This window comes from Haemaphysalis longicornis, unplaced genomic scaffold (assembly GCF_048455015.1).
Source record: "Haemaphysalis longicornis isolate Haplotype H1 unplaced genomic scaffold, Haemaphysalis longicornis Haplotype H1 scaffold_11, whole genome shotgun sequence".
Lineage (NCBI taxonomy): Eukaryota > Metazoa > Arthropoda > Arachnida > Ixodida > Ixodidae > Haemaphysalis > Haemaphysalis longicornis.
The window spans coordinates 111,986,882-112,058,970 of NW_027526214.1; the positions used below are offsets into that span (position 1 = coordinate 111,986,882).

The 72,089-nt window shown below is 45.8% G+C and overlaps 1 pseudogene; it reads left to right on the plus strand.

Annotated features, from left to right (window-relative positions):
* Positions 1 to 3,194: 3,194 nt before the first annotated feature.
* Positions 3,195 to 30,193, plus strand: LOC144160750 (uncharacterized; annotated as a pseudogene).
* Positions 30,194 to 72,089: the final 41,896 nt, after the last annotated feature.

Genomic DNA, 72,089 nt, shown 5'->3' on the forward strand with positions numbered 1-72,089 from the left:
CAGTTTCGTTACTTTTGCCAGTATATCTGTGAAGAGACGTATACGTTTTACTAGGTTGGTGCGTTGTGTGAAACTTGCCTTCAAAAGAAAGCGGCAGTGTCACAAACCGTTCCCAGTGGTAAGTAGATAAACATTTGCTTATGTTTGTTTAGTTTCCACCCCGTCCGCTCCGCTGGCTGCAGCCTTCTCCCGAAGTTTTGTACCAATCAGCTCACGTTAAACTTGTGTGAAGCATCCTTTAGCCAAAATGGCCATTGTTGACGCGATCTTCAATGCATTAACATCGCCCGTAGACGAGGGCTTAACAGGAAGAAAAGATAGCACAAAGCGCTGAAATGCATTAATCGTGCCACACGTACAAAAAAAATGACATTAAGGATTAAACCCTTCAGATACCAATTGAAATTTTTTGGGTGGGCTGTGGCTACACGCGAAAACACAAGAGCAATAAATGTGTTCGCTGTTACGGAGATCATGACCAAAAAAATAACTGATATTTTAGAATTCTTGAACTTAGAAAAAAACGTCTTGCAATGGTTAAAGACGTTTTTTTAAAGCAAACGTTATGAGACATAGTGTTTTCCTAAAACTGTTATGAGCCGTTTCAAAGAGTGGCTTCAGAAGCTACCATCGCCTGCCAGCGATTGCCAAATCCAGAAAATAACACCACGACTAACACGATGTTCCGCCATTTCACACTGTTTTAGTGAACCTCGTTTTCTTTAAAACTTCGGCTCCAAGTGTTCACAAAAAATTCAGCTACGTTTCCGCGTCAACACTCTGATGCTGAGAGATTCATTGGTCTCAATTGGAGCTCATCGCGTTCGAGAGTCGGCGGATTTACGCCATTCGTGAAGGCGAATAAATTATGCGTAACCTATTGTGCGGAAAATGACATTGCAGCGAATGGCATTACGTTTTTGCACTTAGCAGAAAAATATTGGCAATAAAACTCAAGACATTGAGCACGTAATTTCATTTTACGTGTGTGTGTGGGACGGGTAGAGCTGAGTTTTATTCAGAAAAAAGAGACAAACCGGGAAACATCCGACAGGAACGGCAACGTCACGTAAACCCTTATCATCCCTTAAACTGCCAGGATAGGTTGCGTTGATTCACGCGTCCGCCGTATAGGGTGGAGACAAGTATGCGTTGACGCCGTCATTTTTGGTCACTCGCTGGCCGCATCAGCATGTCATTGTATCAAAACCGCCATTACCTATTGCTCCAAAGAAGTTTACTGGCGAAGTTTTTATCATCTTATCAATTTTCCGTTGCTGGGTCTTGTAAAAAAACAAAAAATAACAGAGCGTTGACCACTTTGACCAATTACCGGTGGCAGGAGGCCGTTGAAAGGGTGTCTCCAACTTGTACAGCGGCGCTGGCATTGAGGCACCCTTTGCCAGCTACATCCATTGTTCTCACCGGTTACGCGACACAGAGTTGTTTACAATATACACTACAGAGGAATCTGGCGCTAGCGTCTATGCGGCTCAAACCAAGGCCGTCTGTATCGTCATGGACCGCCATTATATCATGCGCTCGCCTTAGTTTCATCATTGACATGGGTTGATACGTTTTAGTGACCGCAAATTAGTCACCGCATTAGTTTTAGTGACCGCAAAGTGCCACAAAAACACGAATAATAGTGTGGAATGATGTAAGTGCAAGCTGAAAACGGGCTGTTTTAAAACTAAGGAAAAGGGAAGTACAGCTTATTTTTGCCGCAACGATTGTGGCTGCTGTTCCGCAAGCCAGGGTTGTAGTCACGAACAATGCTAATATTTGGGGAAAAACGTATTAGAAGCTCTGATTTTAATAAAAATACCATTATTTCATATATAAGTAGTTTGAAGGGTTTGAGACGTTTTTGGAGCGTGTTTTTAAAAACGTTGCGTTCGGGGTGAACCGGTGCACCTTCCACCAGCTCGTTTAACAAGAAAAAGAAAGCGTGGCGTTAAACGTTTGGGACGGTGACAACATAGGAAGCATACGAGCGCTTGTATGTGTGGTATCTGGTGTTCGACGAAGTAGCTTTAATTTCGTCTTTTTGTCGGCTACAAATTTTCCGCCGCATATTACCCGCTCAGTCATACGCCTTTCGAATGCGGCATCAACATTGTCAGGCGCAGTCACGCACTGCCCGCTGTTTCACTGCACACGGCTACCACATAATCGAGTTGATTTCGTTTTCCTTGTTGCTCGTAAAACCACTTAGGCATCCAAATTTTACGCAGAGTCTAATCCAAAAAAAGGGTTTTCCCATAAACCCCCCCGACTACATGGCTTACGAGGCGCAGTTTCCTCTCTAGTATTCTTACCAAGAAACACTATGGCGACGCGATGCTGATTTGCCGTATTGGTCTAGGTGGGGCACGTTTCGCCCGTATTCTTTACCTAAGCCTCATTTCCCACTCGAGCACAAAGGCACTACGCCTGTGAATTAGTCTTAGAATTAGGCACTAGTCTCGCGTGATTCTGTTCGCAGCATAGAAGGCGCCTTCTGTACAGTCAGGAAAAGAAAAGAAAACATTAGAATGGGCGACTGTTTACAGGAACGGCGATGCGCGGCAGTGATATAATGAACACGAGTGCCAAACGTTTTCCCTTCTACATCCTCTGTGTATATTTTCGCAATTTGAGCGAAGAAACAGTAGAATGACAAAATAATTGACGTGGTACACTACCTGGCGTTTAGCATGTAGGCATCAGCAACTTAAAAGTTTGCAATCAGAACATTTGTATCTCCCGCACACCGTTCTGCCTAATATAGCAAGATTTGTTTTCGCACAGGTTGGTGTCGGTTTTATATCTAGCACTGAAGTGCAAATGAACCAGCAAACTCGTAACAGGACTTACTATCAATATTTACTTTTAGAAGAAAAATCCCGAATGGCGTGTAGTAGACTAAAGTTGCCCCACCTACGTGACAAACAAAGCCGGCTGCATGCCGTGAAAATTTAGCCCGTCTTTTTTGGAGATTTCTTTTGTGGTGTTTCACTTCGCGTGCATATTGTTGGTGACCTGACTGTTGGTCACCTGTTTGTTGGTGACCTCTCAGTCATGATTTTGCTCACGTCCCAACCAAGCAACGAAGTCCTAATATTGTATATCTGCTGCATTACTGTAACAGATTTGTTGCGGTGCTCCCGGAGCGTTGCTCCGTGAGTGGGCACGGGAGCAGCTCATCAAACATGATGCCTGATCTACGTGTTTTAGATGCAGAGCATCTGTTCGTCGACCCTGCGTCATCCGGCGTGCGCACCTCTCCTGCTCGTCCCCTCTCCACGCCAGCTGTGACAAGGCCGCTCTCCTCCTCGCCGCTCGGATCGTCTCGTGCCGGCTCAGGAAGACACCGGCAACATTGTCGCTTCAGGAGCCGTAACCAGCTGTGATAACGCCGCTCTCCACCAAGCCGCTCGGCTTGTCTTGTGCCGGCTCAGGAAGACACCGGCAATACTGTCGCTCCAGGACCATTAAAGGGGAAGCGTGCTCGTCTCGTGCCGGCCCAGGAAGACACCGGTGACACTGGCGCTCCAGGAGCCATCTCATGGTTCCAGGAGCCATCTCATGTCCCTGCCTTGTTGGTACTCCGTCCACACTCACACTGCGCATGCGCGTCTCTCCTCCATTCTCCTCTCCTCCAGCTGTTTAAAAGCAGGTGCTCGCGCTGCGCGGCGTTAAGTCTGCTCCGAGACCCCGCTTACGCCGGTTCCTTTCTGGTGTGAAACCTACACGGAACCCCCCTGCTTTGCAACACCACATAGTTTCCTTTGTGGTGATGGTGTAATTTGTTTCCAATGCAGGCTGCGCTTGCGCTGCTGATGGCCTGGCTACCGGTGGTCTCTCCTGACTCGGCATGCTCGCATCTGCTCTGGCAAGTGCATTCTTCAGGCATGAAAACCACACGCAGTGGCGTATTATTCAACGCAACTTCATCGGCGAGGCTCGACTATCATCTTCCAACCCCATCGACGACGACATCGCTCCCCGCAAACGACAAAAGCCGCTTGCGGACAAACTTGCTCTTCGGTGGGCACGGGAGCAGCACATCAAACATCATGTCTGATCTGCGTGTTTTTCAGTGCAAGCTGCGCTTGCGCCCCTAATGGTCTGGCTACCGGCGGTTTCTCCGGACTCGTCGTTCTCACACTTGCTCTGGCAGCGGCATTTTTCAGGCGTGAAAACCACAAGCAGTGGCGTATTCTTCAGCGCAACTTCATCGGCGAGGCTCGACTATCGTCTTCCAACCCCATCGACGATGACATCGCTCCCTGATAACTACAAAAGCAGCTTGCGGACTAACTCGCTCTTCAGTGGGCACGGGAGCAGAGTATCAAACATGATGCCTCATCTATGTGTTTTTCATATTCAGGTGTGTGAAAATATTCCCTTCATGCTAAAAATCAAATAATACCTGCTTTTGCTGTTCCCGTGCCCACGGGTGTTGTTGGATAACGGTTCCGAGTGCTTTTTGAATGCGTTCCTATTATTGTATTGCGGAGATATTCAAGCTAATCCCGGGCCAACAACGCGTTCTGAAGCGCTATCACAATTTGAAACGCTACTGGAGGACCCCGCTAAACAAATGAGTGTGCTATTTCAGCTGTTGAAGACGTTCATGCGCCTTCTGTGCATAGTTCGAAGAGTAACGCTGATGTAGCTGCTGACGTAAAAGCCATGAAAACGGTTAAACGTTGTCGCGATAAAACAACCGGAAAACTAAAAAGACTAGAGGAACTTGAGCACAAATCCCAATCAGCCGAAAACCTAAAAAGCGAGCTATCATGCCTGCCTAATTTCTAATTTGAAAGTATTGCTCAAAATAACTGTTTAAAGGCTCACCTGGACGAACTTCAAGATAGGCGTCGACGTGACAATTTATTTTTCATGTGCGTTGAGATGTCAGAGAATCCTGCGAAGAAACTGAAGCAAAGGTGGTCACTAAAATTACGTCCGTCATTGGTTTTTCTCCAAACTTAAATAAACGCGCTCATCGATTGGGCTGATTTTCGCCATACCAATGCCATCCCACTACTGTGAAATTTATTGACACCAAAACTAAAGAGAAAATATTGTCTGCACGCTCCCAATTTAAAGAAGAAGACATTGGCATTAGCGAAGACTTCTCTCCTGATACCCGCACCACCAAAAAAGCTCATTGAGTTCGCAAAAAATCTTCCAGAATCGCCACTATTTCACCTAAGTTACATTAAGGTATAGGTTAACAAAAAATGCTACATGTTTGATACTGACGCTGGCCAGGTTATTAACGGCCTGGTCGAAGTTTCGAAAATGATAACAACAAGGCACGTGTCCCTTCCTAGTAACGTGCGAGGGTTAGTGGCCCTAAATTTAACTCAAGAATTTCTGTTGTGTTCACTAAGATCAGAATCCTTCTTGACAAATACGATACTTTATCTTCCGCTATAGATACTTGCTGTGCACAAATATTTGTGTTGACCGAAACATGGCTCCGCGCACATGTGCAGGACTCAGAAATTTTTCATGAAGCGCGTCATTTTGAAATTTATCGTTGTGATCTAACAGCCCATCGGGGAGGCAGTGTTCTCTTAGTGATATAAAAAAACATACCTCGTTTTGCATACACATTAACACCACCCTTGAAACTATCTCGGCTTTTCTTACTATTGGCCATCAAAAAATCGTCCTAGGCACATGCTATCGTTCCCCTTCGTCATCGCCAACATTTGTTAACAAACTGCGCGACGTTCTCAACAAGCTCGTCACACGTTTCCCCAATTATCCCTTATTTTTGCTCGGCGACTTCAACTTTCCGAATATAAACTGGACTACATAACCAGCTTCTACTTCCCCTTTTTGACACTTGCTTCAAAGTTTTTAACTTTTGCTCTATCTTTTCCTTACGCAATTAGTAGATCAACAAACTCGAACATCCTCCCACGCAGCAAACACGCTTGACTAATCCTAATTACACGGCCCGATATTTCTTCCATTAAAACATACTCACCTCGAATTAGCGATCATTCTCTTCAGTTTTTCTTTGAACGCCTCATTCGGAAAAGTTTCCAACAAAGAAGTAATTCGTGACAACAAAAAGGTGAACTTTCAGCCTAATAATCAAAAGTTATGCACCTTTCTTGATACTATGGTAATCTTGATAATCTGGCCAAAAAAACATCACCCGTCAATCCCCGCTCTATTACTGTAACCTAAACTTGCTCTAAATTACTGGAACATATCAAATTCACAAATTTAGTCAGTTTTCTGGAATTAAATTCGTTTGTTACATCAGCGTAAGGCGCTTTTCGCAAATCACTGTCATGCGAAACACAGTTAATATCTTTTACTCAGAAGTTACATCGCATTTTAGACCAATCATCAAAAGCTGACTGTTTATTTACACTTTTCCGTATCCTTTGACAAGGTGTGCCACAAACTGCTACTGCACAAACGAAGCAAACTGCCACTTGATGACACCATCATGAAGTGGATTGAATTTTTCCCTAAAAATCGCTCGCAATTTGTTGCAGCCAATGATCATAACTTTTCACTCATCCAGGTTTCCTCTGGGATCCCCTGGGGATCTGTTCTACGACCTTTTTTGTTTCTTATATACATTAACGATCTGACTTCTCTTATATCTATTAGATCTTTTGTTGGAAAATGCGTATGCAACGCTAAAAAAAACCTTGTTCGAGCAGTTACGCCCTCCGAACAACAACGACAAGAACAATTGGTTCCAGGCCCAAAACTCAGCTACAGTACACCTAGCCAGCTTTTGCGGCACACTCAAGAGTTTCTGGACGAGACATCAACCACAATTGACAGACAATTGCTCCGGGAACTGTTTTTAAAGTAACGCTTTTTACCTCTACCCCCAAGGGTTCTTTCGCGACCGTTGGTGTCAAAAGAAATATCGCGCAAACCACTAAAAGAAGTTACTGGCACCGCCAGGAATCGAACCTGGAAATTACAGAGTAACGAAGCGAGAGCCCGTTCTCTTACCGATTAAGCTACGAGGCCACGCGGAGACGCAAAAAACAAGTGGTGCACTCACCAAGCACATCTTCGCCTTTACCCCCTGCATTCTAGCTGAATGCCACGTGATAGCGTCAGGCGACCTCTCCCGCTGCAGTGATCGCGGCCCACGGCACGTGTAGCGAACGTGTGCGCTCCTTGCGCATGCGCTAGGAGTTTCAGAAATTAAAAAAAAGCTCCCACCAACGCATGGCATCTCACTTCTAGAACGCAAAATTGCTAAAGCCTGCCAGCTCAAGTGTTCACCTCAAAAATCGGAGGTTCTTGCCGCCTACCCTCACGCCAAACGACACACCAAGAAAGACATTCAAATACTCCTCGAAGGTCAGGCCATCATTCCATTCCCCCACTTTAAGATCCTCCTTCGACATCTCCGGGCCAACACCAAGAGTGATGTATCCTTCTAGTGCCTCACACACATCATCATTGAAATCATACACATCAGCAGGGGAGTTGCCACCAAGACGTAAAGCCTCAAGGAATTTGTTTCCTTTCGAATATTTCAAGTTTTTGTCCTATCAAGAATCATTTACGTATCCCCCTTTCTTCTTCTCGGGAAGGGAGACACAAAGAAGTATATATAATATAAAAAGGCGGTTAAACAGTCAGTTGGTCTTCCTGCAAACACACTGGAAGACCTGATAGAAGGCAATACTCCTAGCCAGAAACTCTGACTGAGCAGAACTGCAGTGGGTCGCCACATCCCTCACAAGATTAGCTGGGCAGCACAGAACGTCACTGGGTGTGATGTACTCCTCGATGCTTGGTGACAAGATCTAAACAGGCTCCCTTTTTAGAAATATCAACGCTTCACACGAAGACGGTCGCCGAAAAGCACGCGCTCAAGCGGTCATGCATTTACCTACACAGACGCTCCCAACATCGCGGACATAAATACGCCATTATCGTGGCTACCTCCAGAACCAATTTCGTTGCGTGTGCCTAACTCAATACACAAGACATGACGGCAGAAGAAGAGGTAGCTACAATCTTGGCTCTCACTCATCCAGGGGTTTGGAAGGTAGTCATCTATTCCCAACAAGCCCACCGGAATTACCGGTCGGGGGGGGGGGTGGGGTAGCCCCGAGCTGCACTGCTTGTGTAGAAAACCACTCCCAAACACGTTCCATTCAGCTCATCTGGACGCCCGCTCGCGCTACCATGCGGTGCAAGAAATACGCCACCAAGAAGCCAGCGCTTTTAAATGGCTAGGGAGCTCCACCAAGACAGTCAACCACTTTTCACGTTCAGGAACATAACCCTGCAATATTCTCTTTGGAGACAGACCCTACCTTCGAATTACCTGACCTTTCAAGCAAACAACAAATCACCTTACTGTTCATACAACGTGGCTCCTTCCCACACCTCACGCGTCTTCACATAATGCTCCCGAATCGCTCCAACTCTGAATGTAAATTTTGCTCTGAAATAGGAACACTTTGTTGTATGATCGGGGTGTGTGACCTGAGAACTGATCATCCTCCTTTCTTCCTCTCCGCTACCCAACAAGAGCACTGAAGATGCTGCTGTACAGCTCCTCTCTGCCTACCCAGCTTCAGCTGGTGGACAGAGCACGGGCGGCGCGGACTGCATCTTGGCTCCGTGAAGGAACCACTCCCCTGCGACCCCGCACGGGGCACCTTGAGTATTCATGGTGACGGTGAGCAGCGACACCGCGGACCCCGAGCTCCCAACATAAGCCGTGTCCAACCGTGGCGAGGTGTTTAAAGGTGAAGTGTAGGAGCCGTAAACGGTGACCGTCGGAGCCTTGGTCAAGCTCCGGCCGATGGGCTCCCTGCCTGTCTACCAGGCAGGGAGCTCCGGGACCTCTTTGACTACTAGGGTAAGGTCAAAGGAGAAAGTACCCCCGTCTCCCTGCTTTTATACTATGCTTTATGGTATTGTCTAAACCCCCCCCCCCAACCGTGATCGGCCCCCTTAAAGGGGCCGCACCGAAGTATCGTTTCCCCCATTGCCATCTTTGACATTTCCTGAACCAGATCATTACTCCCGATTTCTTGTCATGGAGTCCCTGAATCCAACCCACCCTCTTGCATCTCAGTCAGTCTTCTTGATCGCCAAGTATATTGAAGCCATAATAGGAAAATCATATCAGGCCAAAAAACAAAGAACTGGTGAACTCCTCATCGAGGTAAATGACAAGCAGCAGTCGACAAAGCTTCTAGCTCAGACTAGACTGGCTGATCTTGACATCAGGGTCACACCCCACCGGAGCCTCAACAGCTCGCAGGGTGTGATATCAGAGCCAGATCTCCTGAACGAAACCGATGCGGATCTCCTTGCCGGCTTGAAGGATCAGGGCGTCACTGCCGTGAGACGCATCACCATCCGTAGAGACGACAAGGAGATTCCCACCAAGCACATCATGTTGACCTTTGACCGCGCCGTTCTCCAACAACATATATATGCAGGTTTTATCCGTTGCTCCATCCGTCCGTACATCCCGAACCCGCGCCGCTGTTTTAAGTGCCAGCGGTTCGGGCATGGTACCAGCTCTTGCCGTGGCCGAACGACGTGTGCGAAATGCGCGGCGCACGATCATCCAAGCGATAATTGTCCATTCGATACCCTGTCTTGTGTGAACTGCGGTGGGCCGCATGCAGCGTACTCCCGCAAGTGTGAGAAGTTCCAACTTGAGAAAACGATAATCAACATCAAGGTAACTGAGAACATCACCTTCCCAGAGGCGAGAAAGAGGTTCGCCTCTTTCCCTCTGGGGAGGTACGCCGACGCGGCTCGCCGGGGGGCGGAGCGGCGTCTGGTGTCTACAGGGACCCAGTTCAGCGAGTCTGACCTGGTCCCGCCCCAGCCCCCCCTGGGTTGCCTCACGCAGCCCAACCCGGCACCACGCCGCTTGCTGAGGCAGCAGCGGTTGTGGCGCAAACCACCTCTGTCGGAACCGGTGCCGCTCCCGCCTCTGTCTCCCCGTCCTCCAGTGCGTTGGAGGGTACCGAGGTGATGGACACCACGGGCCCCGCATCGGCTCCCACCGCCACCGCACCGCCCATGCCACTTTTGGCGTCCCCAACGCCCGCGGCGGAGGCGGCTCAAACGAAGGGCTCCCGAAGGGGGGCTAAGTCCGGGGGGCCCGGTCCGTCGGGCACCCCTCGGACATCCGACGACGAAATGGATGTCCGGCCGTTCCTGCCTGCAACGCAGCGCAAGGAGCGGCCTCCGACGGCCAAGCCAGTAGAAAGGCCTAAAAAGCCTAATCGAAGAGTAACAGCCCCGAAAGACGACACATGAACACACACGAACACACACACTCCAGTGATTCTTAAATTTAAATAATGGGAACAGAAAACATTATTCAATGGAACTGCAGAGGCCTCCTTAAAAATCTTGACGATGTGTATGAGATTCTGCATGCCAGTCAGCCAAGTATCATGTGTCTGCAGGAAACCCACCTCAATTCTAAACAAACAAATTTCTTAAATAGGTACATGGTATTCAGAAAGGACAGGGTTGGCTGCACCCACTCTTCAGGAGGTGTGGCCATTATCGCCCGGAAATCATTAGCATGCCACCCTCTCTCTTTAAACACTGTCCTCGAGGCTGTAGCGATCCGTACCATAATATTTATTAGGTTGATAACGGTATGCTCCATCTACATTCCTCCTGATCATGCACTTCTGAGCTCTGATTCCGAGGCACTGGTCGACCAGCTGCCCGAACCATACATACTAACAGGCGACCTTAATGCGCACAACTCTCTTTGGGGCTCTTCCCGTACGGATGCCCGGGGTCGCCTGATAGAGAAGTTTCTTACATCCTTCGGAGCATGCCTTTTCAACAAAAAACAGCCTACATACCATAACTTAGGACACAATACATACTCGCATCTTGACTTGGCTATTGGTTCCGCAGTTCTCTTTCCATGTCTTGAGTGGGGTGTGGGCACGGACCCATATGGTAGTGACCATTTCCCCACTTCATTAACGTATATAGGTACAGGCCCGAGCAGTCCATCTTCCCATAACAGGTTTAATGAATCACAAGCAAACTGGAGCACATTCACACAAACATCTCAACTACAACACACATCCATAAAACACCTACTCGTTGAGGAGGCCGCCCAACTCGTCACGGCGCACATCCTCGACGCTGCCGAAAAGTCCATTCCCCAGGCCTCCAGTGGGTCCCGCACCCCAAGGAGGCCCTGGTGGAACGAGGACTGCAGGCGGGCGCGAGAGGCCCAGAACAAGGCGTGGGGTGTCCTTCGCCGGTACCCCACGTCACATAACCTCATTTCTTTTAAACGGGCAAAGGCTTTTGGGAAGCGAGTGCGTCGTGAGGCGAAAAGAGAGAGTTGGCGCACCTTCCTCACTTCCATCAACTCATACACTGACACACACAAAGTCAGGACACGAATACGAAAACTAAAAGGACAACAGACACACAGCCTGCCCCTGGTTAGTACAACAGGGGACACACTGGAAGACCAGGCTAACACACTTGCGCAACACTTCGAACACGTGTCCAGTTCAGCACACTACACCAACACTTTCATTAAACACAAAGCATCATGTGAGAAAAAGTCCTTGCGAGACACTAATAAGTCGAACTCATCCTATAACACTCCCTTTTCACTTCATGAGCTGAAGGTCGCACTCGGTACTTGTAAACCTTCAGCTCCAGGTGCAAACAGGATTTCATACACAATGATACAACACTTACATGCAGACACGCTTGAAACACTTCTTCACCTCTACAATAAAATATTTCTTTCGGGGCACTTCCCACGCTCTTGGAGGGAGGCCATAGTAGTGGCTTTCCTAAAGGAAGGGAAGGACCCTTCCTCTCCCGCCAGTTATCGCCCCATTGCCCTGACAAGCTGCCTGTGTAAGCTCTTCGAGAAGATGATAAACAGGAGACTCGTGTACTTCTTAGAGTACAATGGTCTTCTCGAGAGCTGCCAGGCAGGCTTTAGGGCGGGGCGATCTACGAACGATCAACTCGTTGCATTAAAGTCGTATATTAAAGATGCCTACCTTCATAAGCAGTACTGTATGACAGTATTCTGTGATCTTGAAAAGGCGTACGACACTGCTTGGCGGTACGGCATCCTCAGCGATTTGAAGTCATTTGGTATGTCGAGTAACATGTGGAACACGCTTGCCAGTTACCTCTCTGAAAGAACGTTTCGCGTGCGAGTTGGAACTGCACTCTCTAGAGTTCATGTGCAGGAAAACGGTGTTCCGCAAGGTGGAGTTTTGAGTTGCACTTTGTTTATTGTAAAAATGAACTCTCTTCGGAAGGCTCTGCCACCAACCATTTCCTGCTCAATCTATGTAGACGACGTGCAATTATCCTTTAAGTCTTGTAACCTGTCTATCTGCGAGCGCCAAGTCCAGCTTGGTGTTAACAAGCTAGCTGGCTGGGCAGATAGCAATGGTTTTAAATTTAATCCTGGAAAGTGCACTTGTGTTTTGTTTTTCAAGAGGCGTGGCATCCGGCCGGATCCAGACATTCAACTCAATGGTGTCTCGATTCCTGTAAGAAAGGAACACAAGTTCTTAGGTGTTATCTTTGACGAAAAGCTGACATTCATCCCACACCTAAAACAACTAAAACATAAATGCTTAAAAACAATGAATATCTTGAAGGTTCTGTCGCACATCTCTTTTGGTGCTGACAAAGAACTTCTCTTACGTGTTTTTACCAGCTTGATAGGTTCACGATTGGACTATGGTAGCGTTGTTTATAGGTCAGCAAGTAAAACATCCCTCAAAATGCTGGACCCAGTGCTTCATCTAGGGCTCCGCTTGTCATGTGGTGCCTTCCGAACTAGTCCGGTCGAAAGCCTGTATGTTGAGTGCAACAAATAGAACCTACAACGTCGGCGAGCATACACAGACCTCCTTTATGCTTTTAAAATTTCATCCATGCCTCACCATCCTTTTAAATCCGTTTTTCATGATACCTCCATGACTGAACTCCTTTTAAATCGACCATCGTTCTCTGCGCCCTTCTCTTACAGAGTTAGAGAGGAAGCGTCCGAGCTTGCTGTCTCCTTTTTAGATACCATCCAAAGTTCTGTAACAGATTTCATAGCACCATGGCATCTCCGCCCTGTCTCATGCGACACATCATTTACACATGTAGATAAAAACCGAGCTCCCACATGTGCAATTCTGCAGCACTTCTTGTATTTGCAGCAGAAGTATCAATTTTCTGAATTTTATACGGACGCCTCTAAAACTGCCACCTCTGTGTCTTGCGCGGCGCATGGGACCGGCCTTAATGTCACTAGAACTCTTAACAGCAATACCAGTATCTTTACGGCAGAGGCTTATGGTGTATTTCTTGTTGTTAATCATATCCTTCAAAGTCACATCCCACAATCCATTATATATACAGACTCCCTCAGTGTCGTGCGGGCGTTGTCGTCAACAAAGTCTTCAAAAAATCACGTTGTAAATCTAATAGTCAAGGGTATTATGTCGGTGTATGTACGCAAATTTGAACTGGTTCCTTGCTGGGTCCCTGGCCACAGTGGTATAGCCGGGAACGAAGCAGCGGACCGAATGGCTGCTGCTGCTACACTCTCGAATACAGTAGACATAACCACATTACCCTACACCGACGTGAAACCACACATCAGACAACAACTTCGCCAAACATGGCAAACACACTGGAGTGAACAAACAGACAACAAGTTACACCTAATAAAACCACACTTGGGACCATACACCACCGACACACGTAATAGATACACTGAAGTCGCCTTGGCTAGATTACGGATAGGGCACACTCATGCAACGCACTCGCACCTTCTCACGGGGTCTCCAAGACCTCTGTGCAGCAGGTGCGGAGAGGCCCTATCCGTGATTCACATCCTCATACAATGTAAGGCACTCGACATTACACGACGAAAACACTTCCCACAACTACACACACGACATATTCCACCACACCCGTCATACTTCTTAGGAGATGAAGCCATGTTCTCTGTTCAGCGAACCTTAAGGTTCCTATCTGAAGTTCATTTCTTACAAATCATCTCTTATCACCCATAGTTTTACCCCTGGTCCTATACACCAGCCACCGTATTTATCTTTTAACCACTCACGTTCTTCACCCTGGCCCTTTACACCAGACGTGCTCATATTATTTAACTGACTTTATCCGATTTCCCTCCTTATCAAATAACTTTGTATTTGGCGCTCTTTGCCCATGTCGGCCTTGCGCCATTAAACTTAAACCATCATCATCATCCCTCCCCTGCGACCCCCTCTTGACTGTTCCGAAATCTGCATAAAGGTTTCCTCCTCGTCTTCTCTCCTCCTCCGCTGTGTCTGCCGCCAATCTCGTCACCTGCGTCGGCGGCGGCGTAGACGAAGAAGTGAGATCGTGTAACACCGAGTTTGATCTGCCTTGAAGTTTATCAAAAAAGAGTTTCCACTCATGTGCTACACTAATACAACTGAACAAACCACCGTTCATTCATCATGCATTAATTTAATCGTAGCAAAGGATATCTCTTTGAAGTAATAAAGGGTATGGTTAACTGCATTTCACTTGTCTCGTGTTTCACTTGTTGTAGAGCCCCGTGAGTGGATTTAATTGACGTCTCATGGGTAAGCATTGTGGGTGCCGTTTACAGCTTTACTTTCCAACCACAGTCGCAGGGTGGATTCGCGCAATTTGTTTGCAAAGAGTTGCATTCAGGAGTCCGCTTGGTCGTCACCACCTAAGAGCACAAACATCTAACCGCGGCTGTAGAGCTTGCCGACCAACCGGTCGCGATAGCCCCTCCCAAACCCGTGGCTTCCATTCAAGCACAGCAGTCTCGAGACAAACTCTAAGAGATGCTTGAGTCGATTGCTCGACCCAGCATGTATCTCAATTAGACATCCATACAACGTGCAAGTTTGATAAAAAATTTTCGATGGGAAGATAACGTTGCTGGTACCTAGTATTCGTACGCTCTTTCAACTATATGACAAAGACGTACTCTCGATATTGCTTCTGCTTTATTTCTGGACCGTACTTAAACATATTTTGCGGACGTTGTTCAGATGTTGCTGGTATGTCAGTTTTTTTCTTCGTATATGTGTATCGCTGTTACAAATATTTTTGCTATATCTGCTACCCTTTAATTTCAAAATCTCCGCACGCGTACTGTTTGTAAGTTACCGATGGGTTTTGTATGTGTTTTATACGGGTTTTGTACCGAGGTTTTGTGTGAGTTTTCTAATCAACCAAAACTGCTTTTACAGAAATATAAATGTGGAGGACATCATAAATAAATTAGGCTCAGCATAAGGATGTAGAACATTTGATGCTTATAGGAGTTTTTCTTCAGTGACACCACCAATCTACTTGGTGCAATCAAAATACAAATGCTGGCCTTGTACATCACTGGCGGCGCTGTTTAGCCACTAATGTTAACAAAACATTCCCCAGCTTGTACCGATGGTGAAAGGCTAAAAGAACTGCCGAGCTGGCGGGCTCTCCCCCGGTTACTTTCCTTATCGTTCTGACTCCACAACTGCGGAAGAGGCGGCAATACCCCTGGCATGCACCACCAGGCGGCAACCACACAATATAATCATATCATTCGTGGTAGCTTTTGCCTATGGCACTCAAGATTCTCCAAAATCCCCCTACTCAACCAGTAGACATCGTCTGGACGCCTGCGCCCACTGGGATAGGAGGCAACGAGGCGGCCCACAAAGCAGCACTAAAACTAAACAGCCGTGCTGGGGTGGTTCCTGCTCTCTTGCACAGTGCTCGGTCGACCCACGATCATCGGCTCCCGTACCAAGAAGCCACGGAGCAATATTGCGTCTCCCGCTGCCGTAATCCCACGGTCCACACTTCCCTAATCAACGCCCAGAATCGCCTATGGGGACTTCTTCAGACCAACTCTCTCGTAAATCGATCACTCCTACACAAGACCTATTCCTCTGAGTTTTCATTTGCCCAACTGTCTCCTCTGTGACTCCATGGACGCACTAAGCCACGCCATGTGGGTCCGTTCTCTTAATCTATTGCACCCGATCTCCAGCATCGACCAGTGGGAGGACGCGCATGGCTGCTGGCCACCGGAGGCGCACCTACTTCTGGTTGACCGAGCCGCCACCTTTGCCGCCAGCCTTCGGCAGGCATCCACCACGCGTTCCTACCAAACTTGCTTGAGAAATAAAGTGATTTCTCTCTCCTTTTTCTCCCTTCATTGGACACCCGGCGGTTGCACCAAGCTGGACCGTCTTAAGACGCCCTCCAACAGGCGGCAACCGGGTCCGCAAACTCGGCGTCTGCAACGCGAGCTGTTCCATGCTGTCCACTTCCGGCGTGAGCGTACGTTTACTGTCGAGCAGAACAGCAAGGGAGAGATGACGTCACAAACGTTAGCCACAAGGTTCTTGAAGGGTAAGTTTGATGATGGCGGCTGCTCGTCCTGAGGCGCATGCTCACTTGCACTTGAAAAATTCGTTTTTTCATAAGCTCCTCACGTGGCGTAAGCCCACGCACAGGTCTGGATGATGCCCGGCGCTCCTCACGGGACCCACGATCACATGCGCTTCAATTTTCTGCGCTCCGTATTTTCATTGTTTAGCCCGTCACGTGGCGCACGCCCACCCAAGCCTGCAACATGCCGCGCGCTTTTCACCAAATGCACGCCTAGGTGCACGGCATTTTCGTGGTATTTTGTCGCTTCGTAGACGCCGCAACCAAAAGCTTATAAACAGCCCGGCAGTGTAAAGATTCGAAATTTTAGTACAAAGTTTCAAAAGGCATTATAAAATCCATCAGTGTTTTCTTTAAAAAATACGCCGTTGCCATGTTTTGAAAGGAATTCTAAGAACACCCAACCGAAATTACGGGCTCGAAGGCAGGTGAAATACCATGTTTGAAAATACATCGCTGAAAAAAGCAGTCCTTTAAGGTTGGCAGTTATGTTATAGGATTTTGTAGCTTGAGCGCATTTATGATTTGTTGAAGTAATTCCAGTCCTCATCGTTACTATCCTACTGCTGGGGCATCAGAACTAATAACACAATTTTGGAAACCTCATTGTGCTTGAAATTGTTCAATCTGAGTAATACAGTTGTCTTACTTTGCGCCACTGTTCAGCTTGGACCCAATATTAAAATATTTTGCAAAACCAACACGAGTGGTCGTATAATTAAGGAAGTGAAGGAAACATTTATGGTAAGTGATGTGAAGACAGCAAGCACTCCGTGCATTAGGCTTAGCTATTTTACATGGCTTGGAAAAGGCCCAGACTGCCACAAATGAAATAGAGGGTTCCTGTGCGTTTCGCCAAAATGTGACACGTTTTTTTTCTTTTGTGCTCCTATTGTCAGTAAAAAAAACAACACATTCTTAGCAGTCATAGCGTGTGTTTCAGAAAAAATATAAAAAGAAAAAGGAGCCGATAATGACGCATGCGCACTTCCCTGAAAAAAATCGTGTGCTGCAGTCGGGACTGTTCCCAAGGCCAAATAAACTGCTGGGATTGGAAATGAGCACGCCTAGTACAGACGTGAGTTTTATGCGTAATCTTTTCTGATCAACATATACACACACATTATATTAAGATATCAAACATAACACCTGCGCGCTTTTCATTCTATAGTTTGGATTTCGCGCCTTTTGTATAGGTTTGGCTACTGGAATGTGCATATCAAGATTTTGCGAAATAGAGCATTTTTTTTCGTGAGAAAAACTCTTCATAAAGAACGATTTTTCTTTAAGGCTCGAGATTCGCGGCCAACATTGTTCTGTTATTTGTATGAGCCATGAGCGCTGTAGGCCTAATTATTCCCGTAATACCCAAAGTGGGGCTGAATTCTTTCCATTGTTAAGATACAAACTAAATAAAGTACAGAAATTGTGTAATAACCCTATATTTTGAACAGTTGAAAAGTTCATTGTTTGATATTTTCGTTTTAACAGACCGCAAAAACGACCGTTTTATAAATCACGATCATATGAGCCAATCTGATCCACTGGTGATGACCTTTGGAGTGCAACAGGTGCAACTCTGAGGCATGTTCAGCGCAGTTCAGCTTAAACATGTAGCAGGATGAGAGCGTTCAATTTAACTCAAATGTCAACTGTTACTACTGTGAATGACTAAAGACTCTGTGCAGCCCTTTGAATTGTGTTGTCAGCTAAATTCATCTGCAACAGTAAATCGAGTCTACAGCGCGCCGAGTGTTGTCACATGAGGCTACACTATATAAACCATTGCCGTTGCCACCTTGTTCATCGCCTTCCCCTCGTGAATATTGTGCATCTCAACCTGTTTACAAATGAAATACAGGCTTTATTATGCTTGCCAGTGTGTCTGTGAAAAGGTATATGCGCTGTACATTATTGCTGGCGTTGTGTGAAACGTGCCCCCGAAAAAAAGCGGATGCGTTACAAACCGGACGGAGCGATAATTATATAAAAATTTGCGCTTTGTTAGTTTAGTTTTCACCACATCTGCTCTGTTGGTTTCCGCCGTCTCTCGAAGTTATGTACCAACCAGCCGAAGTTAAAACTCTTGTGAAGCACTCGTCAACGAAAATGGTTGCTGGCAACGCGATCGTGAATGAATTAACAGCCCACGTTGACGAGGACATAACAAGAAAAAAAGGAAAAGCGCTGAAGTGTCATCATCATAAACATCATCATCATCATCACCAGCCTATCTACTCCCACTGCAGGGCAAAGGCCTCTCCCATTATTCTCCAGTTATCCCGGTCGTGTGCCAATTGTGACCAATTTATCCCCGCAAACTTTTCGATCTCATCTGCCCATCTAACTTTCTGCCGTTCCTTCCAACGCTGGCCTTCTCTAGGGATCCACTCTGTTACACTTTATGACCAACGGTTATCTGGCCATCGCATTACAAGCCCTGCCCACGAACATTTCATTTTCCTTATTTCTACGACTATGTACTTAACACACGTTTGTTGCCTGACCCACTCCGCTCTCTTCTTCTCCCTCAATGTTACAACTATCATTTTCCACTCCATTGCCAGCTTAGTCGTTCTCAATTTAAGTTGAACCCTCTTAGTTAGCCTCCAAGTTTCAGCCTCGTATGTGAGTACCGGTAAGATGCAGATGTCATGAACTTTCTTCTTCAGCGACAATGGTAGACTGCTATTCATTATTTGAGAATATCTGCCGTATGCACTCCACCCCATTCTCATCCTTCTAATTATATCTGCCTCGTAATTGGGATCCGGGGTCACAACTGGGCCTAAGTGGATATATTCGCTTATCAATTCCACTACCTCGCCTCCTATCCTAAACTGCTGTGCTGTCCCGAGGTACTGGGCATTACTTTATTTTTCTGCAAAATATTTTCAGCCACACGGTTCCACTCTGTTCGTTCAGTAGGGACAGCATGCTTTGCAATCCGTCACCCGAGTTACTTAGCAAAAACACGTCATCAGCAAATATGATGTTCTGAATACCTCTTGTAAACATGCTCTGAATAAAATTGGAGAGATTGTGTCTTCTTGTCTGACGCCCTTTTTTATAGGTATTTTACTGCTCTCTTATGTAGGATGGTGGTAGCTGTGGACCCATTGTAGATATCCTCTAGTATTCTGACATAATGCTCCTCTACCGCTAGTTCCGTAATGCCTGAATGACAGCGAGGCATTCGGCCGAATCAAGTGCTTTCTCATAATCTATGAATGCTATATATAGGCGTTCAGTATACTCAGCGCACTTCTCTATCACCTGATTGATCGTGTGAATGTGGTCCATTGTTGAATTACCTTTATGGAGCACTGCTTCTTCTTTAAATTGACTGAAATTTGCAGAAATTGTGTTAGCAATTACCTTGGTAAGTACCTTGTAGACGACTGACAATAAACTGATAGGCCTGTAATTTTCCAAGTCCTTCATGTCACCTTTCTTATGGAGGAGCAGGAGCACTAAACGTCCCTCTAAAGCGGTTCGCCTTGGCCAAGAGTCCTTATTCCAGGACCCCTTGAGACCGTTCGGCTTTTTGAGCCTTCTTCACCAGCCAAAGCTGGTCATCCGGATCCCAGCTGGACAGTGCACTCTCCCAGTGCTGAGGGGAGGGAAGGGCAGGGGGGAAGGTTGGGGGTTCTTCTCGCAGCACCACACAATGTGGTAAAGCGTGCCCGGATTAGGATGATACTCGCGTTCTTCCAAGATTTCGGTACACTTGCGGTCGTTAGCCATTGCAAATACGTGTTTGCCAGTTTTTCAAGTAGAATTTCTCGATCATCGTTCAAGAGGTCTGCTGTTATCTGATTCTCCCCAGGTGGTTCACCCCCTTTCATTTCTTTCAAGGCCTTCCTTACTTCCGGTCGTTACTGGTGGGATGTCTATCTACTGTGAACTACTTTCTCGGCCGGCATTATCCTGGATATCCCAGTTACTGTACAGATCCCTATAGAACTTTTCGGTAACTGTGACTATTTTTTCGCTATTTGTGATGACATTGCCTTGCTTGTCTTTAGGTGCATACATCTGATTTTTCCCCACGCCAAGACGCCTCTTTACTGCTTTCAGGCTACCTCCGTTCTTTACAGCTCTCCATATTATACTTCCGTATGTCAGCTATCTTCCGCTCATTGATAACTTCGAAAGCTCCGCTAGTTCTATTCTATTAGCTGGGGTGGAGATTGTCATGCTTTACCGTTTCCTAATTAGATATTTCGTCTCCTGGAAACGTTTGCCGGTACCCTGTCTAGCCATCGGGTCCCAAACTTCTACTGCACACTCAGTGATAATGCGTGCAAGGTTGTCGCTGACTTCCTGTGTCCTAGGATCGGCTTCCTCGGTAAGAGGTGAATATCGGTTCTGGAGTGCGATCCTGAATTCTTTTACATTACGTCTTAGTCTTAGCTCATTAATCGGCTTCTTTCGTACTAGCTTGTTGCGGTTCCTCCTCAAATCTAGGCTAGTTTGAGAACTTACCATGAGGAAGTCACTGCACTTTACCTTTCCTAGCATTTCCACATCCTTCACCATACCAGGGTTATTGCATAATATGAGGTTTATTTCATTTTTATGGTCCCACTTCGGGCTCCTCCACGTCCACTTCCGGCTCTCCCGTTTACAGAGGAAGGTATTCATTATGCATAGGGTATTCCGTTCTGCAAGCTCAACCAGTGCGTCCCCCGTGCTATTTCTTCATCCCAGACCATAGTTCCCAACAGCCTTGGGTCCAGCCTGATTCTTGTCTACTTTAGCATTGAAGTCCCTCATAACTACGGTATACTGCGTTTTTTCTTTACCCATTGCCGATTCCACACCTTCATAAAAGCGTTCCACTGCGTGGTCGTCGTGGCTGTATGTGGGCGCTTAGCCCTGTACCACCTTTAGCTGTACCACCTCTTATTGAGACTAATTACAATACCTGCTGCCCTTTCGTTAATGCTATAGTATTATTCTATGTTGCCAGATATGCTTTTATTGACTAGAAATCCCACTCCCAGTTCTCTTCCGTTTACTAGACAATGGTAAAATAGGAATTGTCTATTCTTTAGCACCGTAAAGGCTTCACCTTGCCTCCTACCCTCACTAAGCCCTATGACATCCCATTTATGCCCTTATTTTCCTCGAACAACACCTCTAGACTCGCTTCACTTGATAAGTTTCTTGTGTTAAATGTTGTCAGGTTCACATTTGACTGGCGGCATGTCCGGATTCAGAGATTCTTAGCACCCTCTGCTGAGTCACAGGAATGACCGCCGCCGTGGTCAGTTGCTTCGCAGCTACTGCACACTGAGTGCCGTAGGTTAATTGGCGTATTCATGGGAGGATGGGTCTGTTACTACACCAGCGTGGCCAATCCTGCTCTGAAGAGGGAGTGCGTTACCTGCAATGGTCGCCGGGGTCAGGCCGCACTCCAAGCCCCATTCTGCAATTCCATCAATACGCGGATTTTTCTTTGTAATCCGGTGGTAATTGTCCGGCACCGGGATTCGAACCACGGTCCTTCTGCACGTGAGGCGGATGCTCTACCTCTACACCACGGCTTCACTCCTGAGCTATAACTGAGGTTATTTCAGACATTTATTCAGGCAACATCCAATAGGAATGGCAACACCTTTTACCGCCACCATCATCATCAGCAGATTGGCCAGCAGGGCACGGAGGACACGTAGCACTCGGCACCCAGTCTGGAGTGGCGCCCCGGTTATACTCACCTCGTTTGGACCATGGCATAGCCAGCGCAACCTCAATAAACTTGGGTTCGGCCGCACCACATCGTCGGCCGCCTACAACCTAATGTAAACATCATCTCGTGCCCTGCAAGCTACACCCATTGCTTCTACCATGACGCGATGCTGATTTGACGTAGTGGCCTAGCTGTGTGAATGTGTAGTTCATATTTTTATTGCAGGCTCATTTCCCACTCATGCGTAAAAGCACAATGCCTTATAAGTCTATTAGATTGTTTTTGTGTACGAAGCATAGAAGGCGTTTTAGGGGCCAAACTCCTCTTGCTCGGGCTCTGTCCCGTCGCTCGGTGCTGCCGTGTACATACAACTGATGATGATTGTGGCAGGATGCCCTTAGGTATTGGCCCACCAAAGATTGGACGAAGAGGTCAAAACTTTTAACGCTTTCGTTGCTACCCAACAAGGAGGAGAGGAAGAGGTTGTCGCTCGTCGTCTGCGAGCTCAAGACATGTACCTGGGGTACGCGACACAAGAAGGTCTTCAGAAAGCGGCGGCCAAGGTGGCTAAATGTCACACACCGAATTTGCCAACTTGCCTATGGAGATTCTCATCATCCCAAACAACCCATACATGATCACCACAAACATTGAAGTCGTCGACGGGCTTGTCAATGGAGCGGTGGGACATTTCAAGCTTTGCGTGGGAGGAGTGGTGGTTTTGATGCGGCGGAGCCCGGTTTCGATCCCACGACACCCTGGATTCGATTAGAGGTATGTGGCGCACTTCCCACGGAGCTACAAACAGAGTTGCGAGAATGGCTACAAACGCGACTTATGTCCTTCACTCATTGATATGGTGCGCGCCTTCAAGAAGACCTGTAATAACGTGTCGAGTGCCATTGACGCGGCGGCGCCTGGTTTCGATACCACGACTCTCTGGCCTCGGCGGAAGGTATGTGGCGCTCTTCCCACTGCGCTAAAAACCGAGACGCGAACATGGCTACGAGCGCGCCTTATGCCCTTCACTCATTCAGATGGTGCGCGCCGTCAAGAAGGCATTAACAACGCGGCGAGTCTTTGTATGTCGTGTGGGCGAATGGTGCAAGGATTTATCGATAAGCCTTTTAGCTTCGCCTCTGTCGTCATCATTCACTTAGTGGAGATGCAGAATTTTTTTTTGTACAGTCAGGAAAAAAGACAGAAGGAGCAAATATTCACCAGAACGGGGAACCCTGATGCGGGGCTGTGATGTAAAGAACACGAGTGGCAGGCAGTTTTATTTTTACATCCTGTGTATATATATTTCTGCGATTTGGGCGAAGAAACCATAGAATGACAACACTTGTGCGATGGTACTCACTTTCAGTCTTTTACCATTTAGGCTTTAGCAGGTTCAAAGAATGCACTTGTAACATTTGTATTTTTTGCACCTCCTCCTGCCATATACCACCCTTGTTTTCGCACAAGTTGGTGTCTCTTTTATGTCTAGCACTAAACTGCAAGCGTAATACCAAACTCGCAACATGACCGACTGCCTCCTTTTATTCGGGAAGACCTATTCGGAATAGCATGTAATACAGTCACGTCACCCCATCTGTGCAGCAAAAAAAGGCTGCTTCACGCTTTAAAATGAAGCCCGTATGAAATGCAGATTGCGGGTTTCACGTTTCAATTCACGCGCATCTTGTTTGCGTCCTGATTATTCCGGCTGCTAGTGATGTCTATTGCATAAAGTCACCCAGGAACCAAGTCCTTGTATGTTTCATGTGCTGCATTACGGAGACACCTTTGTTAACTTGTTTTTCCCGTGTAACTCCTGGTGAAAGCCAACTGTCACCTGAAAAGCCAACCCCCAAGCCAAGCCAAACCTCGCTGGCTACCCTCGTCTGAAAATAAAAACCCCATCTGCACCGAGCACATCTACAAATACAGATATAAATGGATGGCGTTTGGGTGACATAACCAGTGGCACGGCCACAGCAATCGGGCCACAATAGCTTGTGAACATCGTTTTCCTGTTCTGCAGGTTGGTAACTCAATTTCTCTGTACTCTGAGAGAAACGATAACCGATGTCTTTTGCTGGTGCCGTGACCATGAGTGCTCTTTTTGTCTAATTTCGGGTTGCTTGGACGATGTTCTTTTGTTGCTGATGTTGGGCGATGTTGAGTCGGATCCCGGTCCTTCCAAACCAACGCGGTCATAAACTAATGCCAGTGATGCAAATAAACAACCAAGTCGGACGTCTGAAGGCGCTCAGGCTGATGCGCAACAGAACGAGATCCTGAGCATCCTAAAGGAGTTACCATCCCAATAAGCAACAATATCTTCAAGCCATAACGAAATAAAGGAAACTATTCCGGCAATTCGGAGCAGCCAGCTCAAGATAGAATCGGGGCTGCAAACGTTGGACAGCACGGTAGACGTAACACGGTAGAACAAAAACTGGCCAATTTAGAAGATACATATAAAAAAAGTGGGGCCTTCGACTGGCGAGTTTGATCACGACCAAAACCAGAATAATCTTTTGCAATCTCCTCTTGACGAATTCAAAGACAGAGAAAGGCGTGATAACTTGTTGTTTTATGGTATCGTTGATGCTAAAGAATCTTGGGACGAATCTGAAAAAAATCTTGAGCCTCTTGGAACCCCATTTTGATGGCGAGGTGAGAGGTGAAGATACTGCGCGCGCTCATCGCCTGGGCCAGTTCTCATCATCATGATGAAGGCCAATAATTGTAAGGTTTGCCAACTTCAAAACACGAGATGAATTTTTTTAGAAGAAGTAAGCTAAGCGAGCATGGTATCAGAGTGTCAGAAGATCTATCTCTCTGTACGCGTCAAGGACATAAAACCCATATTGAATTTGCCAAATTCGAGCCTAAGAATCTTTTCTTCAAGCGTATATAAAAAGAATCCATCAAAATGACAAGTACTACTCCTACACCCTGTTTCAGACAAAGAAATGGCGTCAGGCCATTTCCCTAGCCCCGAAGCCTCTAACCACATCCCTAGGAACGATAACGCACACAATTCTTTGCCATCTCCAGCAGCTTCTAATCTTGTCTCAGTACCCAGCACTTCGTCTCAGCCTGCTCTGTCATCTGAATAACTACTGAGGGGCAGTGGCAACCAGTCCTCCTTATAACGAGCATCGGTTTTTTTCACAAATATTCGAAGCGTAATCAAAAAGCGCACTGATATTTCCACGGAGATTCACTCCTGTGCAGCGGGCATTATCTTTCTAACCGAAACGTGGCTCCATAGACTCATCCGTGACCGTGAAATAGTTTACTCTCCCCTAACGTATAGCTTTTACCAGTGTGATAGGGAGGCGAGACAAGGTGGCGGCATTCTATTTGCCGTCAAATCGCATCTTGAATCACTCGCTCTTAGCATATCTTCGTCCTGGAAAATGATTTGGGTATCGGTAAAACTGCCGCTCCGTAGATTATTATCAGGAGCCTGCTATCACCACTTTAACGCCCAAGCCACATTTGTCAGTAAACTTCATGACGCCATAAATATTGTAATCACCCTCTATCCTTCATTTCCTCTTTTCGTGTTGGGAGACATTAATTATCAAGGAAATAATTGGTTCCCACCAATACCTCTCTCAAGCCAAGCATTATTCATAAGCCAACAATTTGTCGACTTGTATGGGCACATTAACCTAACTCAAATGGTCTTAAAGCCCATTGGACTAACAGCTACGACTGCTACAATACTAGATTTATGGTTCACAACTTCTCCTGACCTATGTTTCGCAATTATACATATGCCGAAATTAAGCGACCATACCTTAATAAATTTCCATCAAGTTACCGGTACAGAAGTTGGCAAGGCGAACCAAAATAATAGGTAATTACAGCAACGTCGATTTCACAAGAATAAACCAGGAGCTAGACGCATTTTTAAGTAAATTTCTAAACGGCTTTGATGAACTTACTGTCGAGTCTGATTGAACCCTTTTCAAAAATCAAGTAGCACACCTTAGCCACCGCTTCATACCCATTCGACAAATTTCCTATAACCCTAAGTCCCCTTGGTATAACCACAATTTATGCATTTAGTGAACAGAAAAAAACGCTTTTATCGATTAGCGAAGAAGACCGACAGCAAATGCCGTCGGTCACAGTACCATACAGCTGCTGAAAAATACGTGTCCGCCATTAAAAACGCAAAAACGAACTTCCTTTTTTACACTTTACAGACATGTTGCGTAATAACCTTAAAAAATTTTGCCGGCGTAATAAACCCACAGGAAACAACAACAATAGCCCTGATTGATTCAAACAGTGCACCGTTACCAGATATTCAGTACGCTAGTGTACTAAACAAATCACTTTCCAGTTGTTTTTCACGCGCATTATCCTGTGATACGCCAGACATTCGCTCTTAAGATTATATCTCGATGTATCCTGTGCTGATAGATACAAAAAAATTTGTGAAATCATTGACAGTATCAAAACATCGTCTGCTTTTGGTATTGACTGTGTTAATCCAAAGTTCTGTAAAAGTACCAAACAGTGTTGCTCCATTATGTTATCTAAAATTTTTCAACAATCATTACACGTCGGTGAACTGCCATCAGACTGTAAAATAGAAAAGGTGGTTGCAGAATTGAAATAAGGTGACAGACATTCAATGTTCAACTGTAGACTCATATCAATCACCAGCGTTCCGTGCAAGATCCTTGAACATATACTTATTTCTAACATAGGAAATTTTTTGGAATATAATTCATTTTTTCACTCAGCTCAACATAGTTTTTGGAAGACATTCACCCCAAACTGCATAGTTTTCTTGGCCGCCGTTGTTTTGCTGATTACCACTTTTAAATTTTGCGAAAGCGTTCGATAAAGGTTCGCACCATTTACTCCTACTAAAATAAAAAATTCGGTTTTGATACTAATACAATAAAAAGAATTTGAAATTTTCTCACTAACCACCAGCAATTTGTAGTGGCTAACGAGACAAGCAATTCATTACAGCCTGTACTCTCGTGTGTCCCTGAAGGCAAAGTATTAGGACAACTAATTTTTCTCATCTATATAAAGGTTTGTTAAACTGTATTTCTTTCCCAGTCTATTTCTTCGCCGACGACTGCGTCCTTTTCTGTGAAATAACCACAATAATGATGCGCATGCGCTGCAAGATAACAATGAGGCTATCTCTTTTTTGGTGTGGTAAGTGGCAGATGACCTGAAACGTGGCAAGTGCAAATCAATGCGAATAGGTCGTGCGGCTACAAACCCGTTTTCGTATCACCTAAACGGCACCCCCTGCAATTGTTTCATCCTACAGATGTTTAGGCCTTCATGTTACATCCGACCTATCATAAAAAGTTCACATCGAATTCATCGTCAACAAATGTAACTGCATGCTTGGGAATTTAAAACGAAACTTTCATTACGTTCCGTCGTCCGTAAAACTTCATTTTTACAAAAGCATCATACGCTCGCAACTTGAATACGCATCATTCATATGGTATCTTCCCACGGAAACTCTTACTCAATTGCTGGAAATGGTTCAAAACAGCTCGGCACGTTTTAGTAACTCAAACTACCACCGACCAACAAGCGTAACCACAAGGAAAAACAATTTGCTCTTCCACTACAAAGTTCACGTCGCAAAATCGCACGTCTCTGCCTCTTTTATAAAGTTTTTTGTCCACGGAACTTCGCGAGATGTGTTATCACTTCACCATAATATGTATCACCGCGTCTGGATCAAACGCGCAAACACGGCGTCATCAGTTGTATTACTAAGCTTTTTTTTATTCATTCACCCCGCGTACGTCCATTGACTGGAACCACCTTCCATGAGACATTGTAAAATTACCGATGTCAATTTGTTTCACTCTGCATTGTGTAATGTCACTTGAATAAGTCTTGTTTTGTGCACAGGCTATTCCTTACGCGTGATATGTGTTTAAATTACTGTATTATTTCCGAAATGTATGTACGTGTACAAATGTTTATGTCTGTAGAAATGTGTTAAGTATTTTCTTCAACATTGCTCGAGCCAGCTTGGTAATTGTTTTAAATAACAGTCTGTTTTCATGCTTTTCCTCTTAAACCCACTCTAGTCTATAATGTATTATCCTTAGGATACCAAAAATAAAATAAATAAAAATAAATAAAGGAATCTAATGCCCCACCCTGCACTGCATTGTAGGAATTTTGAGGTAGGTGTTCCTACATTGCCTCATAATCTGCGCGTCGATGTAAAGTTTTAATGCAAAAATATTCAGCTTGCTTGAGATCAGGGTGTAGTAGGTGCAGTAGTTGGCCGAGGTCTACTATTTTGGTTTCATTCCCCCTTGTTTTAAAGCAATGCCTCCGCAATCACCATCACAGGGCCATTGTTTGCTTCCAAAAGTCAAGGCCACTGAAAGAACATAAGCGAAATGCGCCTAATTCAATGAAAGCCTGAATACGCAACCGAGTGCAATCGAATGCAAGCATTCAAACACAGTGGCCGCTCGAATTTGGCAAACAGAGTTAAATTAAAAAGACTACAATGTTTGAAGTGATTGTGCCGTAAAAAGTACTTCCACTATTTTGATGCCTATTGCTTTACAACGTACACTATACCTAAACAAGTAGGCCTAACAGGAGAATTGATTGATTGATTGTAGGGCCTAACAGGAGAAGAGGAGGAGTTTACCAGTGATGTGATTTTTGAAGGTTTAGTTAAACATATATGCCAACTAGTCCAGCTCGCCATTCTGCTCCAGGGTGTGTATTTCTATGGCAATCACCCTGTCCCGGATCCTGCATGTTTCCTTTTGCCACATTTTGTGGACATGGATTCATCGGTGTATATATTGTAATTAAAATAAACCAATTTGTTTGGATAGGCACAAAAAAATATTTGGCAAGTTCAGATGGGACCTGTACTCTGGAATAAAAGGTCCACAGAGCCACCGTTCACAAAATAATGTTCTTTTAAATAGTGAAACCTCACACCGGCCGTCATAGCAAGTTTCAAGATTGTGTTAGTAGTGCCAATTCGGACATTCATCAGTGTTAAATGTTTGTTGTTGCGAGCAGAGCCCTCGCCGCAAGAAGCCAGGGGCCATATAGCCTCTTTTGTGTTCAAGAACGGTCGTGAGTTAAAGGCTCAATCGTTTTTGTCCAGTAGGGCAGCGAATTCTCATTCGAAAGTGTGAAGGACACGGAGAGTTGCCAGGGTTTCTCATTCCAAGATTACAACCTGAGGTGTCGTTAGGCCCAGGCAAGGGTGCGAGGAAGATGGGGTTTATTCCAGGAGCAAACTGTGCTCCTATTTTCTTCTGTGTTCATTTCCTTTTCACATGAATCTTCGTATTTCTGTTCCTTCAGATTGGCACTGAGTGCTTCTGTGGTATTTTGTGCAATTTTTTGGTTACTTTCATGACGCTGCTGCGTATGTGGGCGCTTTGTTTTGACGTAAATGTGAAAATTTGAAGTTTAAATTCAAAATAGAAGGATAAATGAAACCCTAGTGGGCTATGGTGCATCGGGATTCACACGTGATCATAATTGAATGTTGGGTTATAGTAGTTATACCTATTTCAAACTTAAGTGATTAGTCACGGGTCGCTGTTCAACTGCCATGTTGTGACTCAGGAAACGTTGCTTAGTTCTTGCAAGCTAGCTCCAATGCACACTGACTCCACCCAGGGAGGAGAAAGGGGAAGTAATTTCTTTGCTGCCATGAAAATGTCCCCTGTCGAGTGCCTAAGCGGCCGATAATATGCCCTGTACAGGGTAGCACGCAGCTCAGGAGCTGTCATACGCTGGCTGCGCTTGTTAGTAAAGGCTTAAAGCCGGCACTGTCTTAGTTTTTTCTGCTGATAGGATGTTTATAGGAGTATTATTTTGGAATTACTCGTGTATTTGCGCTCCTTTGAATTACAGTGGGCTTGATCTTGACCTTAAGACATGCCCTTATTGTTCCATTGCTCCCAGTATACGTCCGTTCTATACGCCACATCGTCCAAAACGTCCTGGGACCTTTTTCTCAACGAGTACGACGTCGCCTTCTGATAACTGTGGGCTGATTGCACCTTTGGCCCGTACGGTTGATCCAAGCTTCATTAAGTATATATTTCGTCATCTCGTCCACCACGCTTGAGTTATACGACAATGGCTTTTCCATGCATCTTCAATGTCGCTTCTCTGTTGCTTGCCCGCGGGGAGTCATGAAGCTGCCGCTTGTTCCATTTTTTTTCCGCTGACGTTAATAGAAGTGCGTTGTCGGGCTCGACGTGTACGTATGTCAATATACGATTGTTTAAACTCCTCCCACATCTGTTACCACAGTCAGTAGTTCTCTAACAAGGGGGGGGGGGGGGAGTCCCGGAAAGCTAGGGGGTCTACACATCCCCTACGGGGTGTGTTTTGAAATCACAGATTGGATTTATGTATTGCAGCCTTAAGGAGCGCACACGGCCGGTACACGTACCGTGGGTGGAGCGTAGAACGGCGCTTGAGGGCGCCTGGCGGTATGATGTGGCATTCAGCTTGAACCGAGGAGGTAAACCAAAAGATGTCCTCGGTTAGTGCACCGCCGTTCTTCCCCGTCTCTCGTGGGCTCGTAGCTCAATCAGTATGAACACGGGCTCTCGCTCCGTATCTCCATTTGTTCCGGGTTCGATTTCTTGCTGTGCCAGAAAATTTCACTTTTTCAGGGGAGTTTTCTATTAACACCAATGGTAGTGACAGAACCCTTGGGGGGAAGAGCCTAAATGTTTCGCTTTAAAAACTACGTATTTTTAAGTGCGATACACGTGTTTTTTTACAAATTCAGGTTATGAGGCAAGAGCACGTCCCTAAAAAGTGTATGCTGCGATCAGGATGCGCATGCCGAGTATCGGGTTATGAAGTAAGACGTTAGTTCTATGCGTTATCTTTGTTTTTATTTATATGCATATAATGTTTGGACATATCAAACGTACTACCGACTCACTGGTGATACCATTGTGTGAGTTTCGGGCGATTCGTGTATGTTTGGCTAGTCGGATTAGCAACGCAAGATTTAGGCAAATAAGGCATCTCGTTTATTTTATTTTAGTGAGGTAAATGCTTATAATTAACGGGTTTTATTTACAGCTCGTGATTTGTGCGCATTATTGTTTTATTTGTTAGGGCTATGAGCATTGTCTGCTTCCTTATGCAGGAAGTGGGCAATAAATGCACTCGTTATTATTATAAATACGTAAAGCACACAAAATATGTGAGAACTCTATAGTTTGAACAAGTGAAAAGTTTATTGTTTTAAACATTATTTTGATACCGCCAAATACCGATAATACTCAAAATTCAATCCATTTGAGCTAGCCCAACCCTCTGTTCATGAACTTAGGAAATCAAGAGACATTGCATTAACTGTAACTATGCTCCAGGCACATCAGCCTAAATTCGTAACTGGAGGAGACCGTTCAATTTTATTCAGAGGAGGATGTTACAACTGCTACAACTTTGAATGAATTAAGAATGTGTGCCGCCGTGTGAAATGTCTTGTGAGCTCAATTCACCTGCAAGAGTTCAGCGAGTCCAGAGCGCGATGACAGTTGTCGCCTTGGTCATCTCCTTTCCGTCGGGAGTATTGTCAACCTCAACAACATAAGAAATGAAATTTCAGTTTTGTTAATTTTGCCAGTATACCTGTGACGAGAGGTATAGGTTGTACCAGGTTGGTGCGTTGGGTGAAGATGCCTTCGAAATAAAGCAGTAGTGTAACAAACCGTTCCGAGTGGTAAGTAGATAAACATTTGATTAATGTTTCTTTAGTTTCCACCCCGTCCGCTCCATTGGCTGCAGCCTTCTCCGGAAGTTTTGTGCCAATCAGCTCACGTTAAACTTATGTGAAGCATGCTTCAGCCAAAATGGCTATTGACGACGCGATCTTCAATGCATTAACATCGCCCGTAGACGAGAGATTAACAGGAAGAAAATATAGCACAAAGCGCTGAAATACATTAATCGTGCCACACGTACACAAAAAATGACATTAAGTGGTTAAACCCTTCAGATACCAATTAAAAGTATTTGGGCGGGCTGTGGCTACACGCGAAAACACAAAAGCAATAAATGTGTTGGGTGTTACGGAGATCATGACCAAAAAAATAACTCATATTTTAGAAGTCTTCAACTTAAAAAAACGTGTTGCAATGGTTAAAGATGTTTTTGTAAAGAAAACGTTATGAGTAATACTTTTTCTTAAAAATGGTATAAGCCGTTTCTAACCGTCGGTTAAGCAGCTGCCATCGCCTGCCAGCGATTGCCAAATCCAAAAAAATAACACCACGACTGACACGATGTTTGGCCATTTCACACTGTGCTATTGAACTTCGTTTTCTTTAAAACTTCAGCTCCAAGTGTGCACAAAAAAATGCCTTATTTCAAAGTTCAGCTATGTTTTCGCGTCAAGACTCTGATGCTGAGAGTTTTTTTGGTCTCAATTGGGCCTCATCGCGTTCGAGAGTAGACGGATTTACCCCATTCGTGAAGGCGAATAAGTTATGCGTGACCTATTGTGCGGAAAAGGACATTGCAGCGAATGGCATTACATTTTGCATGTACAGAAAAATATTGGCAATAAAACATAAGACTTTGAGCACTTAATGTAATTTTCCGTGTACGTGTGGCACACGTAGAGCTGAGTTTTATTCAGAAAAGAAAGACAAACCAAGAAACATCCGACCGGAACGGCAACGTCAAGTAAACTCTTATCATCCCTTACACTGCCAGGTTAGGTTGCCTTGTTTCACGCGTCCGCCGTATAGGGTGGAGACAAGTATGCGTTGACGCCGTCATTTTTGGTTACTCGCTGGCCGCATCAGCATGTCATTGTATCAAAACCGTCCTATAATTATGGATGCAACACAGTTTACTGGATAGGTTTTTATCATATTATCGATTTTTTGTTGCTGGGTCTTGTAAACAAAAGAACCGAGCGTTGACCCCTTTGACCAATTACCGGCGGCACGAGGCCGTTGAAAGGGTGTCTCCAACTTGTACAGCGGCACTGGCATCGAGGCAGCCTATGCCAGCTACACCCATTGTTCTCACTGGTTACGCGACATAGAGTGTCTTACAATATACACTACAGAGGAATCTGGTGCTAGCGTCTATGCGGCTCAAATCAAAGGCATTTGTGTCGTCATGGACCGCCATTTTATCATGCGCTCGCCTTAGTTTCATAATTGGCTTGGGTCGAGACGTTTTAGTGACCGCAAATATAAACAAAGTGCCACAAAAACGCGAATAATAGTGTGGAATTATGTTAGTGCAAGCTGAAAACGGGCTGTTTTAAAACTAAGGAAAAGGGAAGTACAGCTTATTTTTGACGCAACGATTGTAGCTGGTGTTCCGCAAGCCAGGGTTGTTGCCACGAACAATGCTAATATTTGGGGAAAAACGTATTAGAAGCTCTGATTTTGTTAAAAATACCATTATTTCATATACAAGTAGTTTGAAGGGTTTGACACGTTTTTGAGCGTGTTTTTAAAAACGTTGCGTTCGGGGTGAACCGGTGCACCTTCCGCCAGTTCGTTTAACAAGAAAAAGAAAGCGTGGCGTTAAACATTTGGGACGGTGACAACATAGGAAGCATACGAGCGATTGTATGTGTCTTATCTGGTGTTGGACGAAGTAGCTTTAATTTCGTCTTTTTGTCGGCTACAAATTTTCCACCGCATATTACCCGCTCACTCATACGCCCTTCGAATGCGGCATCAGCATTGTCAGGCGCAGTCACGCACTGCCCGCTGTTTCACTGCACACGGCTACCACAGAATCTAGATGATTTCGTTTTCCTTGTTGCTCGTAAACGTGTTGATGCATAGTGAAGAAAGCAAATACCAAAAACCACTTAGGCATCCAATTTTTACGCAGAGCCCAATCCGAAAAAGCGGTGTTCCTATAAAACCCCCCCTACTACATGGCTTACGAGGCGCAGTTTCCTCTCTAGTATTCTTACCAAGAAACACTATGGCGACACGATGTTGATTGGCCGTATTGGTCTAGGTTGGGCACGTTTCGCCTGTATTCTTTACCTAAGCCTCGTTTCCGACGCGAGCACAAAGGTACTACGCCTGAGAATTAGTCTTAGAATTAGGGACTAGTCTCGCGTGATTCTGTTCGCAGCATAGAAGGCGCCTTCTGTACAGTCAGGCAAAGAAAAGAAAACATTAGAATGGGCGACTGTTTACGGGACCGGCGATGCGCGGCAGTGATCCAATGAACACTAGTGCCAGACTTTTCCTCTTCTACATCCGCTTGTATATTTTCGTAATTTGGGCGAAGAAACAGTAGATTGACAAAATTAGTAATTAGAGACATGGTACACTCTCAGGTGCTTAGCATGTAGGCATCAGCACCTTGAAAGTTTGCAATCACAACATTTGTATCTCCCGCACACCGTTCTGCCTAATATAGCAAGATTTATTTTCGCACAAGTTGGTGTCTGTTTTAAATCTAGCACTGAAGTGCAAACGAACGAGCAAACTCGCAACGGGACTGACTGCCAACATTTATTTTAGAAGAATTATCCCCCATGGCGTGTAGCACAGGAAGGGTGCCCCACCTATGCAACAAAGCCGGCTGCAGGCTGTGAAAATTGAGCCCTTCTTCAATGAAGACTGCTCTTGTCGTGTTTCACACTTCGTGTGCCTATTGTTGGTGTCCTGATTGTTCTGTCTCGCAGTCATAATTTTGCTCACGTGCCACCCAAGCAACGAAGTCCCAATATTGTATATTTGCTGCATACTGGGACAGATTTGTTGCGCTGCTCCCGGAGCGCTTCTCCCGGATTGGTACGGGAGCCGCGCATAAAACGTGATGCCTGATCTACGTGTTTTTCCAAAGCAGGCTGCGCTTGCGCTGTTAATGGTCTGGCTACCGGTGGTCTCTCCTGACTCGGCGTGCCCGCCTCTCTGGCAGGTGCATTCTTCAGGCGTCTAAACCACAAGCAGTGGCGTCTTCTTCAACGCATCTTCATCTGCGAGGCTCGACTATCATCTTCCGACCCCATCGAAGATAACATTGCTCTCCGGAAACGAAAAAAGCAGCTTCCGGACCAACTCGCTCTTAAGTCTGCACGGGAGCAGCACAACAAACATTACGCCTGATCTACATGTTTTTACAATTCAGGTGTATAGAAAATTGTGACAAGTGTGTGGCGCCCCCAAACCCTGATATTCGTTGGCCGCTAAGTTCGGTGGCCCCACCAGTCTCGGTGGGAAACCTTGTGCGACGGCTGGCGAATAAACACCGCCGAGCACGGCTGCTCGCTGTCAGTCGCCGTCACCACCGGCACGCTGCATGCCGTCTCTCGGCTGGAGGGTACCCCTGCCCTCCCAGGTTCACGAACGTGGGGATAAATAGTGACAAAAATATTCCCATTAGGGTAAAAGAATCAAATATTACCTGCGTTTTGCTGTTCCCGTGCCCATGCGTGTTGTTGGATAACGTTTCCGAGTGCTTTTCGACAGCGTTCCTATTACTGTGTTGCGGCGATACTGAAGCTAATTCGCGGCCAACAACTCGTTCTAAAGCGCTATCACCACTTGAAATGCTACCGGAGGACCCCGCTGAACAAGTGAGTGTGCTATTTCAGCTCCTTGAAGACGGGCATGCGCCTTCTAAGCAAAGTTCGAAGAATCGCGCTGATCTAGCTGCTGCCCTAAAAACCATAAAAAACGGTTAAAAAGATGTCGAGACGAAAGTAAACGGAATACTAAAAATACTAGAGTAACTAGAACAAAAATCCCATCTAGCCAGAAACCTCAAAGGCGAGCTATCAAGCATGCCTATTTTGTTATTGAAAACTATTGCCCAAAATAACTTGTTGCAGGCTAGCCTGCACGAGCTTGAAGATATGTCTTGACGTGACAATTTATTTTTCATGAGCTCCAAGATGTCAAAGAATCCTGGGAATGAACTGAAGCAAAGGTGGTCACTAAAATTACGTTCGTCATAGGTTTTTTCGCCAAACTCGATTAAATGCACTCATCGATTAGGCTCATTTCCGCCAAACCAATGCCGTCCTACAATTGCGAACACAGTGACGCCAAACCTAAAGATTAAAAGACGCAGTGGTGTGTTTCTAGAAGCGCTTTGAACCCTCGAAAGAACTGTTACAAATATTTCTTTTTTTCACGAACTATTGTTGAAAGAAAGGATGTCACTTAGAAAACGGTTACACAAACTGAGTTCATTTGAAAAGCGCTTGTAATGAGATGTGTCTTTTTATAGCTGTGCGATTTATGTTTTATTGATTGTTGCCATGCTTGGTAAGTACTCGTATTTACTTACCTTACACACCCTACAAAAGTCTCTTGTGAGACTGCAGCATTCACAGATAAATAAAAAACATTTTACGAATGTGCGCCATTTCGATTAGGCGCTGCTATTTGAACGCGCCAGTACGCTGGCCTAATTTTAAGATTTAAAGGTTTGCCTAATGGTCGATTCCATAGCGACGATTGCGATTTCAACAAAAAAGGAACGGGCAGAAAATATATCTTACAGTCATATCTCTTGGCGGTGGCTGTATGAATAGTTGCTAGGACAACATAAACTATGCGCGAGAAAAAAGTTGGTAAATCGTCGCCACTTCTACTGCATTTCTAATATATCGTAATTGTTTAAAGTTTGCTTTGAAACTGCGCGACTGCCTCTGGGGAACAGCAGAAATTTGAAATTTCGTAAGTATTTTGATTTCACTGTCGTTTTAAACTACTCGATGTTTTTTTTAATGTCAGTAATAATTCCTCTCATTGAACCAGTTTGCGAACCGCTTCTAGATTTTGAACCGGTTCGCAAACCGGTTCGGTACGTGAGTATGTCGAACCGCAACTGAACCGGAACGAAAGAATTTTGGCCTGAACCAAAACCATAACCGAACTGGTACTTTTTTCGGTTCAACACACTGATATATAACTGGTCACCAGAAAGCCACTTGGAAAAAAAGAGACAAAGAAAGACATGTTTTATTTCAGGCCTGTGCAAGAGCACTTTTGCGTTCTGCATCAGTGCTGACCTGTGAGGTTGGTTGAGACGCCAGGGAGGGTGGGTAGGACGGTGAGATTGTCTGCGGTAGTTACCCAATACGTCCCTTGGACCCTCATCGGCATAGATAAACGAGGCAAGAGATGTCCATAACAAAGTGAGCGTGGTGATTTGTTGTGTTACAGTAGTACCCAGTCGAACTACATAGTCGGGCGAATGCCCTCGGGGAGTGTATGGAGCGTGCGAGGACGGAAGAGCACGTAACACTGACAGTTCCTTTCCAAATGTGCGGCCTTTGTTGGCACGCGACACTGCACACAGAGTCATTCGCCGGGGTCAGTGGCGGAACTCGGGTGAGAATGCAGTGTAGGTGGCCAGGCGGCGAACCAACGCCTGTGTGGCCCGTGGTAAACCCTTCCGGCATGGCAGGAACAGGGGGCTCTTGCTCTTCGGTGCGGTCTTTTCTAACCTCACAAAGTCACCCGAGTATCTGTCGGCGTCGCTGCTGTGCCAGTGCTTTCCTGACAGTTACATCGGGCGGGCTTGCATTATTGATAAGCAATGCTAACACGGAGGTTCGGTGTCTAGCCGCAGCTCGCGCCTCGCTGCAAGCCCACTCATTGCCCTCATTACCCGAATGCGCGGGGAACCAAGCAATTGATGAGGCTATATTGAGGTTAGAATGTAACTCAAGGGAAAGTGCGACCAAGTCGGCGAGGATTCCTGGACATGAAGACGAAGCTCCGCTCACTCGCCTGCAGATGTTTTATGCGCGAGCCGAATCAATAAAGAGCAAATGTTTGTGGGGTACGCCCCTTGGTTCGGAAGTATTCCTCCCCCACAGTGCAGCATGCAGGAGGGCAAGTAAAGCAATGTGCATTGTGTCGGCGCTGGCGGTACTGGTAGGGAAACCCGCTTAAAGCAACACAATGGGGGGTGTCAACCCACACCACCGCACAAGCGTGCACTACGCCACTTTCGTCCTGCTCACCAGTATCATTTCGTTTAGGCAGCGAAGTCGCCGCAACTTCGGTATATACGTTGGTGTGAGTAACGGGCGATTTATTCATCACGCTGAAATTGTGCGCCATGGCGAACCAGAGCCGTCTTGCCGAATGCCGAGGCAGGAATCCCATGTCACGACGAAGCGGATTTGCATCCGTCATTGGAATGCCTAAAGCCCATGGAGGGGGTGAAACTGTAGCCCATCAACCATAGTGATTATATATGAAGCTTGTTTAAGATGGAAAGTCCCGAGTTAGTGTAGCTAAGGCGGTCCCTCTGGGCCGAGAGGGCTTGCTTCGCTAATTCCATCAGCAAATTCACCCCACCATGCGCATAAAGCTCACTTAGGGGTGTATATTTCGGCAACACAGTAACAATCCGTATGGCCTCATGGTTATTCTTCTCTAGTTGGGCTTCCTGCCGGCGGGTAAGGACGTGGTTGTTGTAAGCGTAGAGAATGAGGTAATTGATTTTAACTAGTACGAACGGCTGCGTCTCTTTCGCTCTCGTACCCAAATTTATACTTGCGACTCGGCGAATGAGATGCAGCAAGTACTTGCACGGCGTGGTGACTTTCTTTACCCATGTCGTTTATTTACCGTCTTGTCAATGTAAGCTCCTAGAACCCTAATGGAAGGTTTCCTGAGTATCCGCTGGCCTGCCATAGAGAAAGAAAATAAGTTCCGGAGCGCCTCGGTTTTTATAAATTGGCCATTGATAACTACCACGTATTCAATTTTTTTAGCAGACGTAGTCATTCCCATTGTCTGAAGGTAAGTGTTATTGACATCTAGGCCAAGCTGTAATGTTTGTTCCTCTTCGCCAGGTGCTCCAGTCGTAGCCCAAATACTGATGTTCTCAGTGTAGATGGCGAAATTTAATGACGAAATTTTCTCAAGCAAGGGTGGTAGGCGTGCCATTACCAGATTGAAGTGAATAGGCGAGATGACTGCACCCTGGCATACTCCAACCCTGCTTGGGCAAGATGGCCCGACGTATTCTTTCACTTGCACTCTGTAGGTTCGTTTGTACAGGAAATGTTTAAAGAACGTAAGCATATGACCACGTACTCCAGCACCTTCTGCGCGTTCTATCACAGCTGTGTGTGGGACGGATTCGTAGGCCTTACGGACATCCAGCGCCACCACAGTCCGTGTCTGTACCGCTGAGTGAGCACTGAGGACCTGCTGATGCAGCATCAGCAGATATCCTGCGTGCTAGGTCTTGACGGAAGCCGATTTGCACAAGTGAAACGTAGCAGTTTTCTCAAGGTGCTAATTGAGGCGCTCTAGAACTATGCGTTCAACCAGTTTACAGAGGTTGCTCATGAGGCATATGGGTCTGAGATTGGCAAGGTCGTTCGGTGGTTTTCCGGGCTTGGGAATGGGTTGGACAAGGGAGTCACGCCAGGCATCGGAAAAAATGCCGTTCATCTAGACCAGGTTATTCCCGTCTAGCAGAAGGCGTAAGAAAGATTCTGGTAGGTACCGGAGTTCAGCGACGGTGACGTTGTCTCGGCGAGGAGCGCTACGAGGATTCGCCCTTTGCCAAAGCTGCGTGGGGTTCGGGCATAGAGAAAGGTTGATTTAAGTCTGCCAGACTTGTAGAAATATGATCATCGATCTTCTTTGGCACTGAGTTCCGAGAATATATTTTCGGATCAGGCAAAGTCGCTGGCTGGGGGGAAAACACATCGCCTGCGTGGAGGGCCAACCGCGCTTCCGATATTTGAAGGTGAAGGCCGACTGCTCGTGAAGAGGTTCGTTTCATCGATTTTCTTTGCCAGCTACGAAAAAGGTGCATATTTGGGGCCCACTCCTATTAAAACACGAGCAGAAGTCAGGCTACATTTCCGAGGCAAGCTTAGCGGCATAATCACGTGCCTCAGCCGATGTACAGTTTATGCGAAGGCACAGCCGAGACAGTTTTCCTTTCTTTCTGTATTCGCGCAATGTATCGAGGCGTTGGCGCCATAGGTTGGCGAGGCAAATATTTTGCCCCGGGGAGCTTTCCGTTACGTAAAACTGTCGCGTGCCCGACCGTTCGGCTTTGTTAATCATTTGTAGAAGTGTTTCCAGGCGGGGTTTCTGTGGCTCGTCGTATGTAGTATTGAGGAGCGTAGCCTCCATTGTTTCGCGAAACCTATCCCAATAACCAACGCTTGTAGCGCATTTTGCAAATTGTCTGGCGTGACCAGGGAGCGGAAACCAGATGGGAAAATGGTGACTTCCCTACGTATCCTCACCTAATTCCCAAGCTATGGATTTGAGCTTATTCGTCCAAGGTCGGTTGTTGTATCGTGTTAGCGGTCATGTTGACTAATGCTTGTGGCACAGTCGTTGCCATTGATAAGAGTGTAGTTATTACCCTTTATCGCACAAACTAAGTTTGAGCCGTGAAATGTATCAGCTATGGCTCCCCAATGTGTGTGGTGCGAAGGTGTGTTGCAACACGCGATTCTAGAAAACTACTTGGAGGAGACAGCGCTGACGTGGTATGAAAACAACCAGGCATCGTTGACCACATCAGGATCGGTTTGTTGAAGAAACTGGGACGGGATTTGATGACTAGATAGCAATGAAGAAGAGAGCCGAGCAGACGTTTCTCCAGAGAGCGCGATTGCCCGAGGCAACATGCACATCTTACATTGAGAAAATCCTCACGCTTTGCTGGATTGTTGACGCCAGCATGCAAAAGATGACAGAGTTGGGCATGTCCTTAAAGGGATCACAGAAGACGTATACAATTTCCTTATCGGTAAGGCAAACTTTAATACAGTCGCCGATGGCATTAGCCACACCCGTACGTTTGAAGCTTTGAAGGCGCGTCGGATTCCGCCCAGGTTCGGCCGACCGGCAAATGGCACACTGGTGGCGAGTGTGGAGGTAAGCTCGTCTGCGGACGTCTGTGGGACTATCCGACAAATCGTTCGCGAGGAGCTCCTTCGGTATGGAGATGCCACTCGTCGCTGGACACCGTCTTGCGACGTAAGCTCCCTGCGCGATGCGTCACCTATTTGTCGCCAACCAACGACACATTTTTCATCCTCACCCACGCCGGTCAACGTTGCTGACGTGGACGACTACCAGCGAAGGAGCGTGTACACTGTGACGACCCACTATCAGCAACCGGAAGATTTTGATCGTGATTTCTCTCGTACACAGGGTGCCTACTACCCGGAAGAGCACTATCGCTTGAGGTTTGCCACCAGGCGATTCTCGGATGTAGAGCAGTACCCTCTTTCATAACCACCCACCTGCTGCCAGTGTGGAGTAGTCGGCCACAGTTTGAGGTTTTGTCACCATGGTCGCGAGGGACCGAACGACGATCCCACGTTTATGTTTCCTCGGCCCAATAACCTCAACCTTCGTACTCGATGGGCTCCACCACCCGTCCACACGTAACAACCAGGCGACCGGTCCAGGCAATGGCTCCCCCTATTCGGACAGAAGTTTGACTCCAACGCCTCTACGCCAGTGCCAGCCTCCATCACCTAGGTGCCGTGCAATGTCGCCACCACCACTAACCTTGCCGGCGTTGCCGATGGAAATGAGGTCCTCGGACATCCTTTACAAAATATATCTCTGCCCGTTTATAAAGTCAAAAATAAGATTGTAGTTTTAATTGATGGTGTAGCAACGAGGGCTCTGGTTGATGCTGGACAAATGTTTCTGTGATGAGTAAGGCCTTCACAGACGGCGTTGGGACTAACGTAATGTTCAGCTGGGATCGCAGTGCCACATTTTGAGCGGTTGGTGGTGAACCATCGTGGCCTATTGGTACGTGTACAGTTAATGTGTCTTTAGAGGCAAAAGCTCGAAGGCAGAATTTGCAGTAGTTAAGAAGTCTACACACAAAGTTAGTGTGGGCATTGGATTTCTGCAAGAATGTGAAGTCTCTGAAATCACTGGTATTTACTGTGCACTTGCCCAAGAATCTTCACGTTCGAGCCAACACGCTTTAGTTGTCTTGGAAAACACGGTTCTACCTCCCCGATCAGCATCCTTTGTACCTTTAATGGGCTGCGGTGCTATGGACTCTTGCTTTTATGCCATTTTTGTGCCCATTATGCCAGACTGCGTCAAAAGGAATATTTTTAGGCGCACTCTTCTATTTCCGTACACGGTGGGCACAGTTCATTGTGCGCAGTCAACTGCTCAGCAGCTAGTACCGTTCTGTCACTAGGGATGAAGCTTGCGAAGCAGTGAGTGACGAAACGTGCAATTTCAAGGGTGTCTGTGCTACGCGTGGCGAACAGCTTTTGAAGATGATAAACAAAAGTATTTCTGCTGTCGAGAGGGAGGCATTAGCAAATATACCTTCAAGAGACGCAACTGTGCTTAACGTTTCCACCAGACCCGGCACCAAGACCGAAATATCACCTTCTAGCGCGCGCCACAACATAGATACCAGAACCGACCGAACACTGAGGCAAAAAACCGTATCGGGTTTCTCCTGGCGAAAGGTAGGTCATCGCAGACCAGGTAAACGAGATACTACAGAACGGAGTGCTACTTGAATCTGCTAGCCCTTGGGCAGCAATGGTAATCATGGTGAAAAAGAAGGACGGTTCCTGGCGATCCATGTTGACTACAGACGCCTGAACTCAATCACGAAGAAGGACGTGTAGCCTCTTCCTCGCATAGACGACGTCATTGACTGTGTTGAGTCCGCCTGCTACTGTTCCTCAGTTGACTTAAGATCTGGTTGCTGGCAATTTCTGGTGGATCCAGCCCAAAAAGAGAAGACGGCTTTTGTGACCCAGGACGGCCTGTTTGAGGAGGGCATCATGCTGTTTGGCCTTTGTAATGCACCAGCTGCATTTGGAAGGTACATGGACACACTTTCGCAAGGTTCAAAGTGGGAGATTAATTTGTGCTTCCTCGATGCCATAGTAATTTTTGAACACTTTTGAAGAGCACAACACTAGTTTTGCGTGGTCCTGAATGGGCTAGAAAAAGCCGACCTTGTGCTAAATTGTTAAAAATTCCCCTTTGGCGAGCGCCAGACCTTACTGTTGGGGCATCTACTGCACAAAATTGGCAATAAACCTGATTCACAAAAGATTAAAACTGTGAGTCAGTTAGAGCAGCCATATCTGTGCGTGACCTATGAAGTGTTCTAGGGCTATGCTCTTGCTGTAATCGGTTTATGCAAAACTTTGCAGAGCTCGCTTCTTTTCCGTCTTCTCTGTTACACCAACATGCACCTTTCCATTGGGTATCCGAACGGAAGGCTCCTTTTCTCAACGAAAATTCTTTCTTAAGTCGGGGCCAAAACTTTGCCATTTCGACCCGGTTGCTCCTACAAAAGTGCCCACGGACGCCAGCGCATCGGAATCGGAAAAGGCTTGCTGCAGAGACATCATGGCACTGATCAAGCAATTGCCTATGCTAGCCGCACGCTCTGAAAATCTGAGAAAAATTATACACTACTGAGTAAAACTGTCTCGCTGTCACCTTTGCTGTGCATAAATTTCGCCCTTAGACCTATGGACGGCGTTTTAAAATTGTTACGGACCACCATACTTTAGGTTGGCTCGTTGGGGTTTGTGTTCCATCTGGACGGCTCGCCCGCTGAACCCTCAGACTCCGAGAATCTGATTTCGTTGTTTCCTGCAAAAGCGGCCGCCGACACACTGACGTTGATTGCCTTTCCCTGCTCCCAGTTTCATCTATTACGTGCGACGCTGACAATTTCGACGAATATCTTGCAGCAGTAGTTGAGAAATTCCCTGACATACAAACCTTCCATCAAAAACAGCAAGCTGACCCCAAGCTAGCATCCTTCTTTGCCATTGGTGGTGACTCCACCCCTACCGAATACTTTTCTCCTAGGAATGGTCTGCTCTACAAAGCTAACTGCAGTGCGACTGGAGCGCGGTTCCGACTGGTTGTACTCGAGCGGCTGCACCCTTGCCCGCTTCGTGAAATGATGACATCGGCACATCTTGGCTCCACTTGCACATTACACGGCCCACAAAAACGCTCTTAGTGGCTAAACACGTGGTGCCTGAAAAAACATGCTACGCCAGTGGTGTGGAGTGTCACGCTAAAAGCGTCCAGCAACCATACCACCCGGCCTCCTTCGTTTAATGAATCCACCCACTGCTCCATTTTAGGAAGTGGTGACTTCCCTTTCCAACCCCATGCACACAATAACAGAACATAAAACAAAGCAATTACTACAACTAAAAATCAGCGAAAGCGAAACCGAAACCATTTTTCAAGCTTTCCACTTACCATAACAAATATCTCAATAAACTAGTCGCTGTCTTGGCCGCATAGGCTTTAGGGGGCAGCACAGGGTAATGGCGTATTACAGCGGTAGGCCGCCAGGTGCAACGTGCTCAAGTAAGTGATTTATTAGAAAGAGGTATCTTTATTTATTTGATATAACTAAACTTCTTCTTCCTAAATAAACTGCACTTGAAATGATGTTATTCAAAGATCGCTTCAATTAAGGCTAGTTTGTGCGCAACGCGACAATATTTTTATGTCCAGTGCACTCGACACTGGGATTCAATGCTTGCGTGTAGTTGAAAAATATTCGTGAATGGAGTATTACGTTTGGTTGTTATTACGAGACCCAGACAATAAATTTTCTAACTAAAAATGGCCACATTTCTTAAATGTAATTTTCTTTCTTTTAAACAAAGTTTGAAAACACTTTGGTTGTTTTGTTTGCAGAAAAAGCGCTGACTGAAGACGACACCCAAGAAATATATTGGTGAGACGAGTAAGACCTTGATGTGGATCAGATTCAGGTGACGAAGCAGAACATTTTCAACAGGAGTCTACGCTTCATAGCGAAGAAAGCGAAGATAGTTCCAGTGAAAAACAAGAAAATGTGAAAACAAGAAGTCTGAGAAAACATTTTTAGTGGAAGGTACACGCCAAAATTTGCACAGTCCTGGGAGGTGCGACAATTTTTGGCTCCAACTGACATTTAAAAACCCCAGCTTCATTATCCAGTCAGGAGCCTCAGGCGCCTATGACATATTTTAAGGAGTACTTTGAAGATGACTTTTGGGAATTTGTAGCGACAAGAACTAACTTGGACTGAGTCCACGCAAATGGAAGCACGCAAGGTATGACAACTAATAAGGCCAAAGATTTCTTCGGCAGCCGCATCGTAATGGGCAGCCTGAAGTTTCCTCCAGCGCGTATGTATTGGGCAGCAGCAACCAGAGTATCATTGATGGCGGATGCCATGCCACGAGATCGATTCTTTCGAATCAGAAACGCCCTGATCGTCTGCAACAATGACAGTGACCAAGATGACAACTACCGATGCTAGAAATTCTGAGGTCTCATGCAGCCTGTGTGGATGAAAAACTGGTTCAATTTACAGGAAGAACACAACTGCGTCAGTACGTTCTGGGAAAGCCAAACGCGACTGGACTAAAACAATTTGTGCTTGCCGACCATCTAGGGAGGGTACTGGACTTTGAAATTTACCAGTATGCCACAACATTTCCCTCAGAGCACAAGGACCTTGGAATCGGCGGAGGGATTGTCATTTGGCTTGCGGAAACGATTCCTCGTTGAGAGGGCTGCGTCTTGTGTTTTGATAGGTTTTTCACGTCGCTGCCGCAAATTGGTCGTCTTCTGAAGCAAGGAATGTTCGGCCACGGTATTGTAATGACGAACCAAATAAGGGCAACCCTAAAGTCCGATAAAGAGCTGCTTTCTGATGGGCACGGATCAAGCCACGAGAAAGTGAGTGCTGATGGCAAAATGGTTTGGGTTAAATGGATGGACACGAGTTCAGTTACGCTGATGTCCTCGTGTTGTAGAACTGAACCAGTGGACACCACAAAGCAATACGACAAGCAAAAAAATGTGTTCAAGGAGAAAGGCCAGCGTGCGTCCGTTCCTATACCAATCACAAGGGAGGAGTACACCTGAACGACTTCCTGATCAGCCTCTACCGCGTAAGAATGAAGAATAAAAAATGGTCTGTTAAGGTCATTTTTCACTTCACTGATCTCGCTTTGGTGAACAGTTGGCTCAATTACAAGGAAGGCACCAAGGAGGCAGGCTACACAAAGAGCCAAGTGCTGCATCTGCTAGACTTCAGGATGCAGGTAGCAGAAGCTCTTATCAGAGGCTCCGAAGAAAAAACGCCGTGGACGGCCATCTGCGGATACTAGTGATCATTCTGAGCACCACCACAGGGCGGCCGTTGAAATCCCCGGACCAGACATTCATTGTGGCCGAGATCATTGGCCGGATCCGCAAGTAATGACCAACTCTCCAAGGTACCGGCTTTCCGGTTGCAAGGCCAAGTCGCAAGCTGAATGCTCTAAGTGCTAAGTATTTCTCTGCCTAAAAGCAGGCAAGAACTGTTTTCGTGATTTCCATGACAAGTGGACGCCAGAGTTAACCAAAAGTTTGCGTCTTTTCACCAGCACAGAGAAAATGATGCAAGACATCGCAGCAAATTGCGTGCTTCTAGTGCAACTTCCTCTTTATTTCTAAAGCCGGGCGACAACTGTTTTTAGGATTTTAAAGCGAACTGAGATGCCGTGATTGCCCAAAGCAATATTTTTCAATCAGCATTGTACAATACACCTAACTTCTTTGGCAATAAATAAGTCCCAATGTCCAGTACACTGGACATGCTTCTCACGGGTAATCTGTTGTACGTGGTGCCTTCATAATGTTTTGCATGAATTCCCATCAGCTTCTAAGCCAGAAAAAATTCCCACCAATTTTTTCGGTTGGTAATAAAAAAATCGGATATGTGGGCGCGCGCCACTTAGCAGGTGATCCCACTAAAACTGCCCTCGTGGCCCAAAAGCCTTCCCGGCTGGGTCCTCGGAATAGTACCACGATCACTACAATTAATTCGACACGGGGTAATTTTACCATTTTGTCGCTCACGTTTCCTCATGTTTCTGAAAATGGTATAAAGTATACATTTGGACACTGGTATAAACGCTGGGCGCAAAACTTAACTATGCATTTGCAACCGCATTCCTTCCTTTAACTGTAAATGCCGCATTTGTAACAGTCCCGTGCGGTCGTATAAATGAATAAATATGCTTTATGTAAAGGAGGTACGAAGCCCTTTAGTGGAAGGTTGTAAGTTAGGAGGGGATGAAGCCGGACACCAATATACTTCATTGTGTGATCATAGGTCATTTCGTGGGCGTCTCCGCTCTAGGGTGCCGCATAAAAAACACATGGTCAGACCCGCTCTATACTGCTTTGCATGGTTCTCTAGTGCGTATCGGCCTATCTCTCACAATTGAATCATCTTCTGCGGTCATATAATATTGACTGAAGAAGCTAAATCAATTGTTAGAGATATGGCTTGCACCCAATCGTATTGCGGTGTAGCGCCCTTTTGTCAGCGCTCTTATCTGGCGCCAAGGTGCTGGCTATTAAAGACGAGGACAATAAAGAGACGAGCCGCGCGTGCTGGGTGCATGAGCACGCACTGGCAGTTCGATTCCAAAAGCCTGCCACGCTGGTACTCTCTCTTGCGCTGCACTGCTACCCCGCGGTTCCCGACAGTGGTGACCCGGACTAAGACATGACCGACCCCAGCAATCTCGCTCCATCGGGCCCTCGTTTGCCTGACGCTTCCTCGCGGCCGCCGGACGTCGTAGTCTTACAGCTCCGTCTACACACTTTCGTGCGCAAGAACCCGCACGTTTGGTTTGCCCAGGTTGAAGCCGTCTTCGATCTGCACCGTGTCACCTCGGAGACTACAAGGTTTCGCCACTTGCTTTGCAACCTGCCTCCTGAGGTTGCTGATGAAGTGGCAGACGTCATCGGTGCACCTTTGAATGATGCTCCGTACCAGCGGCTCACGCAGAGTATTCTGGACCGAACTACGGCGTCCGAGAGCGCGCGCCTCCGGCACCTGCTCACCCACGAAGAGCTTGGAGATCGCCACCCTTCCCAACTACTCAACACCATGCGACAACTCGTGGGCGCGGGCAACGTGGACTCGAATGGTGCGCTTTTAAAGGAGCTCTTTCTGCAGCGCTTGCCACAGTCCACTCGTATCGTTTTAACTGCTGCAGGGGACTTGAACCTCGACCGCGCCGCCGAGCTTGCTGATAGAGTTCACTACGTGACTTCTCCCTCCGTCGCCAGCCTCGCTACGACAGCAGAGTTTTCGGCCGTGTCCCGATTAGTATCGTATCGATCAACTTTCCGCTTCCATTGAAGCGCTTCGGACATCCCCTGATCGCCGATGCGGCTCCTCCCCACGTCCTAGCCATCGTTCGTCTTCCCCAGGCGGTTCTTTCTCGCGCCGCCCTCGAAGGTCGTCTATCTGCTGGTACCATCGCACTTTCCAGCACCACGCCCGTCACTGCACTTCCCCATGGAGCTGGTCGGGAAACGCGACGCGAGATTTTTGATGGCGGCATGAGACCTCGCATTACAACCTGGCCGCCTTTTTCCGGTCACGGAGCGCATTTCTGGTTTACGCTTCCTTGTGGACACGGGTGCTGAGGTCAGTGTATTACCAGCCACCAAGGATGATCGTACTTCTAAGTTACCGGGACCTACGATTCGTGCAGCGAACTCTACCTCTATCGCCACATATGGTCTGCGGTCCCTCACCCTCGACCTCGGGTTGCGGCGCGTCTTCCGGTGGGTTTTCGTAGTGGCCGACGTCAATCAGCCCATCCTCGGCTCCGATTTCCTCACCTATTTTGACCTCGACGTCAGCATGCGTCACCATCGCCTGATTGACAGCAAGACACGCCTTTCCATCCTGGGCGTACTGTCTACTGTCGCTCCAACTGGCATCCGCACGCAGCTTCCCTCATGCCCGTACGCAGGAATCCTCGAAGACTACCCTGAGGTAACGAGACCTTGCAACTTAAAGCAGCCGCCCAAGCACAGCGTTAGCCACCACATCGTCACGCGTGGTCCAGCAGTCACAGCTCGGCCACGCCGCCTCTTCGGTGAGCGTCTGGCGACTGCTAAACGTGAATTCGAGCATATGCTAAAACTCGGTATTATCCGCCCATCGTCCAGCAACCACGCGTGTCCACTGCATATGGTTCCAAAGAAAAGTGGAGACTGGCGCCCGTGCGGCGATTACCGGGCGCTCAACGCTCAGACTGTCCACGACAGCTACCCCTTACCCCACATCCAGGATTTCGCCAGCCACTTGGAAGGGTGCACAATCTTTAGCAAAGTGGACCTTGTCAAGGCGTATTACCAAATCCCCGTCGAGCCTGCCGATATCCCGAAGACGGCCATCACTACACCTTTCGGCTTGCTTGAGTATGTGCGCATGCCCTTTGGGCTACGCAACGCAGCTCTAACATTTCAAAGGTTCATTGCCGAGGTGACGCGCGGCCTTCCGGCTGCATTCGCGTACGTTGAGGACATCCTCGTCGCGAGTCGCACTCCCCAAGACCACGAGCGTCACATCCGAGAACTCTTTGAACGCCTCCAACAATTTGGCCTGGTTGTCAACGCCTAGAAATGCGTCTTCGGGACTTCCGAACTCGAGTTCTTGGGCCATCACATCTCGGCGCAAGGAATTCGCCCTTCACCCTCTCACGTTCAAGCCGTGAAGGACTTCCCCGAACCTACCAGCCTGCTCCAGCTTCGTGAGTTCCTGGGCCTGGTGAATTTCTCGCGACGCTTTATACCCCACTGTGCCGAACTTCTGCATCCACTGACTGAGCTTCTGCGCACAACCAAGAGCTCCTCATCCGCGATTTCCTTGTCTCCCGAAGCTCAAACGGCTTTCAACGCTGCTAAACAAGCCGTCGCCGATTCGGTGCTTCTGATCCACACTAGAATCGACGTCCCCACTCGCATCATGGTGGATGCTTCCAGCGTCGCAATTGGCGCTGTTCTCCAGCAGAGAATCTACTCCGAGTGGCACCCACTTGGTTTCTTCTCTCGGAAGCTCCAACCTGCCGGGACGCGCTACAGCGTTTTTGGTCGTGAGCTGCTCGCCATTTACGCCACCATCCAGCACTTCCGGCACTTTTCGATTCCAAAAGCCTGCCACGCTGGTACTCTCTCTTCCGCTGCACTGCTACCCCGCGGTTCCCGACAGCGGCATGGTGACCTGCGCGAAATGCAGAAAAATGTCTCCCTAATAAACGGCCTCATATCTATAAATGTGGGTTACGCGTGAGGTGCATCTGCATGTCGTACGCATAACATGTATAACGGGGTTTTATATATCATGCGCTAGATTCCAGACATATGAGAAACTCTTCAACCCAAAAAAGCTCAGAATACACCCGTGCCTAATTCCTTCCAGAAACACATTGCATACTAGGCGGCAACTGATGCAGAATCCGCCCGCCAAAACTTGCAGTGCCTCAGTTAGAGTACAATGGACAGTACACCCTTGACGTGTCACTATTGTCCCTCCCGTGCAACCAGCGAGTAGTACCTTCTGGAACATCGGAAGATGATTTCGTAGTTGATTCTTCTCTATAGCTGGGCTCATCAGCGCCTTTCATCGTATGTCGAGCGGTTCCTGAAGTTGTGACCGACAGATGTTTAAGCGGAAGTGATGCCACACCTGCTATTTATTCATACGTTTCAGGTAGAGCTAGTGCGAAAGAAGGCCTGGAGAACGGGTGTCAACTTTCCCGCCTTTTCTGCCGCACTACGCGCTCTCAAACCGCATGGCGTGCGGCTCAACGGATATAATCCATTGTCACCTCCAAGTGCAATTTTTCATGCAAAGAACGTAACGCCAACTCAAATAGCAATTGGATTGCCAAGGGAGTGGGTTCCCCTCCTATAACTATGAGCACCACAAGAATCAAGCTACCATCAAAAGTCGATCAAAAATAAATACAAAAACCAGCACACACATAACCACATATTCCCTCCACAAGCAAAATCTGGCTTCAGACATGACACAATTGAATCATAGGGACTTCGCAAAACTCCACTTTATACTTACGAATTCCCAAGACACAACAGCATATATAGCGTGTCTTGAAGAAATAGACCTGAACATAGAGCGGTTTTTTTGGCGGAATTTGTGGTTCTACTTAACGGCTGATCTGGCTGCACTCATTTGTCTGTAGATCTGGTGCGAGTTGTCCAGAGGTATAAATGTATATGTACCATTCGCCTCCGAACCCGCTTTCAGAAGCTGATATTGCAGACTATATTTTAGGAGGAAAATAGCTGATTCTCTTTTCTAACTTGTGACAAGATATATACCTTTCGTAGCCGGCTGTAGTTGCTCCTTTCAAGAATATGATTGTCCAGTCACCGGAAACACCATGGCGCACACTACTCTCACCCCCGGTGTTCTGTCATCTCGTAGCACGTTGCCGCCATGAAGCAAGTCTTGGCATACGATGCGTCGACCACCATTCACCTAGCACTTTCGCCACCTTTCCTCCCACCCTTTCCGGCTCGCTCACTCTCTTCTGGCTTACCACGGCACCGATGGCGATGCAAGACTACCAGAGCAACCGCTAAAGAGCTGCGCTCTACAGGCATAGACATGGTCACGTAGCAGCATGGGAATCGTCTACCTATGACGACAAAGACAGTTGGTATGTAGCCTTTTAGCGGGTTTATGGCCGAAACGTGAATATGCTGCATTTCTCCGTAAATAACTTGTACTAGAAATAATAGTTCGTGCTCTGTACCCAATCTCACGTACTGAGTTTTTGGTGTAGGTCGCTATTTTTATCTCTTCCTAGCCTCTGGCTTCCCCCGTCTCCACTCTTGAATATCGCTTTCACACTCTTGTATTTTACCAGCCTTCCCCAACAAGGTGAGCTGTGAACACGCTCGTTTCACACTCTTATGACCCGCGCCTGCAACATTGGCAGATCGCGACCGCACGAGATGACAATTCAGGTGATCTGCCAACATATCCGATGTATCTATGAAGGCAGGAGCATTGCTTTGAACTATCGTGTATTTTTGGTACTCTACCAGTATTTGCGAAGACTGTCATCATTGTCTGCAGAGGCAAATTCTTTCTTAAGGTTCATCTAATAACGAACGCATCGTTCATTGATGCTGGCTTTTATCGGAAAGAGCGTGTTTCACAAGGAACCACAACATCGTTTTTCACAAGGTACCAAAAAATGTCCACTTCTGCGTAGCGCCAGGCGTATCAATCACCGACACTAATAAAGACCGCCGGCTGGTGCGCAGACATTACTTGATGTCACACATCCCAATTGGGAATGGATGCCTCCTTCTGTAAATGCATTGCTTCACGACCAGTCATGCAAAATTAGTGTGTCATGGTGCCGCGTAAGTACAGCCGACTCAACTCTACCAATTCAATTTCAATACTTGGGACAGCAACATGTTCACTCAATTTTACTGTTGGGTGTTTTTTTGCTAAACATCACTTCTGGAGTTTCAGACAGTCCGATACCAGGGGCGGACTGTTGGGATAATGGTTTTACTGTTCTGGAAACTGACACTTCTTACAAAAAAAGCAATTTACGCAATACAGCACGTATGGGCAATCATCTTACCATAGTCGCAGGTATTCTCTTCTCTTCAATGGAGTGGAGTGTCGGGTCAAATTTTAATCCCCACTACAGCTTCCTCATAATTAACGAGAGGTGAGTACCTCTCAGTTTTAATAAATCCTGTACAGCAGTTTCGTATTGGGGCAGCCCATCGCAAAGAAGAAAAAAAACGTCTCGTTTATTATGCCTCAATACAAAACAGCTAGTGACCAAGCTATTGAGAAAATTACTACAATATTCTGGTATCACGTTCATTTATTCTATTCGTTCATTTGTAGCTGCGAGATCACAAGAACACATTCAAGAAAAGCAAGAGAAGAGAGCTCGGAATATATTGCGCATCATGCGGATGTTCGCCTCGTCTAAGAGCGGGATAACGACGATTCCCAAGAATGCCGCCAAGCGAAAATGTATGACGCTTTTGAAATTTATGCGACGAACTGAAACACCTTGAGATGCTATTGGGGGCATTACCAAAGAAAGATTTTAATATTGTGGCGGCGCCCCAGCGGCTGGGGTCGTCTGTTGCTGTAGCTGGGCGCTGCAAGAGTGATGGCGCTGTGGCTGAGTGACAAGCAATTAGTGCAGGCCACTGGCCGCCGGTGCGCAAGCAGCCACGAATGCCACGCACGTGGACACAAACCAGGCCCCAGTTTTTTGGTGCGCGGCACAGCGTTTGGACGTGTCTCGGTTCGTCTGTGTGCCGCGTTCCCGAAAGTTGAAACGGTGAAGGAGGACCGAAAATGTAAGAGCACAGGCTCCGGGCTGCGAGATCGCTGCGATCTTTAAAGCCAAACTTTTTGTCCACACTAACGCCACTGTAGGCCAATACGCCCTGAAGAAAGCCAACGTTCTCTGATGATTAATGTAAATTATTATAGTTGAAGTGAAAAAAAAGTGCTCCCCGTGTCTGGAATCTGACCTGGATCCCTCGGCTTAGGAATCCGGTGTCTATCCTATTGACCATTTCAACAAAATCGGGGCAAACGCCAAGCATCAGGTACCAATTCGCGCTGTAAACCATAAACCTAGAAGTTCGACCTACGGAGTACATCCCTGATAGTTTCTGTGGGAATTACAGAAAATATGTCCGTACCAGCAGCGCTCCACATACTCGCATTGTGCAATCGGCCAAGCAAAGAATCCATCAGGGAAAAGTTTCCCGGGGAACAATCGTCGTCTCTATACAGGAGCTGCATACTATTTCTTCAGTTTTTTGTTTTAGTTTTGTGTTCCTTTGTTTTTATTGGGAGCAACGAATTTATTTGCAACCAAGAATAGGTCTGCTACGTTATTTATCAGAGATTTTCAGAGTATCTCTTTACACCGAGCCCTCGTGTCTTGTGTCATTTTCTGGGTACTATCATTCGGGTTCTTGGTAAAGTTTGACGTTCAATTCTCGCCCCTATTTCCACAAAAAAGTGCGTCATTTTGAGTCTGCAGCGTCAGTAGTTCCTCAATAATTGCAACATTCCCAACAAATCAGGTTTTGCGGGAGCCAACGGTCTATCGCCACTAACAGCCTCTTTATCAGGCGCCTTCATGAAGAAAGCGACCACTTCCGTCTTTTCAAGGTCTTAGTAGACTCCTTCCGCGCGGACAGCATCTCATAACTGGCAAAAACACAAGTTTGTAGCCAGGTTTATGGTAAATGTTACATACTTGGCCAAACTGATTGACTATTTTCTATTGCTATCGTCATCAGTGTAGTTGTTCTCGGGATGTTCCGGATAGTTCAGGATAATTATCGGGGTAAACCAGACATAATTGCCATTGGATTCCGGCTGAGGCGAAATCTGTCACTTCCTGGAGTATTGCGGATACTGAGAAAGCGTGAAATGAAGCACTGTAAATTAGTATAGTCTATGCCGCCTCACAAATGCGGCCTTATCGGGGTCTTGCTTGTCAACTGCAACCTCCCATTGTCTACTTTACAGACGCATTAACAAACATACTTTGCAAGGCGCCACCTGTCAAATTGTTAGTCTTTTCGGCGAACAGGGTATACTTGTTCCTACTCTCTTTAGCTTCTGGCAGTCGACGTGGGAGAGCATATTTCATCATCTCTAATGAGCATGCCAAAAACGTTTTTTTTTTCTTTGAAATATTTCGTCTTTTTACTAGCTCCTGACATTTTTCAGATAACCCATCGTTCACCATAAGATATGGGGTAAGCGATTTGCTATGCTGAATTTGTTGCTTCGTCCTCAATGATGGCATGTTCTGTAAAACGTACTTGTCGGACTTTCATCAAAGTAAAAAATTCTAGGAAATTCCCGATGACTTCATTATGCTCCTGTTTTTTCGTCTACGGATAGGGCTGAGATTTCGCTGATTAGCCCTGCAACGTATTTCAGATTCAATTCTCCACTCCATTAAATACAAGCAGTGCCATAATCTGTCAATGAATAAACTTATGCAGGGAGGTGCCGGTTGTGCCGTAGGCGACGTAGTGGAGCTTTTTCTGTATCTTTTTGGTTAATATCTATAACTTAATACACGGGCATACAACGTTCCCTGCAATGCATATTTCTATATAAAATATGATATTCATGTGACCCCTTGCACTTTTTTACAGCTTTGAGAGCAGCCCGGTTTCACATTACCGGGAACACCAGTTAAAAGTGGCACCACAGCCTATTCGTAAGCTAGGTTAAGACAGAGCACTATCTCCGTCACCCATTTGATCCATGCAATGGTTGTTTCGGTCACAAAAGTTAGAGTTATTGACTGTACATAAAAGATGGCGCCGTTTGTTGATAGAAATGTCATAGCTTGTATGACGTTTTATTATTATTGAGTGTAGTACAGCCACCGATACAGGTTTAGCCATGCACGTCCTCCATATCTTTCTATCGACCTGCAGGCATAAAAAAAAATTAAATTTGTTTTATCAAAATGACCGGCCACAACTTTTTCCAACTACGCTCAAGCAGCGAATCAAAGTTTCCCCATTACCACGCCATAGGCACCCCTCTTCACCCCAAACTGTCGGGAAGCGCAGGTCATTACTTTAACGACAAAGCTTAGGGATGACTCCGAGATACACTAAAATGAGATCTGCAATCACACCTGCACTACACATAGAACCGTGGTCACCCGCTATCACGCCAGCTGAATCTCCAAGACAACCACCATGTGCTCTAACAGAATACCGGTGATCGAAGCTCTATAATCGCCTTCGTCGCAACAAGTGACGCTAATCTTCTGTACGTCCCTGTAGTCCCCTATTATAATCAAGCCTACCATCTCTACCGAGCAGATATAGCCCCACCCTGGACAATTCGCTTTTTCGGATGTCTACTTGGGGAGAAAACCATCACGATCATCTGAGCTTCCGGCGACATTACCCTTCCCCTGAATGAAAGGCCCTGAATGAAAGGCCGCGCAGGTGTGCACTCTCTGGTATTTTGCACCTAGAGCGAATTCATCCCACCACCCCGCACTAATGGTGACGACATCACATTGCTCTGGATAATACGTAGCATATACTTCTGTCTCACTACACCTTAACCCACCGTGTCTATTCCCTACACCCCACCCAAGCCAACGAGCCAACCGTCATCTCTCGTCAGCTTCATACCTGTACCTACTACAATCACCTTGACCTCGACTAGACCACTCCGACTATCCATCCCCCTTAATGCCAATTCAGTGAAATTGCCCTAACCCTATTCCACCTCGCGTAAGCTTATCTCCGCTCCCCTAATCTTCCCGCTTCTCCCCCCTGAATCACTGGAAAACTGAGCTGTCCAACGCGAACCAGGCCGGACACAGGGCCGTGGTTTCTCGGACCATCAAGTAGGTGCAGTCAATAAACACCTGGAATAAGGAGGCTTCTCTACCACTACCTCGCCTTTTTATGTTGCTCCAGTAAACGTTTGGTATCACTTCTTTGCCAGCTGATTGGCAAAAACTGCAGCACTCTTCTCCAGGTTTGAAGTATACGACTGATAACCTATAAGTGATTTACCACGCTGCTGCTGATACGTGAGGTGTTTTTATCTCTATGCCTTTGTATGGTATATGCCGTCTGAGTAGTCCACACATCTCTTTATCAGCAGAGTATAGTCGTAGTTGTCAAAAGTAATTGCAACGCAAGGAGTGGCTCCTTTGTTGTGATTATCTTGTTGCCACATTTCTGCGGCACAACGTCGTTCTAATGAGAGATCTTTCTCTGCTTCCTCTTCTGCGCCTTACTTCTAAATATCACTCGTCTCAGTAACCTGGATGCGGGCGTAGCTCGGCTAAACCCGCGTCCAGTGGTATGAGAGAGAGGCTTGGCGACAGGTAGCGGTGGGCTGATTCTGACCCGTCTTCTCGAAGGCTGAAGCTCGGTTTGGGCACTCTAAAAAGGGGTGTTCCTAAATTTCAGCTGATCGTCCACCCGTTTCTCGGCTGAGAGCGTAGGCATTTAGATGGCGGAGCAAAACACAGTGGTGTGGGGAAAAGCTGAAAAAATTGCCATTTCTACTAATGTAAACCACAGAGACTTGCAGCATGGTTATACTGCAGGTTCATTTGGCGGAGGATCACTGGGCTACAGAGCGGCACTGTGAACTTTCAAGTTTGAGAGGACTGGCAGGGTAACTACCGGTTGCAAATACAAGGCGTGCCTTGCAGAGGCGTCATTTGCAGTGTAGATAACTTGCAGTTTAACTGGAGACTGCCGCTGCACGTACACGAGGCGCGCGATCCCAGCCGCCTATTCAGCTCTACTGGTTTTTTATCTGCGATCGGCATTCCTCTGAAAAACTTGCGAAAGCGAAACCTCTGCTGGCGAAGCCGCAGGTACCTGCTTATGGAAAGCTCTTTCCTATTACTGAATGAGTAAGCTTACCCAAGCGATCAGCGTTGAAGAAATCAGAGCCCATTCGTCTGAGTACTATTTATGAACATCCTCTTCCAACAATACATTCAAACCTTTAGGTATGAGCCGCGTTACTGCGCCATAAATTCAACCAGAAATGAGCCCTCGGCTTTCATTCAATTTTAGCGCTTGAAACCACTGCACATCCTTCGAGCTGAATAGCTAGAACAAGATGACCGCGATAAACCTCTCAAGTCGCTTTTACTTTTCCAAATGCGGAGCCATTTGTTCCGGCAGGGGGTACGTCTCGTGTTTTCAGCATCTGACCCGAATGCATCAACTACTACTGCATGCGCGCGCGCGCCAAGGTTGGCATTGCTATATGGCGTACGTTACCTTTAAAATTGTTAAAGCGATCGTCTGTCCCACGGAAAGACACCCAATCACAGTACTCTCGTTCAAGACCGTTCCTGAACATTTTCTCTGGCTAGAAACCAGCTGTGTTTTCACACGGAGTGCTTTTCCGGCGGTCACTTCACTTCTTTGCGGAAACTCTTAACATAGCCACAGTTTTTTGACGTCTTTAAAAGTTCACGCCGACGACTGTCGAAAAAATATTTTCTCAACCCACTTGAATCTGCTTTCACTTTTGGTAACGAGGTTTTTACAGTCGTTTTCTGAGGTGAGGATAATTTGAACGGATGCGGCTTATTCTGAATCAGCAGGCACGAAGGTCGACGATCGTGCATCAAGAAGGCCCTGGTGGTCGCGCGTTAACGGTTTCTGCCGTGAAAAGTTATGCCGCAGCTTAAGCGTTTTTGTCCGTTCATTCACGTGAAGTCAGCTAAAAGTGCACAAAAATTCGTCGTCGTTCAGTATCAGCCTTTTTAAACTCCGTCTTGGCGTCGTCATTGATGTGTAAGTACACATTAAATAGCATCCACTCTTGGATCTGTTTACCTATTGAGGCGGATGACCTTTCTGCCCTACTTAAACGCACACATTTTATCGGTCGGCGTGTCTCTGTCTGTCGGTATATCTCTTGATCCCTTCAATAAGCCGTGTAGCGCAACGGAACAGTATCGTTTTGTGAGGTGTTTATATAGCCGAAACACACAAACTACTAAGTCTAGTGGCAATATGTTTACTTGCCCACATTGTTGAGCAAAAAGAAAACATTGTGCATGTTTGACCAAGACATCAGTACCAATGTTATATTTGCATGGTTCATTTATAAAAATACAGGGCGACTTCGTTTTAGCAATAGAAAAAAATGTGCGACCTGTGAAATTGATAGATATGAAATATTTATTCGCAGATTTTGACTCCACCACTGGGATGTCTCCTAAATCTGGTCAGCAGTGCCCTTCTTCAGTAATATTACCATCACTTCCTTATTGGTAGGCAGCAACAACATCTAGTTCTGTTAAAACCTACAAAGGGAAGCAGGTCCTTACAAAATGAGCCGCATACACTTCTCCAAAATTATTCAGATTAGTTTGTCGGCATGAATTGATTGCACTACCCTCACTCTGACACCTCTTTTTAATTTCCGACAGATAGAAAGCCGATTCAATAAATGGAGTCGCAGAGTTCTGACTGTGTAAAATGAATAGTTTTATTGATGTCACCATGAGGTTGTAAAAAAAATCGCTCTTTGCGAAGTTTTGAAGGCTAACATTCATATTCCGAAGCTAAAAACTACAATAACGATAAAGCTCTACTATCAATGAGCCCTACTTAATTTCTTGAAGAAGCTTTACATCTGATAATTTCTAAAGCAGCATTTTATTTCAAGAATTATGTACATTTGAATAAATTATTTGCGCCAAGCGCCCCTAAAAAATACGTGCAAAGCAACAAAACTGTCAAAAATGTGAAGGTGACATACCTCTCCCTCGAAGAATTTATCCTGAAATATGGTAGAAAAAATGCTTATAACTTTTTCTCAAGGTTTTTGTATAGTTATAGTTTTCGAATTTCACAGTGTTTGCATAATACAAACAAAGTATTAATAGCTAGACAAACAATCTGGTGATTACTACGAGGTGTGAACTGTAAAAGTTAATTTCGGCTGTAAAAAATGTAGTGACTTTCTGGCTGTTATAGGTGTTTTCTCAGTACCCTTTGTGCCACACATTTCGAGAATCGGTGTATGCATCGAATCTCGAGAACTCTTAAGACACCGGTCTTTGTTTACTTCACCACTGTTTCTCTATATCTCGAAGATTTCGAGTGAAACTACCTCTTACGCTGTTCTAAGATCTCAAATAAAAAACGGTGAATGCTACCACTAACCTTTGTGAACAAGCTACACCATTCTTACTAACCACGGACTTCCCCAAACTCGGCCTGTCCATACGCCTGTAATTTGTTTTTTTTTGTTTTTGAAAGTGAAAATTTAATTCATAAAAGTAATACAAAGATATTGGTATACAGACGAGGCTCTCAGACTCGAGGCTGAAAGAGGGCCTAAGATTTTGAATACATACAATAATTACATGGGAGCAGCTATTGCGCCCAAGAGCCCAGAGTATCAGTACGCAGTGTAAAAAGATAACGAAAATTAGCCTATCGTATAGAAACACTCAAACAGGTAGCCGGACCTAATAGAAAAGTAGTTCAACCGATTCGTGAATAAAAATCGGAAACAAAGGCACATCAGAACACCAGGAAAATACGCAATACAATACAAAAAACAAGCTATTTATTACGGCAAAAGAAATTGTCTAAGATTTTTGAAGCAAGTTAGGGACGATAATGATTTATAAGCCATTGTTAAAGTGTTTCAAAATGTGACAGCTGAAAAATAACTGGTTTTGTTCCTGTAATTAGTGTGAACAGTCGGTAGTGAGAAATTGTTATTACGTAGAAACCTAGTGGTTCTTTGCCGCGCAATATAGTAACATCGATAATGTTATTTGAAGGGTTGCGATGCAGCAATTTGTTAAAAAACATTCGTACGTTATAGTGAAATAGTTCTTTGATTGATAGTATGTTATTCTGATTAAGTAATCCTTAGGCAGAGGAGCGACATGAACTAATACCTAAAATGCGAATACATTGGTTTTGAATATGTTGCACAGATGTAATGTGAGAAGAGTATGTGTTGCCCCATGAGACAAGGCCGTAATTAAAATGGCTGTGAAAGAAAGCATAATACAAAGATAAAAAATTTGTATGAAAAACAGCGACGAGCCTTAATTAAATCTCGTATGCCGAAAGCCGTTTTCTGATTGAGATTAGCAAAAGCAATACAGAATGTAAGGTGAGTGTCAAGGTGAACACCAAGAAATTAAACATAGTCGCAAATTGTCATTAGTGAGGTCCAAGTTATATTTCCGCAAAAAAACGCTGTGGGCTTCTTATAAGGCCTAAAGAACACGAATGGAGTTTTTGCAGGGTTAATCACTGAATAGTTCTCACCACACCTCTTTACAACGTGATGAGTACTGCATTCAAGTACGACTTGAGACAAATGAAGGATTTATAAAATGAAGAAATGGTTGTATAATCCGCATACAAGACGCAGTGCCAAGAATTGCCGCAATCCTGATGATCACTATACATACACTAAACAGTAAAGGACCTACAATTGACACCTTGGGCAAATCTTGGTTAAATGTTCTAGTTTCGGAATAAGCGTTAGCCTTATATACCGAGTATCGTCTGTTAAGTAAATAGCTTTTCATAAATAGTAGTTGTGACGCTGTTATGCCTTAAACTTCCAATTTTATAAACAACATATTATGATTAATCGGTCAAACGCCTGTGTAAATTCCTAAAAAGTAAGCTACAAAATTTCCAAAGGCAATAGGGTTTTAATGAAATCCGTTATGGAAAGCAATGCAGGGTTTGTATTCGTCCAGAACGGAAACCGAAATGATATGAATTCATTATAATAAATTTATTGAGGTAGCTGTTCAGACATATGGCAAATATCATTTTGATTAGTTTGCCTAGACAAGAAAGAGTGATAATTGGGCGGTAATTGGATATTATTAACCGATCACGCCTTTTGAAAACACGAACGAATTTTGCTGTGTTCAAAATTAATGGCAAATTGCCATACTTCAAAACAAGATATCATTTATGACTGAGTGTATTTACGACTTAATCAAAAACTAGCTTTAAATGACGAATAGCAATATTATCTAGACCTGGGCGAGTATTTTTCAGCGTAACTGTAACTGTAAAATAATGATTGGCTAGCACGGCGCAAAACTAGTTATGCATTCAAGGACTGGGGTGGTGAGGAGGGTTATTGTTATAAACAGACGAGAAATATTCGCAAAACGAATGGCAATGTCAGTGGGTTTCGTCAAGATTATATCATTCCATGTTATATTTGGTATTGAGGCCTTAACTGTAGCAGGGTTAAGGGAGGTATTCAAGAGATTATATTGTTTTTTTGGTCGTCTTTGTGTTTAAAATTTCTTTTCATAGTGCTGTCTTTTGGCCCGTGTTAGGAGTATTTCTTGTACCACTTAGCTAGATCGGAATTAAAGTGCTGTGTCTTCGTTTTCTTGTACAGATTATCCTTTATTTTGTATGCTTGCTAACAGTCCTTAGTCATCCATGGAGTGTGGATAACTGAATATCCTTTAACATTTAACCATTGTGGTACCTAATGAAACGGCTTTTATGACTTCACAAGAAAAACGTTGCAGTGCTTCCTCTGCATCATAAACCTAATTAATGATACAACAGTCGGTCGCCATGATAGCTCTTTTCTTCCTGGGGTTTCAATATTCTTTTTTACCTCACAATGAATCCACAGGTGTGGCGAAGGGATGTCGGCGTATTTTATTAACGGGAAGTGGTGGATACTTTAGCCGTCACTCCTCACCAGAACATGCAATACGAGTATGAAGGTATGATTCCGAGGATGCCATTCAGCCCAAATATAGAATAAATCTCAGCAAAAATTAGGCAACGCTCGGCGTGGTGCCAGTATGCAATTCATTAGAGCAAAACAAACTTTTCCTTTTGAAACAAGAATTGTCACGCCGCGTTGACGACATACGTGCATGCCACAAAACGGCATTGAAGAAAGCAAATCTTCTTTAAACAGGATTATGATTGCGGAAGCGCATCAACAAAAAAGGCTTGTTATTTGAAGAGATTTGGGGGAAATCTAAAATCTGGACTGAGACTGGGCAGGAAATTTTGACTTCATTAAAAGTGGAGATCTGAAATTTTACATTTTCCTTAAAAAAGCGGTACATCCTAGATTTTTACACTGGGGCTGCATTTGAGGTGGATGTCAAATTGTGCTTCCCAAAACAAAGCTTCTCGTGGTGGTAATCGCGTTAGGGCTGAGGTGTTTCGAAGCGGGCGAATATCCCATTGCACCATTTCTCTACGGTCTAAGAAGTTTGATTCTGGAGAAGGGTTCGTGGATGTAAATTTAAACATAAAAGTGATTCACCACTCTATCTAAACACGACAATAGTTGAATGCGAAGCCATCTTCATAGGAAATGAAATTACAAAGTTAAAAATTGCAAACCACTCATTATAAAAACCCAAAGTGACTGGAAGTAACAGTCAAACTCAGATGACAACCAAAGAATCCTTTGGAAAAATTTCGCGGTAAGTAATCGTCATGATTACACCTATTAGAGGATAATTTTTTTAGGATTCGCTTTCGTGCTCACAATGATTTAGTCGCCGAGATGAGACATAGCAGCGTCGTAAAAGCCATCTTTTAGGTGGTTTATACCGTTGTCATGCCTCTGACTTGAATCGCGCATTCTGGTATGAACGAATAATGACCATAAAATGCCCTGAGTGTGACCGCAGCATGAATGCTAGCGAATTTCACGCAACGCTCTATTCTGTGAAAGTGCCGAATTTGACTAGGGTACTAAAATGATTTCTATCTTTTCAAAATTAGGTTTTCTGCGTATTTTGAATCCCCAGACACTGGGATAATAAACCACCCTATATAAATACCGTCACGTGGTTGATACGTTTGCCTTCGCATCTCGCCGAAAACAGTAAATTTCGTCTGCCCAAGTGATGACAAGTATAGCGCTTCCAGGGCGACTTCCGATTAAGGGGCAACAAAAGGATGCAAATGCCAGTTCGGTGATAGTGCACGATCAATGTCCGTCCAAACAATGCTCGCTATTTATTGAGGTGTATTTTGCTCTATATAATAAATATTAAAGCGAAAGGACAAAATCCTTCTCAGTATCCTAATATTGTCAGGACGCTTAAACACTAATCGTGGCATGTCACCTAAAACAACAAATAGTGTATGAACACCTGATATGGAGAACCTCGTGTTCACAGCGACTGCAGATTCCGGCGCTTTAAAGTGCACGCTAGGGTTCGTTCCCTGCCACTGCACGATGACAGACAGTCAACTAAAACTTGGTATCTAATGGAGATATGCGCCTTTTTGTTGGCAGGCGAGGAAAGATAGGCCCACGCTATATTGGCATAATATTCTCATGGAAAGCCACATCAGAGTATCAAACCATCACGGCGAAGATGAGGCATTGCGACGACACCTTCATCAGAGTCTCCAAAAAGGCCGCACAGGTTCGTTCTGTGCGAGTGAGACAATAAAGGCCAGTTTCTATTGTTTATTGCTTCTATTGGTTTTGATATCCGCTTTTCATGTATTTAAAGGAATTTTAGGCGAGAGAATATATATTGCGGAGTGTTATAATAACGGCAGGAGGTTTATTTCTTAGTATTTATGATTTTACTCAACACTTGTACTACGCATACGATCACGTAATTGCGAGGATAGGTTTTTAGCCTCTGTGGAATACATCCCAGCAAAGAACATCAAAGCTCTCCCCTTTTTCGTTTTGCCTTTAGGACAGGCCAAAAAACGCTATCTTTTTAACATTCACTTTATTTCTGGTAGTATTTCACATGCCAAAGGAGAAAGCCCACCCCACTATTTGAAAACGCAAGGGCTGATGGTTTCGCTGTCACGTTGAGCCGGAAACAATGAGCATTGGACTCATGATGGCAAAATGATAAGAAATTACCACCGGAGCACAAAAGGCTTCGAAAAAGATGCAACGTTGCGTTCCGTGTAACAAAACAATAATAAACAGTTTAAACAATGTTTTTTTTTAAATACTCGGTTCCCTTCTTATACTGCAATAGCAGTGAGGGGAGAAGACAGAGCCGTGGCATTTGAGTTACCGTAGCTGGTTGATACCTTGGTCGCACGCTCTCTTCGTAAACAACAAACTCCGTGTGAACACAAGATGGCGAATACAGTGTCTTCAAGACGACGGTAGCATAAGACGCACGAAGAACAGCCCAAGGATGCGTACCCAGACAGTGCACAATCGAGACAAGTTCAAACAGTTTTTTCTATGCTGTGAAGATTCATTTTTCTGCTTCTAAAAAATTTGCAGCCGAGGGGACAGAGGCTTCCACATTCTTGGATTACGGCAGGTGGTTCATACTTTGGTCCTAAGCTCTTACCAGAAATAATTGTAGTATGAACAAATGACGGCGGGCTTTACGACTTGAGGGTGTGCAGCTTAGGACCAAGCGAGTATGATGAAATATTCTGTTTAGTGTCGTTCAAGAATCGAAAACAGGCCAAACTGTGCTTGATTGGTTTTAAAATTCGCCTTCCTGCTCCTAATAAATCAGTAGGGGCGGATAGTTGGTGGTGTGTTGATGCGTTGATGTTTAATATCATACTAAAAACTACAGTACGCGTGATTGTAAGAATAGTACTTTCAATCCGACTACAAAATGGAACTCAGCAAAAAGACAAGCATTTCCCAAGTGAGAGGAAAGATGGCAAAGTGCGAATGCCCATATCGCCGCCGGCAGCTACGCCGAGCAGGAGACCGTTGCTACACCGAGACCGTTGCTACGCACGCTCTCTCTCCTCCTCCGCGCCGTTGCTAGGGGAGAGGGGGAACGCGGACGGCGGACGAGTGATTCAGGGAGCGGCGCGCCGCCCGCAGCTACGCCGAGCAGGAGACCGTTGCTACGCCGAGACCGTTGCTACGCACGCTCTCTCTCCTCCTTTGCGCCGTTGCTAGGGGAGAAGGGGAGCGCGGACGGCGGACGAGTGATTCAGGGTCGCCTATAAAGTGCATTCGCACTTAAAAGGAAGCAAAGGTCGACTTCTGGCCACTGAACAATGATCAAATGCAAGTAAGGCTTGGACCTTCTAAAGCAACTTATTCTAGGCCTCACTGATGGCATCCGAGCGCACCACGGAGCGCCCGCAAAGAAAGCCAACTTTCTGACACTACGACGATTATAGTGGAAACGCCTCAAAACAAAAATGCGGCTGTGTCGACGAGGCCTAGGTAAGGTCCCTGCGGGGGAGTTAGTCTTTTGAATGAAAGTTGACATCCACCAAAGGAAGCTGAACAGCTCTACATTGATACACCAGGACTTAATTTGAGGTGTACGTCCAAGTTTCCTTTGGAAACAATGATCCCCGTTCTTATACTCTACCCTGGCTTCATGTTTTTACGTAGCCGACGACCACGTAATGTGCCATTGCGATAGTGTCCAAGCAGTTGGCATTAAAACAGGTGTCAATGCACATGCAAAATTGCAGAATAAAATCATGCACACAATCGTCTAAGAATGACGGCGGTTAAACGCGTAACTTTCTTGTTGAGAAAATAAATTGCGAACGGTCAACAGCAAAACCAGCTTCGAACAAAAGTCTTAACCGTCTGTGAGAACTCAAAGCTCAAATGAATACCAAAGACTCTCTCCAAGGAGGCCCCGCGTCCAATCATCATCGTAATTACAAGGAAAAGAGTGACGAATTTTTTAGGAGTAGCTTTCGTGCTAAAAGTGATTTGCCGGTGGTGGCAGAAATACCACAGCAGTTTTGAATTACCTGCAGATTGTTTATATTGTTGTAGTCACTCTCACCGGGAACAAAAATTTCCGAATAAACGTACCCTGACTGGAAAGTTCTTTAACTAGAACGCCACAAAAAAGGCTGAGAATAGTACGAAAACCTCCATTTTGTCTGAGTGTCCGACTGGTATAGGTCAAAACTAGACTTTCTGTGTAATGAATATCCCGTTTCTTGATAATAAAAATCTGCAGAGGAGGGGTGACTAACGATTCCTGTAGGAATATTGTGTGGTAGTTGATTCCAACGTTGCCCCTCGGCGGAGACAGGAAATTTTGTATAGCCACTTGATAACCACTATTACAATACTTCGTCGGGAAGAGCGATGGACACCGTTGTGTAATGATGGCAAGGGGTTGGTGCCTTTGTCTCCACCTTTTAGTTAAATAGAAAATTAGTGTAAGAACACGTGATAATGACTTTGCTAAGACCAAGGCGTCAACCTGTGCGAACAAAACGAAAAGCTCAATTCGGTTCCCTACAAAATCAAGATCAGGTCAGTCAACGCTTACAATTTTTTTTCAAACGTGGTGTACTCCGTGTAATACCTTAGAGGCGATAGGAAAGTGACCACCACAGTATGAAAACACCACTAGTGCCCGATACCTTATCGTCCCACTTTCGGACATCAAGAATTACCGCTCGACAGATGGTAAAATAAGTTAAAGTTTTTATTTCTCTATGTGTGTGTCCAAAATAAAGTGGAACCCGCTGGTACGTCCCCCGGACTTGCGACGACCCGCTTATTACGACGGACCATTGCGGTCCCGGCAAGATTCCCGTTAGAGCAATACAAACCCCGATAATAAGACGATCGGGTGCAAGCCGTCCGCTTCATACGATGAACCCTGGCGTGGATAAAAGGCTTAATTCCCATATTTTATACCCCTTCGCCCCCTTGTCCTGACCTTTATGCTTCACCCTGTTTAACGTTGCTTGATATGCAACGGTGCGCATGCAGGTGAGGCCACTTGCTGGACAGCCGCAAGCAAGCAGGACTGGTACTCCTCAACGCGAGTTAACATCCGACGGCTCCACGCGACAGCAGTACGCTAACACGCCAGCCGCGAGAAGACATATTTCAGGGATGAGGTGGCTGGTGGACCGTGAATTTGCAGCTCCTGTCCAGACGACGACGAATGCAAAACACTACGACGCAACCCCAAGGCAATGCCTGAACACCCGATTTCCTAGCTCCCACAATCTAAGTTTCTTCTTTTCAAGACGCCTTGTTATGCTGGCTAGAAGGGCTGTGTCTCTCTCGTTCTGCTCTCTCCTTATCAGTATCTTTTACAGCGGCGTTGTCACGGCGCTTCGGTATTTGTGAGGGGTGCCTACATTCACGCGCGTTCGCGGCAAGAGCGGTGATACGCCTACGTTGGCATCACCATTTTGGGTGACTCGCTGGCCGCGGCCGCTAGTCACTGTAGCAAGACCATGCAATATTTTCTCCACAGCCTAGTTTACTTGCAAAGTTTGAGTCGTCTTATCTATTTGGCTTTGTGGGTCTCGTGGAAAACGAAAACCCATATGTGTTGAGCACATTCACTCAATAGCTACAGCACGCGACCGCTCAAACGGTGTCTCCACCCTGTACGAGAAATAGGTTTTTTTCATCTCCTTCTTGTACAATCGTTTGTGTCTCTCAGCCTTATACGTTTCACAGTCGCTATTCTAATCAATTTGGTCGCCCATGTCGGCCTGAACAAGCGCGCGCAAGGCGTGGGGCTGGCGAGCAAGCTCGGACGCCGTGGTGGTCTTGAGGCTACAACGTAGTTGTTTCTTTTTTTAATTTGGAATCTCCCATAAAGTTTCGCAAATCACGCGAGTACGCACAAAATATAGCAGTTTAAATAACTTCTTACGCACATGTCCCGTCAGACCGTTTACTAGGGCGGCATTTACCCACACCCCGGTAGTACACCGCCACTGCCATACGACGGTTTCTCGCGGTCTCTTTAAAGTCGTAGTATCGGGGTTCCAGTGGTCAAAATAAGATCGGACGGAAGAAAAAAATTAGCGCTCTTGCACTCTCTGAAGACAGATGACCTGCAAAGCTGGACGAAGTCCACGGAGTGCACGAAGCAAAACACGTTTATCGTAATTTGCAATAGAGAATAATTGCTAGCCAATTAGCTCAGTGAACCTCTGAAGAATTCAAGTTTTTGTCTCGGAGATATATATGGAACTGCGTGTCCCTCCCGCGTCGTGAGCATCTTACGGTTGTGTGAGGCAGGGTTCAGACTATTGCCGCAACGGTCGTAATACTTTAAAGAATGATTTCATTTAACCTCTTATCCGACTGAAATGCGTGACTTTCCATTCTTTTCTTCCATAGATCAAGATACGGCTTTTGCGTTGGTAGTCGGAACATAGCCTAACACAACTCCAATGTGCTATACCACTAAAGACTCCAGACAGGTCCGATTGGGCCGTTTAACGTCCGCGTTTAAACCTCGCACCCGCACAAGGCACCCGCATAACGGGAATGAAAGCTATACCTGCACGTGCACGCCCCCCGCCCCTCCTTCCTAGTATTCCCCGGTATAAAGATGCGCACGCATAAACCTGCAACCGGTCATGTGCGCTTGCTTAGAAGTTGCAGATGTGTTCATAAATATCCCCTGAAAGCTCTCCTTAACAGTAGTCATGGGTACGTTACCGAAAAAAGTTACAGTGTTACAGGTACAGTTACCTAACTCAAAAAAGTAACTTTGTTACAGTTACAATTGTGAAATTTTCAAAAGTAAATAATTACAGTTACAATTACTGCAAGAGAGTAACTTCGTTACTCTTAACTAAGTAGTAGCTAACAAGTCTAAAAATAATTGCCATAAATATTGGGAGACATAGACGAAGTAAAGGACGGACACACACGGCGCCCTGTGTGTCGGTTTTTTACTGAGTTGACTCTCCCATTTTTTGTGGAAATATTTTAGTTAAGGAATACCAACATATCCAGGACGCTAACCTTATTAAGCTAACAAGATTCGGCAATCAGGCCGGTGATCCCAGGAACCCCTTCTTTCGTTTGCTTTGTGGCACAGGCAGAAGGAAGCTCGCCCAAGTATTCCTTGTGCCAACATTCAGAAACAGATGCAGCTACTGTTTTTGTTTCGTCCCTAGCCCTAGAAACAAAGTTGCGAGGCTTTCCAAGAGCATTTCCTCGTGCAGTAGCAGTGTGGTCAGACTTCTGCCGGCCACTATGCTAGCTGGTGTGAGGGCACTCGAGGACCACGAGCATTTGGGTGGGCGTATGTTTGGAGGGGCGTGGAATTTATTTCTCCCTTTACCTCGTTTGAGCACTGTTGACAGCTCGACGAAGCCTCTAGATCAGGGGTCCCGAAAGTGTGGTTCGATATACGGCCAGGGGTTTGAAAAGCGCGCACTGGTTGCAAGACATTGCGACTTGTGAATGGAGCACTCTACAGTGCGCAAGGGGCTGAATGAGTGCGAGGCCGCCCAGTGGCTCCCCGCAGTGTTTTATGCCCGTACAAATGGGGCTGCACGTCACTATTGAGAAGGCAACGCATCGACCGAAGTTTTGCAGGCTTCCGCGAAAGAGCAAATGTTTCAGTGCGTTGTGCGGCGTTTGTTACTGTTTGTTTTCCTGTTCGCGATTGTGTCAAACACTTTTACTGCACTCCATATATGGCGAAAATGGGGCACCCGCGTGTAGGACTATATTTTCTGGCGCGTCAACTTGCCACGTGTGCTTAGGCGCGTGTCGCAGCGTTATGGATGGCTTGGGTGAGAGCAATATTGCGCTGCTGAAGAAAATAGTGCAGCTTACACTTAGAAACTTCGAGCCCTTAGGTGACCGCGTATGACACCACGCACACGTGCACGCCAAAACATTTTTTGTCCAGATGTTTTCGCCAATACGAAGGGAGTGAGCTGGCATAGATGAAGTAGACGATGGTCCTGCGGAAGAAAGCTAAAAAAGTGAAACGCGCAAACTGTACATCGGCCGTTCATGCGTGTTGCTGTTGGATAATCCTTTAAAGAAAGTAACTGTAACAATATTTCTCATTACATTTAATTTATAAAACATTAGGTGTTACAGTTACAAGTTCCTCTAACTCGAAAGTAATTAGTTACAGTTACAAGTTAATGAAAAAAGTAACTAGTTACAGTTAGAAGATACTGAAAAAAGTAACTAGTTACCGGTAACACATTACTGGTAACTACTTCCTGCCCAAGACTGTTACAAATTGATATTGCCTCACGCCGCTGTCCCAAGCGGAAAATTGCTGCTCATATGGGACAGACTCGCCGTTACTCAACGAGCGGAACTTTAGGTGGTTACGGAGACACCAGAAGATTTCCGTGTTGTTTGCGCACATTCCCGCTTGTGTTTGGGCCAACGCTTCAATGCTGGCTCTTCTTCCTCCAGAGGAACAGCCTCCATTCGTCCCATAACGATTTAAAACCTGGAAGCTCTTGAGCTATATCCTGGCGTACAAACATGTGGCTGTCCGTTTTCCTTCCCCCTGGTATGGACCTTACTGCTTGTGTAAGATGTCCGTGTAACATATCAACCAACACCAGAACCTCTCGATAAAGGAGGACAGAAAACCTAATGCATTGAGACATGTAATTTCGGCATTTAAATCTCCAACCAGCACAACCGGCATTTCATCGGTAGCGGCATGGAACCTAGCTGTGTGTGCACGCCCCTCTTTATCTATACCCTCACAAAAATTTTTACCAACATTGAATTCAATTTTTGTTGACAAAAGTCGACAAAAGCTACCAACATTGAGTAGACTGTATACTTACTGTCTCTTCAGCTCCTAGCAACAGCCTGCCAACTTTTTGTACACCATTGGCCAACGTGTTTGAACTGAAACGTCTCTTTAAACTTTCTACAGAAAGTTTTGTGTAGACTTTATACTCAATCGCTGTTGCTAACCGAAGCGTTTTGACAGGATATTCAAGATCTAATGCAGTAGGAAATGCCGAGAATTTGTCAACCCTGCTATCAATACAGCCTAATTGAAGGTCGTCATTATTTATCTCTTAAGGATCGTGTAGTGGCAGCAAAAATAAAAAAAAAGGAAACAGCAACAGGTTAGGCTAATCGGTTTCTTCAAGGGATAAGCGTTCACATTTTTTGGAGGCATACATTCACACGCTCACTTTCCGAAATGCAACTTAGGAACACAGCCCCACCTCAGAAAGGTACTATAGCCGAAAAACACGAACGGGAATAAGCACGACACTGTCAGCGCACACTTTTTAGTAGTGCATGCCGATGGCGAGGTGAGACGTGGCTTTCCTTGCATGTTTACAAAACTGCGCGTTATTATTTCCAAAATACAATACCGGGAAACAATGGGACGTAAACGATTGCACATATCTTCTTTTTTATGTTTCAAGCTGTCACCAAACAAAACGGAAAACAGGAATGGGTTGCAAGAAAACACGGCACCGGCATGCGCGCCGCGCTTTAGCTGCCTCCGGTGATTGACGCGTTTCTCCCGGAGGTACGCAAAAAGTAAATAGTTTGTCCCCAAATATTGTGAACATCTCGAGGTATGTAGAAAAAATGAATATGAAATTATTCAAATCGGACTCCAGGACGAAGAAATCAGATGTTTGCGTTCAAGTCAACTTGCAACAAAGCGTCTCGAAACACTTTCAGTGGTCATCTTTCAGAAGCCCGTCAATAGACAAATGTCAACATAAATTACATAGACTTTCTAAATACAATCATCAACAGACATATTTCAAGTAAATTTAGTAGACTTTCTATATATAACAGTCAA